Here is a 60,948-nt window from a genome sequence, read left to right on the forward strand (position 1 = left end):
CTCCTCCAACACCCCCGCTCTTACAGAACAGCCCCAGTTCACACCTATCTGACTAACGTTACATTCTCTACTGATTTATGTTAGTGACAAAACAGCTTGCCAGTGAACTTTCCATCCTAATATAGCTGTTATAGCCAAGCTCTGGCTCCCTTTCCTGTACAAGTGCTCAAAACCTCTGAGAACGCACGATTCATGCACGAAGAGGGGTACATGCAGAGGGGGGAGGGACAAATGGCAATTGAGTTTGATAGACATATCACTGTTCAATCATTTTGATTGGGCGCTTAAAATGATTGGATGGTGTTTTTCAGTCCTGTCCATTCCACAGGTGACTACATTTTTTTATTTTTGTGTTCAAGCATTTAATTAATTGGTTGTAATCGGGTTGTGAAAGGGATTTTAAACAATATAGTAAAAAATGCTCCAGGAAAACATCTCGCACCCCGCCTTTAACCAATGGGTCAACCTTCGTGAATTCAAAGACGGCCACTCAGCTTTAGCATAGAGTTCACAGTGATGAGCGAGATGATTATGTTGCGCTCTCCGCCCGGACGTTCAAGGGAGATGGCTGCATTGTGTGAATTTTGGAAAGACCACGAACTAGCTACGTGTCCTCACTTGTCCGTAGTTTATTCAACGACAGCCATTAAAATAATGGTCTCAATGACACACATGCATACAAAAACTTCCTTTCGGACAGTATCAATCAATCAGACATGAAACATCGAACAAAGCAGTGCATTGCTTGTTTTAAATAAAACCTTTGTAAATGCATCAGCTTTTTAAACAAAATATATGATTTTAATAACAACCATTTTAAATGTAATATTAAATTTGTATAAACCTGTATTTTCCCTCATTAGCTAAATATAAATGTAATTACAGGGTGGGGAAGCAAAATTTACAATGAACATTTAGTTGTTTTTTCTCAGTGGGCACTACGTCAATTGTTTTGAAACCAAACATATATTTATTTATATATATATTGATGTCATAATCATACCTAACACTATTATCCATACCTTTTCAGAAACTTTTGCCCATATGAGTAATCAGGAAAGCAAACGTCAGAGAGTGTGTGATTTGCTGAATGCACTCGTCACACCAAAGGAGATTTCAAAAATAGTTGGAGTGTCCATAAAGACTGTTTATAATGGAAAGAAGAGAATGACTATGAGCAAAACTATTAGGAGAAAGTCTGGAAGATACTATTAAAGAAGAATGGGAGAAGTTGTCACCCGAATATTTGAGGAACACTTGTGCAAGTTTCAGGAAGCGTGTGAAGGCAGTTATTGAGAAAGAAGGAGGACACATAGAATAAAAACATTTTCTATTATGTCAATTTTCTTGTGGCAAATAAATTCTCATGACTTTCAATAAACTAATTGGTCATACACTGTCTTTCAATCCCTGCCTCAAAATATTGTAAATTTTGCTTCTCCACCCTGTATATTGTACCTGTGTACTTCAGTACCAATATATATATAAAGCTATAATAATACCTGAGAACAAATAGACTTCTTAATGACCCATGGAGAACATTTCACAAAAATAATGCGCTTTTTAACCCACAAACAAACAAGGCATTTTAACCTGTCACAATTACAACCAGTAAAAAAGCGTATTTCATAATGGTAAATAGTATTTAACGACTGTTAAATCTTGTGCAGTTCCTCCTCTGAACGCTGTGGAAAAAGTTCGATGGAGCTTATGTGAGCGCTGATAAACAGTCGACAACCTGCTCTGAATATAGACTCCATATTTCCTCCGGTTCTGAACTTGAGACACATAATCATGCAGCCTTATTGGACCATTCATTCAACATTGTCATGTGGCCTGCAACATAAAAACCCAGGCCTCTGACCTACGCACCTATGGCTCCATTCCCGCTTTCTGCAGCACCTTGAAATATCAAATGCATATTTCACATTTCTACGCTAAGGCTTGCTAAAAAACCCTCCATCTGAAGCTGTTATTGCCTATACTAAATCACAGATGGCCGTGCAGACAAATTGGCCCAACCAGAATGGGATGGACTGGGAAGGAAGAAATAGTCTAGTCATTTCCATGTTGTGCAAACAGGCTCCACATGGGAATATATGGTCGCACACCTTCGAAGGTAGAGGTCCTGAGGTTTTTTCTTTTTTTTTTTTTTTTCTTTTTTTACTCCTGAAGCCTAATGGAGTATTTACTACTATGTTTACTAGTCCTAAACATGTCATAAACAACGCTAATAGGGTCAGCTCTGCATGTCTGAGGTCAGCGGCAGCATCAGTGAGAGTGAGGAAGGAGGGGAGTCACGGCTCGGTGCGATAAAATCTCCACCACCTCAGAGCTTATGCACTTAGCGTCCTCAGTTTAAGCAATGTACATATCGTATATCATATAAACGGTGAAGTGGAAAATATTGACTGTATATCACCTGGTAAATGTCAAATATTGGCATTTACAAGGACAATTATGAGAATAGAGGTGCGGGTATGTCTTACAAGTGTCGCACTGCAATAACATTCAAGGTCAAGGTTCAGGTTGCCATTGGATACGCGGACTGACTGTAGGCCGGTAAAAAAAGAAAGGAGGAAAAAGTACATTGAGAATCCACTTTGAAAGCTAATAACAACTATCCAAATTGTTTAAGGATTATCCACATTTCATACTGGAAGAATGTCATCACGCATGCTGCAATTACATCTGTTTGTGCATGTGCGGCGTGTGCGTGTGTGTGTTGGATGTGCGGTGCGTGTGCGTCCGCAGTGTGTCTAGACATGAATCCAAGTGGCCAGCATGTGCGTCAGTGTGCCTGACTCATTAGGACACATTAACAGTGATTTCATTGGGGCTGACGCCAACGTCTCTGTCTCATCCCAAATGAGAAGGGACGCGATGACAGCACACTCACACACACACACACACACACACACAAGAGAGAGAACGATAGCTCCTCAGAAAGACGGGGTGGGAAAGAAAAAAAAAAAAAAAAACAGTCCAAGCTGAAGAAACAAGATTGTGTTGTTTTTTTTTTTTTTTCATCTCTAGATAACAGAATTGCAGTGTGACAAACTCAAAACCCCTCGCTTTCCGCCCAAGGCCACGTTAATTGCATTAATTTGCTCTGACAATTGCACAACAGGAAAAGAAAAGACAAGGGAGTGGGAGTGTGCTCGGGTTGGAGTGTGTGCAATATGTGTGCGTGTTTGTTGCAGAACTGTTCTTGTCATTTCTCAGCGATGATTAAATTAGCAACAAGAGTTCTGTCTGGCTATAATCAATCATTACCCTCACTCCCGTGCCACCCAATATCACCAAAACCATATTTCCCCCACTTGAGGACAAAATGTTTCTTGATTGTGTGGCACACTTGTCTATAAATATATCAGACAGACCAGTCGCTCCCTGCAGTATTGAGTTTGAGGAATTTTTTTTTCTTGCTCCCAACATGATGGGGTTTGCGTGGGTGTCTCTATACCTCTGTGTAAATGTGTTTGTCTGAAGCGTGTGTGTGTGTGTCAGTGGTTCTTTAAAGAGTAAACATCTGTTTCTGGCTTTCTATAGACCGATCAGTGGAGAGAATTCAGAAAGAGGCCCCGAAATATGATTTGAATATTCTCATGCCATTCAAGTCCAGTTCGTTTTATTTATGTTTCCCAGGTTTCACAAATGTACATTGTGTCTCTCCTCAGAGGGTGTCATGTGGAAATGAATTGTGGTTTTGTTTATACCACACACGTACAATCCACAGTGTTGAGAATTTAGCGTTAACCCTTTATAGGGCACTCATAGAAATACTCTGAAATTCAAAATTTCAATTTCTTAGTGTGTTATTGAGGACATAAGACTTTATTAGTTTTGTGAATTTGTTAAAAAAAAAAAAAAAAAGTTTATTGTTATGTAAAAAATCAAGGTCAATGAAGTTACCGTATTTGGTTCCCTACCCATAAGTTGCAAAAAAAAAAAAATCCAAGAAGTAAATATAAACAAGTGGTGCCAGGCACAACAAACCCCACCTTTCGCACATACAGTCATGGAAAAAATTATTCGACCACCCTTGTTTATTTCAATTTCTTGTTCATTTTAATGCCTGGTACAACTAAAGGTACATTTGTTTGGACAAATATAATGATAACAACAACAATAGCTTATAAGAGTTTAATTTCAGAGCTGATATCTAGCCATTTTCCATGTTTTCTTGATAATAACCAAAATCACTTCAGTTCTTACATCAATATCTATGGCATTGTACTGACAAAAACAGTGCTTTTAGGCATTCCATGTTTTCTTTTCTGTCTGTTTTAGTCACATAATACACACAGGAGTTAGTACTTGATTGCATAACCATTGTTTTTGATGACTTTGAATGGTCTAATAATTTTTTCCACGACTGTATCGTAGCTTATTTTGGCATCGATCCAGCTGATGTCATCATGTCTATGCTTGTGCTAATGTCAACATAGACGTAGCATAGACAAATTTCAGCCACTATAAGTAAATGGGGAATTTTTTTTTTTTTTTTTAAATCATAAAAAATCTTAACTTGACCTACTTTTCCCAAAATGTAATCTCATGTATTTTGGGTCACTGGCAATCTATAACCCCAATTTGGTATGAATTCAACCAATAGTTTTGCTGCTAAAGTGTTAACAAAGAAACCAGCAAACCAACATGAAAAGGCCTTACATCATCTATCATTATATTTCATCCTTTAATGTTGACAAATAGAAATTCTAACGTTTTTTTCTGCCTCATGCAGCTTTAATGGACATAAGTCTTATTCATATTTATTTTTTATTTTTGCAACATTTCAGGTTCATTTCAATGTCCTTGATGATTATATGGAAATATTGCCATTATTACTGAACATTTTACAATCTCAACATTTTTGCAGTATTTACCTTAAATGTAAATGTAATATTAAAAAGCATAAGAAGGGGACAAAATGAGCATCATATTTGCATTGCCCTCACATTTGCATTGCAAATTAGTGGTGCATAATTTTGCAGTTAATTATTAAAACAGGGCTTCTCTTATTAAAAGTGGAAGGAAATATCTTCAATAATGTTGCATTACAGAGAATGTTAAAATTACCCTTTCATCATGGTGAACCATAAGTATACAGTTTAATTTTAAAACACTTAAACGCTTTTTCAGACATAACATTTGCAGCACTTATGCAGAAACAGTGCCATAATCATTGGATCAACGTTTCTATGAGGTCAAGCATAAACCTCCTCACACCCCAAAACCATTTGAAACAAGTGGTGCCAGGCACAACAAACCCTGCCCCTCGCATATATTGTGGCTTATTTTGGCATAGATCCAGCTGATGTCATTATGTCTATGCGTGTGCTGATGTCAGCCTCCATATATGTGCAAAGTTTGAAGTGAATTGAAACAAAATTGACGTTTTTATAGACATGTGAAAGTTTGCCCATTATAAGTAAATGGGAGAAAAAAACAATGTAAGAAATTCCTAAAAATTTGAACTTTGACCTACTTTTCCCAAAATGTAATGAGATCTATTCTGGGTCACTGGCAATATATAAATGCAATTTGGTATGAATTCAACTACTAGTTTTTCTGCTACAGACATTTGAAATTTTGCCCATTATAAGTAAATGGGAAAAAAAAAAAAAAAAATTTAAAATTCATAAAAAAATTTGAACTTTGACCTACTGTAAATGTAATGACGTCTATTCTGGGTCACTGGCAATCTATTAACCCAAACTGGTATGAATGCAACCACTAGTTTTGCTGTTAGAGTGTTAACAAACAAACAAACAAACAAACCGAACCAAAAACAATACCCCTTTCCTCCCTGAATAAAAAATTGGCTGACTCTCAAAAAACAAGTCACCTATCCTCGCTGTTTTTCAGCTAATCCATTATTTGTACACATCCCTAAATATGAAGTCAAGTACCATGAGAGTGTGAGCTAGTAAATAAACTTCCACATTGAAGTACATTCTGGATCTATAGTGGTCTATTTAATGTTGAATTAAGCACATTTCAAATATATGCTATTTTGTTCACTCTAACACAAATCATTTAGTGCAACTAGTGCGTTCCGGCCAGCAGCGCCGAGCTCCTTCCCCCTGAACCTGTACATAATGTCGCGTCAGAGCCCGTATCAACTTGATCGTTGTGTTCAGGGTCATTGCTGGTGGTGATAGTCAGACAGGGGCCATTGCTCGCTGTGGTGCCGTGGTGCTGTGGTGATTTGTAAGCCGATTTGTTCCTTTATTTCCCCTGGCCATACACATGCAGTCACAGGGCCTTTATACTCGCAAACGCACAAGCACACACACGCATACACACATATCACGCAAAACACACAAAGGGCCTCCCAGAGGACAATCTGTTCTGAATCGCATTACAGCCATTTCCCATTCTGTAGGTGGGGACTGGCCCCAGCAGAAATCAAATATTTATCATGTTGTATTAACCCCCACTGCTGCCCTACACATACACACACACACACACACACACCATCGGTCCTTACACTGCCTCTACACACTGAATTCATTATCCTATTAGGCCATAGCTCAGGCACTGTGGCTGGTGTGTGTGCAAACAGATGCACGTACATCACAACGGGTTTGTGTGTGTGGACGCACGCACACACACATACTCACACGCAGAAATTCTCATATTGCCAGTAGCCTGCTGTTGTTGGGTCAGTTAGCTTTAATGCAGTGTATGTTATAAATAATATAAATCACATATAGTTCTTCCATTGATTTGGCATTACTGTCTTTCTGCAGTACGTCTGATCATTTTTCTCCGTGTCCGTCAGTGAGACTCGAAGGAATACACTGAGATTCCAGGAAATGCAGTCGAACATCTGGTGATCAGAATATAACTTGACACTAACATTTATACAAAGTCGTAGTTTGTGTCTGAGCTTCCATTTACACTGGCTTACACGGTCTTGTGTACTACTGCATTTGCATTTCAGCAGATTTAGTGTCACCTGTTTAATGTGTCAAATGTTTAGGTTTTTGTGGTTAAAACAAAGTTACGTGAAAAATCAACTGTAGATATTGTAAGGAGACAGAAAAAAAAAAACATTTGTGATGTTTTATCAAGGTTATATTCAAATAAAAAAGACTGAAATGGTCTCATATTTTCTATAATAATTTGAACTGACCAGTAAGATTTTATTCAGTTTGTATTTTCAGAGATTATTTGTGATGTGATTAATTGGTTACCAACTTTTGAGAACAATGCATTTCCATAAATCTATTAAATATGCATTTGGAAATTTCGCATTCCCAAATGTTCATGGAAATGGAAATAAATAGCATAAGGGGAAATTAAAACACTGTCTTTGAATAAGTTCTGACATAACAAACATTTAGGTCATGTGACTGATCGGCTGACTGTGATTGGTAGTATGTAGTAATGAGGAGACCACATTTTATTTTGGTTTCTTTCATGAAAAAAAAAAAAAAAAAATCACAGCTATTTTACACAAAATACAACAACAGAATGTTCTGTTACTACTCCTGTTTATTTTGTTGTGTGCAGTGCAACTATAGCACCACACTCTAAGTACAGTGCAAAATCTAGTTTATTTTGTTCAAGCCTTTTCATAGAAATGCACATCATTTGTGTAATATTTTATACAACTTCTCACAAAATTGCTTCACATTGCTGTTGTTCATTCTCACTTGTGTTGCCATTTGCAAAAACAGACAAGGCCAAAAGGTTTAGTCTGTGTTGATACCAGTATTGTGGACCCAGTACTGTTACTAGATTGAGCTGTTATCCATGCAGTGGGTCAGCTTTGTTTCTTGGCTTGTATTTAGAGAATTGATGTGTTTATGGCACATCATTTGAGCTTGTTTTATATCCATGTTATGTTTTGTGCTCTTAGGTTTATTTAGAATGATTGAGACTGACAAGACATTGTTTAAAGCACTAAATAAATTAATAAATAAAAATAAAATAATAATAAAATGTACCTTTTTCTTAACTTTAACTTTTTTTAGGTAATAAAATACCCCCATAATATAGAAATAGGAGCCAAAATACTGATTCATTTGTTCTAACTGTAACAAAGATGCATATATGTTATTCAATTGAATGATAAATTTATCTTTTATTGTATAAAATTATATATTGCACCATCATGAACCCTCAGTCTGTGATATCAGTGGATCATTTTTGGAAGGGTTAGAAGTCAAATATGCACATTCTCAGTTTTTTTGTTGGTGGGAGGGGTGTTGTTTAGGCAGGGAGCTGAAAATACTTGTAAAGAAAAAGAGTGTGCATTGCAGGTGTGGTTGACAGTGCATTTTCACTACTTTAAATGCTTTTGTGCAGCTTTATTATAAAGTCTAAGCTACTGTAAGAATGGGGTGCCACGGCGTAGAGTCCTCTGGGGACACATGGATGATTTCATTGTCAGTGTTTTCATCAGTGAAGCGATAAGTTCACCAATGGTGCAGCCTCCCCAAACACTTTCTCTATATTCATTTAACTTTTGAAGTTACAATAAAAAAGTTTGTCTGGTATGGCTGTTGAATACATCTGAATGTCTATTGGATTTCTGTGAAGCGGACATTTATCTTCCTCTGAGAGCCTCTGTCTGAGCTGGAGAGGGGGAGGGGGGGGTGGGGGTTTAGAGGTGGAGGAGGGGCTGAAGGGGACACCTGAGAGAGACACACACACACAACACAACCACCCGTCTTCCTCTTCACCTTCGCTCTCCAGGAGCTGTATCAGTGGTGGACTCCAACTTCACACTGTTATAATCAATACGCTGGTTGTTATGGTGATCAAACTGCATCCGGTGTTTCTTTTTTTTTTTTTCCCCCCCTGTGGCAGGTCAAGACTAATGCACCTTGTCATGCTGTGTGATGATAAAGTGTCTTATTACCCAACAAGCAGGAATTTTAAGATTACTATGAATATCTTAAGGAATCAATCTGACTGTGTAGAGTCTTTGCTGCTTTTGACCTACTTGGGTGTGTATTTGTTGGAGCGTTGGCGTGTGCATGTTCTTACGCATATAGATTTGTGACTCGGTGAGGTGTGTTTCTGCATGATTGTGGCCGGGAGGTTGCATTCTTCAGTTTTCTGCTGAATGAAAATAGAATATTTTGCCGTGCGTCTATATATGTAATTCTCCGTGTGTTTATAGCCAGAAGTTTTCGTCCTAAACTCTCCACACTGGAGGGTAAAAAGGCAATTAGAGGCAGTGAAAAACAACAGCGTCATCTCCTGCCAACATCCATCTCAGTCCTGCTGCCACAAAAGGCAACTGGTCGGGCCGTCCACCCCTGTTAGCTGCGAGGTGTTAAGGACAGATTTATCGATGTAAATATTTTGACTCCTTGACTTTGGAGATAACTTCGACTTTACGAGGTAATATTTCCACCCTTTCTTTTTTTTTTTTTTTTTTTTTTTTTTACATTAGGTGAATATTGCACTTAAAACTCCACCATTTAATTATTTGCACCGGCCCAATAAACATGACTTTATAGTGTCCATAAATCAACCAAACAAAAACACGCTTCACACTGTTAATCTCACATATTCCACCATAAAGCATGATCTATAAAAAAGATGTGTTTTACACAAAATGTGTGTCGCTGAATACCTTAAGTAAATGCAATAAATGTGGCAAGCATGGTGTATAAATCTCAGATGCTGCATGTTGTTAATTTGATACATTAGGCAATAATTTGGTATAAATAATTGTTTATTAGCCTGGACCATCCTGTACTAAGGCCTAATGATATGTACTTTGCAAGTTTTAAGGGAGGTTCCAATCAACGCACAACTTCTGCACAAGCAGCAGGGCCGTTTATTAAAAGCAGAGATAAAATTATTGCCATTTAACTATTCCAATAATTTAGAACAACTAATCATTTAAAAGGTGGGGGATTAAACCAAAAGTAATTGCTTGTACATAGCGGCGCTGCAGGACTTCACAATCCTTGAATTATCTCTTATAAAGTCATAGGGGTCGTATTTAAGTTCTTTCAACTTTTTCCACTCCACCAAGGACGTAATGTCGTCGCCCACATCTGTCTGTCTGTCAGCAGGATTATGCAAAAACTACTGCACCGATTTTCATGAAACTTGAGCCATGGATGAACCCAGTTGATCTAAGAGCAGATGCATAAAAAGGAATTCTTTATTGTTTTTTTTTTCCTCTAAGGTGCGAGATAAGATGTTGAATTGAATTACATGAATGTAGGACTGTGATAGATGGTGCCGTAATAAGAACACTTCAAGTTTTCACATGTAAATTTATCTGAACCCTGGAGTTTCCACGTGGCAGCGGTTCATCCGAATTCCCACATTTTCTTTTTTGTTAAAAGTATGATTTCTAATGATTATGTAATGAACTCTATCAAGTTCCTCTGTGCGCTTAGGGAGCCCCGTTTTGGTCGTAATGAAATGGAAAACAAATGGAATCTGCCAACCATGATGTTTTCAAATGTGAACAAGTAGCCCACCTATGGCCCACGCTCTGCTATCTATTCACTTATTTATTAATTCACTTCATTTTATTCACCCGCTCTCTTGATCAATAAGTAATTAATTTCCCCAGCTGAGGGAAAACAGGTCCTATAGTGTCGCTAATGTCGCTCGAGTCTCGAACTTTTTCCTTTTTTTTTCTTTTTTTTTTTTTGAAAACTTCAAATTAAAATTAGAAGCACAAGAGAGGAAAGGCGATAAATAGATGTGTCTTGCCTCGATTTGTCTGAGAATGGAATGAGTGTGTTCTTTGGCTCTGTTCTTCCTGCTGATAGTGGACAACATCTCATGATAATATTGCATTTGTTTTGTTGGAGGGGAGCCAAGGACAGAGAAGTGGGAGAGCAACTTTGAATTGAGTTACTGTACAGTTAAGTTACTGTTAAGGTAGACTCCCTTTTTTTTTTCTTTCCCAATTTTCCTTCTTTCAACTCTTATTCCACTTCTGACTTTTTAATTTCATGGGCATAGGTTCATTTAAGCCAAGCAGACACACTATAGACAGTCATTTGATCTGACCTTTAACATATTAACAATAAATTATTAGACCATCAAAAGTCATCAAAAACAATAGTTACACAATCGAGTACTAACTTCTGTGTGTGTCATGTGACTAAAACAGACAGAAAAGAAAACATGGAATGCCTAAAAGCACTGTTTTTGTCAGTACAATGCCGTAGATACTGATCTAAGAACTGAAGTGATTTTGGTTATTATCAAGAAAACATGGAAAATGGCTAGATATCAGCTCTGAAATTAAACTCTTATGAGGTATTTTTGTTGTTATCATTATATTTGTCCAAACAAATGTACCTTCAGTTGTACCAGGCATTAAAATGAACAAGAAATTGAAGAAAACAAGGGGTGGTCTCATAATTTTTTTCCGTAACTGTATCTAAAACATTATTGTAAATTCAATGTAATATGCCGTAGCTAGTTTCTGTATTATTGGGCAAGTGACTATTTTTGGTCATTTCCGAATATATTACAAGACAGTGAGAGCAACAGTTTCAGTGAGGACAGTGAGTCAACAATCTCAGGTCCAATATGGTCTACATGGTCTGTAAGGTCCACCTCTGCGTGAACCGTGAGTGTACCTGCTTTGTTAGGTACCATGAAGTAATGGTACTAATGTAAGGAATGATGTTCAAAGGGAGAATGTGGATGTGGACAGGGGTCTGGATCAGCACTTATGTTGGTCTAATGTTCTAAAAGTGATGTTCTAATGTTCTAAAATACATGTTCCTTTCATCTTACATGTGTTTTTCTTGTATTTTTTTCTATATAACTCTTGGATTTTTAATTTTTTTTTTTGCCACTTATGAGTAAAGAACCAAATATTGTAACTTCATTTAATTTTATTTTCAACATAACAATAAAAAAAGTCATAAAGTCTTATGTCCTCCTATAACATGCTAAGGTTGAAGTGTTGAATTTCAGAGGATTTCTATGTGTGCCTATAAAGGGTTAATAATATGATACAAACCACAACAGTGTGTTGCCTAAAATTCCCTGATTACTACACAACCTACCTCTAAAACATTACACACTAGTCATGATTCTTTAAAGCATGTCATAAACTTCTACTGTAAAGCACGGTGTGTCAAACATATGGCCCACATGGCTAAAACCGGCCATCCAAATGGTCCAATCTGGTCCACAGGATGAATTTGTAAAGTGTAAAAATTACACCGAAAACACTGACTGTAAAAGTTTGTCGTTGAGTCTTGACAAGTTGTTTTGATCATAAAGTTAAATGCTATATTTTTCATTCCCAGATGCCTGTTACTAAACATTGTGTGCCTTTGTTGATACACTTTGATCTGTAAGTTATCATGCACATGTGAAATGATGTTGAGGCATAATATTGTTAAAATTGCACTTATTTTTCTTAAGAAATTTCAGGTTATTCATATATTTTGTGAAGAGACAGTTTGTAAATGTCAGCATTCTCATAATGTATTTTTTATATTATTTGCACTAAAACAAAGAGAAAAGTTTGGAGCTGCCATTATTTATTACTTATTGTGCTATTATTTTACGGGTCCAGTCCGTTTAAGATCAGATTGGACTGTATGTGGCCTCCAACTAAAATGACATTAAAGGATGATTACATAAGATTTAGGATTATCAAATTGAAGAAATGGCATATGTATTCATACTTATGTTTTAATCATGTGAATATAAGCATTGACTACCACGTTGCCCTTCCATGTTGGTTCAAAATGGACTTATGGACTTCTTATTCTTTATAGCATTAAGGTGTATTAACATCACCCTCAGTGCTGGAATGTGAACCAGGATTAGAATCCTTTCAAGAAAAAAGCTAAAAATGGACCAAAAATGTCCTTCTGGTGTCTATTGGCAAAAGTCCATATATGCTTTACTCAAGTCAAAGCATAGAATATAATCTAGTAAAAGTAGATGTACTGATTCAGCTTGTATTCTCAAGTAGAAGTACAAAGTCTCAGTCTATTATGTGTTTTGTCTTGCATCTGTCATGTGTGCTACAGTATGTACTGTTCTGTACACTAAAGGATCATCTTTTATGCGGCTATTGTGGCATCCATGTGACGTGAAATCAACCTTGATGTTGAGAAGTTGTAAACATAAATAAATAAATTAAATTAAATAATCCATCTGCAATGCATTAAAAACAAAGAAACAAGCATGTTTTAAAGGTGTAAATAGAACGTTTAGATATTTGGGTTAAAATGTAGGGAGTAAAAAAAAAAAAAAAAGATGTGGTCTGAAAAAACAAGTACAGTACAGTATATATGACAAATCTGCTTAAGTTTTTCCTTTTTTTTTTAGACTTTTAAGTATATGAAGGAGATTTTACAAAGTATTACAAAACACATAAATATACCCATCCATAAGTTTTTACCACCACCTCTCATCTTGCACTAAATATCACACACTACGGGGGTACCTGCAGGTCTAAGAGGTTCACTGTTTTACCTCACATATGAATATCCTTCAAGTTTTCATGACTTTTTGTCAATCGGCTTTCCTAATGCCCTCTTTCATAATTGTTTCTTGTTTTATTTAGTGCTTATGGGAAAAAAAAAACAAAAAAACACCAACAATATATTGGAGTCCAAGGTGGATCAAAAGCAGCCAATACTGTCTACAGTTTTAATAATCTACTGTGGATGTCAGTTTTAAGGAGACCATGTGTTCTGTTGATAAAGATGCACAAAATACTGTGCAAAAGTCCAACATTAGGTTTTTAGTTATAATGACCACACACATGCTTTTCTCAGTTTGTATTAAGATACAATCTGGATATGTGTGAAATATGTACGATAGTAAAAACAAAAGACAAAGAGGTCGTATTTAGTGTGACCTCCCTTTGCACTTCACATATCTTTAACCCTCTTGTTCAGACAATATGAGATTTATTGCATTAATTTTCAGTTGTTTTATACCAGGTTTCTTTCAACATATGTCAGATGTTTCTAATTGTTTGTGCTGGGTCTTGTCATGGGGTCGGGGGTCACACTAAATAGTGACTTTAGCCTCACGACTCATCTAATTCAGTTTTCTGGTGCCTTTTATGACTTTGCACATATTTTATATATATGCATTTTGTTGCTATATGTGACAAAAGAGAAGAGAAAATAAATATATATGCCTACAAAAACAACAAAGCTCAAAGTGCATGAAGACTTTTGCACTTTTTTCTGTACATTAACTGCAACCTTCTTTAGATAATTAGTCTAAGATTGCATTAATTCATCATTAATAATTTTCCTTTATGTAAAATATGTTGGGAGGATGAATGCTTTAGTCGTTTTCTTAAACAGCTCAACAAAATGACTCAAACATTATGGTATTAAGGCTAATGAAATCACAACTGTGATCTCAATATCAGTTTGTGCAGCCATAGAATTTATGAAGGCTGTGATTTAGAGGTCCAGATTTAGGGTGATCTAAAAGTGTAGAAATAGAAAAAAAAAAAAAAGAAACACTGTTGTCTGGTAGTATTTAGTGACACTGAGCTGACAGGGACTGTGTAAATCATACAAAATCATCATATTTTTTAACATTTTAAGGTTTAACTTACATTTAAAAAATAAAAAAATAAATATAAACGCTTAAGTTTGCATGTTTGGCACAAATTTCATGATGACTGATCCCTAAGTAGAATCTAATCACAAAAATTCCAATATTGGCCTCAGTAATCACAATATACCCCAGTGGTTCCCAACCTTTTTTGGCTCATTACCCCATTTCAACATCACAAATTTCTGGCAACCCTAGACATTCAAAACGGAGACATTGTTCTATTGAAGATATCATAGCGGGGCCAAGAAATCTTTCCATTCTCTGTTCGGTTCGGTTTTCTGACTGCGACTGTGTCCGGGCAGGTTGACGCGTAGTAACGCACACGGTCACATGATCGGGTCAATCAAGATATGCCCTCTCAGGTATTATATCCTGCATTATATTTGAACTTGATTTTTACTAGGAAAAGTGCGTGGTGTTTCAATTATAATGAAATACAAATTGAATTAATAAAAATATGTTTTATTAGTTTTGTTTTGTTTTTTTTTTGTATCAATTACTAGGAATTTCAGGCGACCCCAAGGTTGAAAAACACTGATATAGCTGTTTTCACTGAACCATACAATTTGATTAAATATAAGCCAGTGTTACATTTGCTTGAAACTACTTGAAAGTAAAGATTTGGTGTCCTAAATGTGTATTTATGGCAGATGGACAGTGTGGTGCATCAACAACAATTGCACTGTATGGTAACAAAACAAAAGGAGAATAAGGTATCACACTATGGCTCCACACTTTGTTAACCGAATCAATATAGTGGGTCTTTTTTTGTGGGAAGAAACAAGAAAGTAACTTTGTTTAGTCCATCTTTGTTAGTAAGTGTAATCACAGTTGGAGTGAGCTGAACAGAGAACCTGTGAGACCTAAAAACATTTGTGAATTGAAATAATAGCACCACCATTCATGGCAAAAACACCTTGGCAAACACACACACCGCCACTTCTTCCCTACAATCACATCCACTGTAGCCCTGCAGAAGCCGCTCTCCTCCAATTCCTCCATAATAACATGATTCATATATTTGATATGGCCCAGATAGATCATGAAGACACATTATTTCCCATTCCTCAAGTGAAAGCATTATTATGCCATGTTGTTGTTGTTGTTGTTGTTGTTAGTGCTGGTGTGTTGGTGTCGCGGTCACACTATTTTTCTTTTCCAGGTGAACCGTGGCTGTAAGATCGGCCGGGGCAACAGAAAGAGAAATCACACCAGAGAGGAAGGGAAATCGGATCAGCAAGCACAATAAAGCAGCGACTCTAAAGAAAATGACCTGGGAAGGAAGCCACATGCCCACTTCTGTGTGTGTGTGTGTGTGTGTTAGTGGAATATATTTTAGGGGAAGAAAGACTGCGATACATATAACTACAGGCTGTCGTTTTGTTTGCACACTCCTGTGGCAAAATGGAGGACATACATCGTCCCTTATTGCCTAAAAAGAAGGAGGAAAAAAAGGGCCCACAATGCAATTCTAGTTGCCCTTGGGTGTGGCGTGTTGCTGGTCACTCAGGGAGTGTGCTGCAGGAGTCACATGGTTCAGATGGATCGCATCAATTTGCCACAAAAACAATATGGGCCCTTCCAACCCCCTTCTTTCTCTCCCCTTCCTTCAATCCCTTCTTCATGTTTGTTCTCCACCTTCTCTCAGCTTTCAGTCCATCATGTAATAAAAAAAAAAAAAAAGAAGCGACAAATCCGCTGCTGACCTCTCCCCTCGTCTCCTCTTTCTTACCTTTTGCCCCCTTCGGCTATTATCCTTCATCACATTTCCTTATAACTCTATCATCATTTTGTGGATTTTTTTCCCCATATTGCTAATATTTTGTGTTTTCTTCCTATTTTCTATCTTCCTCACGACAATATTTACACTTTAAAGATGACAAAAAGTTGTAATTGACCTCATTTTAATAACATTTTTCCACTTTTAATTTACTCCTCTCCAATGTTTTTCATGAGTATCACTCTAGATTAAAAAATACGAATGTCATTAATAAATCTATAAATATTTGTTATATCAGTCCTGTATATTTATATATAAAAACATAATCCTAACAACTTTAAGTTCAGATTCTGTCTTTTTCTGTTCGTCTCTTCCTCTCCTTTGCTCTGTGTTTGTACTGATCAGCAGGCTACTACTGCCACCTTGTGGTGATCTTGGACATACCAGAGGTAAAGTACTTCTGGAAAAACTGTTGAATAGAAGAAAGATATTTGTCACAAACTCTGATGAGTGTGTCATCTCTTTTTTATTATAAAGATTTATTTTTATTAGCGGAAGCTCTAACAGGATGTTAATGGTGGTTAGCAAACATCTACAGTTTGCTTGCTTGTTTATTTATTTCGAATATGCAGTAAAATCAAACAACAGAAGAATTATAGAAAAAGAAAGTAAACCATTCAAAAAGGAGCGGGATGAAGTTCATGCAGTTTGTTACAGTGAGATAAGGTGCATTTTACAAAAGGAACGTATGTAAATGTATAAACTTACACATACACCACACAGGGATGATATGTGTGTGTCATCTTTAACATTACAGTCAGCACTATTACACAGTCAGTGTTACAGTTAATATATATATTATTCTAGTTACGATAAAAAAAAATGTCACGACTGAGACCAGAGTGTATTTGGACTAAGACTAGATTAAACCAGTCTGGTTATGATCTGGACAAATTAGTTTATTTCTTATTATAACTGTGAGAAAATGGTCATTTTAAACCATATTTTAGGAAATTAAATTCCATGGAAAGTCAATAGATCAAATGTGATCAAATGTGTACAGTCCACTGAGCACTTTAAATCTTTTTTAAAGACTGGCTTTTAACACAAGTGTGTGACTTTAATTAGTTTTATCTTCTGGTTGTGTTCTAGATGCTATTCGTCCAATTACTGTGTATTTATTTTTTATCAGTTTTAATATGTCTTGTATTTATCTTTATTTTACTACTTTTAGTATATCTTGCATTTGTATCTACAACTTTGTACAGCACTTTGGGCACTTTCTGTTGTTTTAAATGCGCTATATATCAACTTGACATTGACCTTTACCTTGACCTTGTGATATTGACAATACACGTTTATACATGTCTGCCTGTTTTCTTTTGGTTCAAAATTTGGCAGATATTTAATCCTAACAACCACAATTTCTACAAAAATAATCAAAATTGTCTCCTTTTTCTACAAAACATCACAATATTGTGGACATTCAAAGTAGGACATTTGATATCAGTCACAGTTAAGTAAATCAGATACAGTTTGTATGGTAGAGGATTAGGGCCACTGGAAAAAAATTAAGGTCCAATATACGTATTTTTTATTCTTATTCTGAGAGAAAAGTCAGAATTCTGACTTTTTTCTCAGAATAATATTACAAAAAATATATTGGACCTTAATTTTTTTTTTTTTTTTCCAGTGGCCCTAATCCTCTTCCATAGTTTCATTATATCCTTACACTTGTGGTTTTGACAAAACATCCAGAGTCTTCTTTCTCTTAGACCAAGATTTTATGGAGTGAAAATGCAGTCGAGACCCAGGCAAGACCTTCAGGAGTAAAGACCAGTCTGGAGTACGAAAAATCCCAGACAGATGCGTGTTTCAAGGTGAGATGATGTGTCGCTCTGAGTGTATTTTCACACAAAATATTCTACATGATTTCAAAAATAAACAGCGAACATGATAGAACAGGGTTAAAGTTTTACAAAAAGTGAAGAATGTGAATTATCAGCGTTTTCAGTCTCACATAAGTTATAACGTAAACAAAAAAAAATACAAGTACATTATTAACTCTTTTTTTGCTTCTTCTAAAATCACTGAAATGAAATAATTTGGGTTCAAACACATACAATTTTGCTTATTATTGTTTCAATACTCGTCAATAGTAAGTGATTTATTCATAGCTGTAGCAGCTGCTAATCTTAAAAATGCTCTTTATGACAGATAGACCCTAATGACCTGCATTAGATTTTTATTTTCTGCATATCTTGTTTTAATTAATATATTTTATTTCATTTTCAATTACTCTTGGATCTGTTTTCATTCCAACCAAATTTACATCACTTTTAAACCACTTTGACAGTATCTGTACTTTAATGTAATAATACCACAAAGCAAAATAGGAATTATTGAAGAAATCTTATAACTTACATGTTACAACTGAGTAATTTCATGTGTTGCTCTTTGCACTTGGTCTAATTTAAGAAATTAGCCCTGATGACGTAATAAATATATAAATTAATATCAGATTCGGATTCAGATCACTTTATTTATCTCCAGGGGGCAATTTTTTTGTTTGTCTATCTGTTAGCAAGATAACTCAAAAAGTTATGGAAGGATTTTGATGACATTTTCAGGAAATGTTGATACCAGCACAAGGAACAAATTATTCAATTTTGGTGGTGATAAGCGGGGGCTATTTGCTCTCTGAGTGCTTTTCTAGTTATTATTATTATTATTTTATTTATTTATTTATTTATTTTTGTTGCTTTATTTGTCAGATGTTCTTTGTATTTATGTGAGTACCACCTGGAGGAGGGAGGGGGTGGGATAATGACCCGTGTAATTAATGCATTTCAGTCCACTGTAAAATATGTTTATAAAATGATAAATAAAGTTGTAAAAAAACAAAAACTGATATCAAAACGTAAAAAACAACACATGTAAAAGAACAATGTACACCCTACACTACACACTGTCACTAGCATTTAAAAGCCTGATGGCAGAAAGAATAAAAGAATTGCTGTATCATCATCTCCCTTAAAATTATAATCATGTACAACACGGTCCTTTGTGGGAAACCTATAAATGTATGGATGACCAATGTGAATTTTGTCTGCAATCGAACGATTCATGATGCAAAGAACATATATATACTCAGGTAAACAAGCCACACAGGAGCTATCAGCCCAGACTTTGGCTCTCCCTTTGCACATTCCCCCTGTTTTTCTCTACATCGTGTCTTTAATCAATCCCCACTCAGCCCTCCAGTTGGAAAAAATAACAATCCCTGAAATAATAGCTTAAACTGAAGTATTACTTTAATACTTCAATAGAAATAACCTGGTTCTAACATTTTGAAAAGAACAGGCTCTGATGCCCGAGGCTACAGTGTAATGTGTGAGTGAAAGTATATGGGCTGTCACTTCAGATTAGAGAGCAGCCTCAGTGTGCCTTTGACGGAGAGGCAACAGAGGTAATAGGAGGTGGAGGGGATTACAGTTCATAAAAATCATATGAATGGTGATAGGCAACAATGAAAGATGTCATATTCAGCACAGGGTTGTTTTACACCAATTTGGCCTGAGTTACATTTTCTCTCTGTGTGTATATGTGTGTGTTTCTGCTTGTGTGTATCTGTTACGTGCACAAGTTTGAGTTTAACTTGTACAAGTTGTTGCTCATCATCATTGTACAGAAGTTTTGTTGTCTAAGAAGTCACAGATTAAGTGCTTGGTTTTTATTTTCCTCTTTCATCAATTTCCTCTCTGCGTCAAAAAAGAGGCAGAAAAACACCATGCTGTTGTGGTTGTGTTGTTGTAAAATCAGAAACTTTGGTAAGTGGTTGGTGATCATCATTGTTTAGTGGGCTACATATGTACAGGGTGGGGAAGCAACATTTACAATGAACATTTAGTTGTTTTTTCTCAGCAGGCACTACGTCAATTGTTTTGAAACCAAACATATATTGATGTCATAATCATACCTAACACTATTATCCATACCTTTTCAGAAACTTTTGCCCATATGAGTAATCAGGAAAGCAAACGTCAAAGAGTGTGTGATTTGCTGAATGCACTCGTCACACCAAAGGAGATTTCAAAAATAGTTGGAGTGTCCATAAAGACTGTTTATAATGGAAAGAAGAGAATGACTATGAGCAAAACTATTACGAGAAAGTCTGGAAGATACTATTAAAGAAGAATGGGAGAAGTTGTCACCCGAATTTTTGAGGAACACTTGTGCAAGTTTCAGGAAGCGTGTGAAGACAGTTATTGAGAAAGAAGGAGGACACAGAGAATAAAAACATTTTCTATTATGTACATTTTCTTGTGGCAAATAAATTCTCATGACTTTCAATAAACTAATCGGTCATACACTGTCTTTCAATCCCTGCCTCAAAATATTGTAAATTTTGCTTCCCCACCCTGTATTTATGACGTGCTGCTCAGTCACAGGAGAATGTTCAGTGGCAGACTGATTCCACCCAAATGCACCACTAAACGACACAGGAAAATCTGCCTGTGGCCATCAGACTGTTTAACTCCACCATATAACCACATAATTATAATTACACACAACTTGATTTTTTATATATTTCTATAATTATCAGATTGATAATATATTGTCTAGTACATGCTATGCTAATTGCTGTTCTAATTTTGTGTCTTAATAGAGTGTTTTAACTCTTTCCCTGCCAGGGTGTTTTTTTCAGAGTGGAAAGTTCACAAACTTTACAACCAGTACTTCATAAAAGCTCCTTCTTTGTTTGTTTTTTGGACTAAGGAAAGTAATTCACATGATCCACAACAGCGTCAACTGTACCAGTACAGCAGTGAAAACACAGATTGATGGAAAATCACAGAAAAAGCTGATACAGCAGATTGTTGATCAATTTGTAGCATTGCCATTTCTTTTCGCATCATGTAGGAAATCTGAGGGAAAGAAGCTCAAAGCAAGGGCTCAGTGTTGTTATTTTATCAAAGCTTTTTAAAAGGGCTCAGGACTAATCAAAAGATACGAGATGGTTCTGCAAAAGACCGTGAAAGAATAGATGCAGCTCGATATATTTATGTAAACAGATGACGGAACACTCTTAACAGCTGTTAGTGGCATGTTACTGGATCAGGATCTGAAACCAAGACAAAATACAGACTGATCTCATGAAATCACATTGTATGCAAGGTTATAATAGTTTTGGATTTTTAATTATAGTTTAGTTTTATTTAGTTTTGACTTTTTTTTCTCTAATTCTGTTAGTTTTCATTAGTTTTTAGAGCATGTTTGCTAGTTTTTATTAGTTATCGTTTTTTTATGAATGCTTAGTTTCAGTTTAGTTTAGTTTAGTTTTAGTATTAGTTGTAGTTATTTCATATATTTTATCTTCCTTGCCATCCTATTCAAAGAAATTAGTGAGGCGCAGATCAGTGGGTTACCCTGGACACTTTATTTGGGGGTTGGGTTAGGGCGGCTCATTGACTGAGCAGAGACACAAACACATGTACATTATGATGTATAAATTCCCTATAGTGGGGTGGGGGTGGGGTGATCCATACACAACATCAGTTACGTGAAAACAATGCAAAGATATGCAAAGCGTGAGAGGAGATGCACAAAGCAGCCAGCAGTAAACCAGATAGAAGCATATATAAACCAGATAGAAACATATATAAACCAGATAGAAACATATATAAACCAGATAGAAACATATATAAACCAGATAGAAACATATATAAACCAGACAGAAACATATATAAACCAGATAGAAGCATATATAAACCAGACAGAAACATATATAAACCAGACAGAAACATATATAAACCAGATAGAAGCATATATAAACCAGACAGAAACATATATAAACCAGATAGAAACATATATAAACCAGATAGAAACATATATAAACCAGCCAACCAGCAGTAAACTGCATACAAACATAAACTAGCTAACCAGCAGTAAACCAGATAGAAACAAATATAAACTAGCTAACCAGCAGTAAACTGCATACAAACATATATAAACCAGATAGAAACATATATAAACCATTTATAAACATATATAACCCAGTTCAGCAGCAGTAAACCACACCTTAGCAGATATCTCATCTCTTAATCATCTCCAGTTCCATTATTAGCCAACTTTGCTTCATTTCAGTTCAGCTAGCTGTAGCTAGTAACGTCAAACGTTTTTTTTAACATTCTAACAGGTTCCATACCTCTGTAATTGGATTAGCTTTCATCCTCCTCTTCTCTCCTCTTCTAAACTGTGCAGTTAAGGCCTTGGAAGGCCTTTTCATGGTGATAAACTCTCCAGTCTGTACCTGGATGCTAGTCCTGTCTGCCTCTTGTCATTTAGCTCTGCTCTGTCTCTGTCACTCACACACACACAGTGAGCGCAAAAAAAAACACAAAAAAAACCGACCCACGCATCACTAAAGTAAATCCCAGACAGGTCTCTGCTGCTTTGTCCCAGCTTTAGTCTGTATGTTCCAGGTTGTGGGGACCAGAAGACAACTGGAAACCACCAGTGACCAGACATGACAGACTGTGAAGTGCACTATTGTGTCACCAGCTCGAATTGCTGGAGCGAAGTAAATAGTGATGTGATGTTCACGAACGAATCGAATCTTTTGAACGGGACTTTGAAATGAACAATGGGAACCGAATCTTTGTAAAGAGCCGTTCATTTTTTTTTTTTTTTTTTTTTTTTTTTTTAAGGAGGGAGCGTCCGATTGCCTGTCAATTTACCGACATACTGTTCTTGTTCTGAGAATTGCACTACAGTTCAGGTATTTCAGTAATTGCAGGAATTAATCACTGTTGTGTTTTGTGCAATTTTGTCTGTATGTTTACACACATTTATTGTTCTTGTTTTGAGGAGAATAAAATGTTATTTCATAAGAAAATGTTTTATTTTCTTCTTCATTTTTAGGCTGCAGACTAGTCCACATAATGTACCATGAAGTTTTGGGTCAAATTCCAGCATTTGCCTAATGTCACCTCTCATGTCATGTATTTAGCCCACACATTTCAACTAACTATTCTTTTTTACGGTAAGATAATATTTACTGCTGCGCCAATTAAACACCTTTAAAATGTAATGTCAATCATCACATGTAGCCTATTTAGTCATTAAAACATTGGTGTTTCAAAATAATGCCAAAAACATAAAAGAGCCAGTCTTTTGAACGGCTCTTTTCAGTGAACGGCTCCTGATTGAACGGCTCCCTTCAAAGAACCAAAAGTCCCATCACTAGAAATAAATCAATTTGATATCAATCCGACATTGACAGAGACGAAAACAAAGGGCATTTTAGACATAATTTTTATATGTTTTAGTTAGTTTTGTAAGCACACAATACAGTTTCAGTTAGTTATCATTTTTTTCTTTTAATTAGAGTTTTTATTTATTTCAGTTAACGAAAATGTTTTTTTCAATTTTAGTTTTCGTCATTTCGTTTGTTTTCGTTAACGATTGTAACCTTGGTTGAATGTCAAGTCATTTCTTATGGCATTTGGCGTGCTATATATATATATGCATTTTCATCCTTTCACATGTTATTCAATCCCATTTGATCATGTGTCAATTTACGCCAAGATCTCTGGTTTACGTATCTGTAACTGCTAACCCAACCCTAACCCTAACCTATAACCGTAACCCCTAACCCAAACCCTAAATTTAACCCTAAACCTAACCTTAAACCTAACCCTAACCCTTACTCTAACTCTAACCCTAACCCTAAACCTAACCCTAACCATAATCCTTACCCTAACCGCTAATCATGTGGTATTTGATGTGGCATGAACATACACGTGGAAAACTTATAATGTGTACAGATAACACACCAATTAAAGTGGCATGTATATTTGCGCAATTCATGATATCATGTTGCAAAATAAGAGAGACGCAAAATTATGCTGAGCATGGACTACTATCATAGCAGATTGAGGAACCACGCCTGTCTGATCCAAGGGTCAACTACTGGGTTGTACAAGGGTCATTTTATTATGCAATCACAGACTTTTCCGAACACACACCACATTCAGGAACTGAACACACAGCATGAATAAAAGTTTCAGATGTAATTTTTTCCTATTCTTCCTACAAACACATCTTAAACTATGCAACAGGAAAGGGTTTTTATTGCTGCATGCATTGCACGTTTCAGTGCTTAATGCGTTCATTGTTTGGGACACGTCAGGACTGCATCATGTCAGTTACCACCTGTACCCTCCTCTTCCTCAGCCAGGCCTTTTTAATGAGTGCAGAATGAGGTTTTCATTGTCTGGGTGAAATACATGTACGTATGGGTGTCAGTGGAAAAAGCATGTATTATTCCAAAATGTCAAATTACTTTTAAACATCACACGGGTATAAATGACCTTTGACCTTTTGCGCTGACACATTCCGGACCATGACAGACCCTGGCTCTTGTACCTGTTGATGCTAACAGTCTGGTTGGTCCTCTTTGATCCGGAGCACACAACGTCCATTTTTCATAATAAAGACCTGGATAATAGCTGGGTTGAGCACAATCCACAATCCACCTTCGCACTAACTGATGATCCATCCCACATTCCTCCAAGGAGTTTGGGATGGATCATCAAAGAAATCAACAATGCTTCTGGACACAGTTAATGTAAGGCTTCAGTCTGATTCTGTAATGTTTAAAGTGGCATTTATGGTTCTAAATTCATATTGTAGAGCTTGACAAATGTTTGCCCCAGTAATTCTACACCCATGTGGTTCAATCAGCTATAGACAAATGATCAGGATCAGGAAATATGTTGCATACAAGCTGTCTACAAGGAAATACAAGTCAGAGCACATTTCAGTATCACTCCTTTTTTAATTATTATTTTCCATACCTCCTCAACTTCTCCCAGTGTGAGTTACTTTGGTATTGAATATTAATTCAAGTAGTTTGAAAGAAAAATTGACTTCTCACTGGAAAAAAAATCAAAATCTTACAAAGTGTATCTTTCTCATTTCGAGTCAAAATATCTCATCACACTTAAAATTCAAGGCATTCAAAGACATAATCACCTAAAGAGTAACAGTTCAGTGAGATATAAGAACTTATTTTCAGACAATAGATCTTGAAAATCTTATTTCAAGAAATCTTACCAAGATAACTTTCACTCCATTGGCAGATTTTTTTTTTTTGCTTAATTGAAGTAAACGTATCGTGTATTTTTTTTTTTTTTTTTAAACTTGTTTTTAGAGGGGCATTTTTTCCTTTGTTCTATATTCAGTTTCTCATAAATCTGCCTGTCAAATCGCAGATCTTTTCAAGTGTGGTTCTTGTTTTTAGGCCTGATTTCTTCCCACTAATGCTGAACATAATCACAACATGCCAAAGCCTAGTATTTAACCTAAAATCTTTACTTTAACCCATAAAGGCCCAAACATCCACCACTGACCAACACCACCTACTAATGTAAAATGTTTAGTAACTTCTGAATCACTAATCCTATCAATAAATCTAAATAATTGGTGTAAAATACAGTTTGTCATCTTTTCATGGTCATCAAATATGGCCCTTTTGGACGTTCAGAGGCTCTATAGTGAACATGGAAACACTGTCATCTTCTACAACATTGATTCACCAGTAAAACCCATGGAGTTGGATCAATAACAGTGGATGGAGACACTTGTTTTATGTGAAGTTATTTATATCTTTACTGAAAAGCCACATTTTCTTCAGTTTTCTCTGTTTCTGATATAACTGTTAACTTTAATGTTAGCTTTTATGAACATCTACATGATCAGTAAATTAAATACAGGAAAATACCTGATTTTCCCTGAAAAAACATAAAGTAAAGATGATAATATTACAATAAATGGTAATAAATCACTTAAAAAAGGTCAAATACAGAGGAAGAAAATAATAATTTAGGAGTTGCTACAAAAGTAGCACTGGGTCTTTATGGGTTAAAAACTAATAACTGACATTACAGGATGTGCTTTTTCCCCCCAAGGAGATGTTTAGGAGAATTTACAGGCTTATTAGTGACATAGTCTCTACCGTGCTTTAAAAAAATACTTAAAATGACTCACTCTTTTATTGATCTATTATTCATATGAACGAACATATATATAATTTTATCAGCTGCCAATGTGGCTCCGAAATCAAGCAATTTTCAACTCTTGTCAATAATCGACGACAATCATTAGTTTAGAAATTAATAAATCAATAACTCACATTATAGGACCTGCTTTTTTTTTAGCCATTTGGGAGCTGAGTCTCACAGGTGCACATTTATTTCTATTTATTTACATTGAATATTGAACACTCTGTTATGGTATGCTTCTTTTCTTTCTCTTCCTCTCTCTTCCAGCTGCTATATCTGTTTTCATAAATTATGTGTCAACTGGTCAGAAAATGTCCTCTGCAGTCTGGTTTAGCATAGAAAACTCAGCTGCAGTCTATACTAAATTAGAAAATTGTTGTTGTTGTTGAGGAGTTGTTTTCCCTTCTGATACTGGTTTAATTAGGAAATGGGAGCAGGTGGGACGCAGTCAGTGGTTAACCCCAAATAACATTATATCTGTTCAATCAACCATTATAATAACATTTGAGTTACTGGGAAATGGGATTATTAAGTCACTACAGAACACTTTTTATCAGTTTGGTAGTTTCACTGTTCATTAATTGTAATAAATTGCCTGAGATCAGAGAAAGTAACATCTGGGGCAGAATTTAGTCATTAAATTCATCAGGAAAAAATAAATAAATAAATAAAAAGCTTATTATTAACAGTCTATTTTTGGAGAAGAGTTTTAACAGGTTCAGGTACAGCTATTTTCAATAATTTCATGAATTACTGCAGAATCACTCTTTTTGTTGTGAGATGCACAAAGGTAAATTCACCACTAGAGGGTAGTATTCAGCTATAACACTACAACACAGAGAAGCAACTGGCGACAAATTTACTAAAACACAACGAGCTTTAAATAGAGACAAGCCTATAAAAAGATAGAAACCATGCTTAACTTTTTTGTTAATTTAAATTGTCGTATTAATATTCGTTTTAATTAATCTTATGCTGACTCAGATTGTTTTTTCTGTGCATTAGTCTTCAAGCTCAGTCAAAAACATTGGTAGTCTCACAGTCATTTCATTTTTTAAAAATCTGACACTGTAAAGTTTTCCCTAAGTAAAGCGGTGACGACATAAGTAAATTTCGCAACAACTTGAAATCTCCCACTGGAACCTGTTGTATCGACAAGTAGTTAATTATTGTCCATAGTAATACGCAGCAATAATATAAAATATATGTAGGAGATTTTACAAGCGTATGATGGACAAACTCTAACCTACATTAATATACACTTAAAATGACTTCAATTCTTTTATTGACCCATTACCCATAAGAAAAAAATATATATATAATTTAGTATTTATTATCTGGGTAGATCTGTCAATATGTCTCCTAAATCAAACAATTTTTGTCAATAATTGATAAGATAACCCTTTCATGCATAGTGGTACAGCTGTTCTCTTGTATATTCATGGATTTTGTCATTTTAGTTGCATAATCAGACAACACAGTGGACGCTTATGCACCATCTCATACACTGCAATTCACACAATTACTGATAAATACATGATAAACCTGATCTGCAGTAACATGTTTGAGAGTAAATCAATTGCTATTTGTTATTAGACTGTAATTAACAGTTTTCTTAAACAAAAAAAATAAATAAATAAAATAAAAATAAAAAATAAAAAATTATGTCCATGAAGTGAGTAATAACTTGTATTAGAGTAAGATAAAATGTGAGAAAACATCAGATTAGCAGCATTAAAAATATTTTTATTTCATAGTTTTCACACAGTATATCACTTTCTGATATTGTATTTTAAATACGTGTTTCTTTTCTTCAAAAATTAAACGTATGCTGTCTAGCTGAGTAGACATTTTTGAAACCCCATAAAAAAAAGGTTCATAAAAAATTTCAATGACATTGTTTTTTTCATGCCTAAAGAGGAATAAAAACACTCCGGAAAAAAAATCTTGACTAAGGTTTTTCATAATTCATGTGTGAAAGGGATAAGATCTTTACTTTCAAAATTAATCATTAATTATTATTGACAAGCTGCAACCTACGTTAACATATGTTTTAAAATGGCTGCATTTCTTTTATGACCCTATTTACATGGGGGAAAATATAGAGAACTTAATGTGTAGTTTAGTGTTAATTATCAGGTTAGGACTTCAAGTGGCTTCGAAATCTATTTGCATTTACTGCCAATAATCGATAAAAATAAGACAGAAAAAAATAGTGTTTACATCTTATAAACACAGCTTAGTCTAATTCGTTGTGCATTTAGAGATTATTTAAAATTAAATACACCAGTAATACCCATATGAACCCACCTTAGTTCTATTTTCCGGGCTGCATCTGAACTCCGCTTCTTTTTTGCCCCCCCACAGCAAACCTGTCAATCAAACATCCCTTGTTGGTCACCTGACCCAAACTCCGAGTCACGTGACTGATATTCCATCCTCGCCATTTTGCAATGTGGGAGAGAGAGGGGCCACTTTTTATGGCTAACGTATAAAACAAATCAGTTTTATGTGTTGAGGACAAAGAGCGTCTCGCTTTTTCGTGTCAGTGAGTATACTTTTATTTAAATACAACCACTCACTTCTTCGTTATTCATTAACCGCCGCGGTATTTAACATGTCCTTGTATACTCATGTGTGTAGCTGCTAGCAGTGTCACACTCGTGTGTCTGTGTGTGTGTCCGAGTAGCAGTCAGCAGGCGTTGGGGCTAATTGTGGAGCTAACACAACGTGTCCTGCTGGCTTTTACAAAGTTTGTTTTTCCTTGATGGGAATATCTTTTACGTGTCAAAGCAGCCCCGTCGTGTCAGCTGTTAGCATTTTTGGCTAAGTGCCTGTCGATGCCGGAGCCTGTGTTAGGAGGCAGCGCTCAACTTCATTCTGCAGAGGAGTGAAAGTGGATGAAATATTTTTAGATCCTGACATAACAGGTGCTCATCTGAGACTGTAAAGCACATGATCGTGTCAGCAGAGGCTGCACTGACGACAGTTACAGAGTCAGTAGTAGACACTATATGCAGCAATGTAAGTGACAGACAGGTGTCATTAAATTCAACCCAGTATTGTTTGAGTAAGGGCACTGTAAACTAATGAGGCCTGTTGTGTTGTCTTAGTTTTTCAGTTATTGTGGATCCGTCATAAATAACATTAGGTCAGTATGAAATAAATTCTCACAAAGTTGAATAATACAGAAGGGCCCTTTTCCAAATGTGTATCCTTGAGTTTATGATATCACACAAAAGCAGAAGTGGGAAAAAGAGGAAGATAAATTGTGGTCAGTAAGAGGAAAGTGGGATATACAGATGAAAGGGATTTAACCACACATTAGTGACTATTTCCCTCAAGATTAGCTTGTAAACACATGCACATGGTCCATATGTTTGCAAGCTAAGCCACGATAAGCTTTGGCTTATTGTGTAAAAGTTAAGGCTGGCAGTGTAGGCTGTTTCATTTCCTTTACAGCAAAACCCTTTACTTATATCCATAGGTAAATATTGTGACCCTTAGTGTCAGTAAGAGTCCAGATTCCACTTTCCTAAGCAAATGTAGTATCATTTTGCTGTCTTTAGACAGGCTGAGTGTCCATGGTAAACTCCACACAAACAGATTTTTTACAGAACAGTCCTCTATTTAGCAATATGACTGACAGCATCGTATTTAGGACAATGTAGGGTTTAAAAAAGGTAATTATTATTATTATATTTTTAAGTGGGGTTACACCGTTAGTTTGAAGTGTCTCTGACAAAAACATGTTAAGCCGTAGTTTATATAGGTGGCTCTTGGGTTTTCTTGTGTTTTTGAGTTTTACTACAAGAATGTTTTTACATCCATATGTGCTCACATTTAATCTCTTAATGAATAGATGGATAGACCAGCAGAGTGTGACAACTCAAAAGTATTTACTAATGATATGTAAGAGATAAGCAGTATTTATTTTTCAATGATATTAATGAAAATATTTTAACAATTTCTAACAAGACTTTTTTTTTTTTAATCAGAAAGTTGGGCACAAATTAGTATTTAAAACGGAGAACTTTCGTCAAATGATGGTTTAAATGCTGTTCAAGTGAAATCTTAACCAGTGTAAACATTAAAAATGTATAAACATGTAGCAGTGACCACATTGCTCAGTTATTTCTATGTGTTCTGTTATCTTCCAGGTCATGGAGGAGAGCAGTGATGTAGCTGTACTCATCACACACGCCTCCACATCCTCCTCCACTCCATCAGTGCTGGGAACCCACTCTCAATCCCAGGCACAACAGGCTCCTGAGGAGGACACCACCCACAGTTTTCAGCAGAAACAAGCAGCTGATTCTCTCATCCAGGTCATCCAGAAGCTCAGCAAAATTGTGGAGAAGCGGCCACAGCGCCGCTGCATGCTAGCGGGACAGAAGAGAGTGCTGCAACAGGCTTCGTCTGCGAGAAGAGGAGGTGAAGAGGGGCTGAGAGAGAGCAGAGGAGGTTCACCCTACAAGAAAATAAGACAGAACGGTGAGGAGGAAAGCACAAAGGGGAGGAGGTTAGATACCAACAGTCTTGTCAGAGACCTGTCTCCATCTTCAACAGGTGATGGTAACAACAACAACATCACCACCACCACAGTAACAGAGGCAGAGGATAACCCTAGTGGCAGTGAACACAGGCGGACAGTCACATGCTATCAGTGTTGCCTATGCCCCTATCTGTCCCTAACGCTGACCCAGCTGAAAGAACACCTGAAACAACACAATGAACAACACAGTGACCTCATTCTAATGTGCTCTGAGTGTCGCTTCACCTCCACAGACCAGGAGCAGCTGGAAGCACACGTCAGGCTCCACTTTGACAACAGAGGGAACCTGAAGAGCAATTCTATTCCATCTGACACCCACGATGAGGGGAAAGAAACAGAGGCAGTCAAACATGCAGTGGATGGCTCCACAGAACTGCCTCAGAAGAAGAAGTGGTACAGTTATGAGGAGTATGGACTGTACCGGTGCCTGATCTGCAGTTATGTGTGCAGCCAGCAGCGAATGCTAAAGACCCATGCCTGGAAACATGCCGGCCTGGTTGACTGCTCTTATCCAATCTTTGAAGATGAAGATGGGACTCACACAAAGAGGGAGGCCCATGCCTCTCTGCCAACAGGAAACTCTGCCAACCCCGTTGGAGCAACAGAGGAAATAGTTGTTCTTCCTCCTGTTTTTCAGGATAAAAGCATGCAGACGAGCCAAACTGCCTTCAAGCTTCAGCTGTGTGTGCCCTTAGAGGTGGAGAATAAACAGGATGTTTTGACTCATTCAGTGTCCAGTCACAATCTATGTCACAAAATAAAAGAGGAAGAGGAAGAACATGTTTATCCCATCAAAGACCTGGCATCTGAGGAGCCTGTGGTGGAGGTGCAAGTGACAACGGAAGCAGAGATTGAAGCAGAGAGTGACAGTCACCATGAGAGCTCCTCAGTCACAGACAGCTTATTGTCGTCAGCTCAGAAGATCATCAACAGCAGTCCTAACTGTGCTGGCCATATAAATGTGATTGTAGAACGTCTGCCTTCAGCTGAGGATTCAGTCATGACCAATAACCCTCTGCTTCTTAGTCCAGATGTGGACAGGGGCAAGTGTTTACTTGATACAGAAGAAGAAGAGAGGAATCGTCTCAGCAAGGTGAAGGATGATGTGGTCACTGGCAGTGCTGCTAGTGCTACAGACAGCCAGTTGTTAACAGAAGGTAAAACCTCCGTCACTACAACTAATGACTCGTCAAGGGATGAAAATATCCCCCCTGCTGGTCGCAAGAGGACACACTCAGAGTCTTTGCGCCTGCACTCATTGGCTGCTGAGGCCCTCGTAGCTATGCCAATGAGAATGCCAGAACTCCCCACCTCAAGCACTAAGGTAAGTCTGAGGACACAGAACCCAAACGCAGGCCAGAAACTGATGGAAGGGTCTGCAGCTGGACAGAAGGATCTGGAGACAACAACAGCTCTGTTGGATCTGGAGCTTCAGAGTGAGCGCAAAGAGGAAAGTTTAGGCTCACTAGGCCTGGGGGACGGAGATGAGGAGGGACCGGGCACTAAAGCAGGCATCAGCCTTTCTCTGCTCACCGTCATCGAAAGACTCAGAGAACGCTCAGACCAGAATACATCAGATGAGGATATCTTGAAAGAGCTTCAGGATAATGCACAGTTCCAGAACGGAGCAGTGGCTGGCATGGTCACAGGAACTGGAGCCGGGGGCTATGTGTGTAGCATTCCACGTGTGGACGGGTTGGTTGGCTCTCCTGACGGCAGCCTGGTGGACTACATCCCCGGCAGTGAAAGGCCATACCGGTGCCGCCTGTGTCGATACAGCAGTGGCAACAAGGGCTACATTAAACAACACCTACGGGTGCACCGGCAGAGGCAGCCGTACCAGTGTCCCATCTGTGAGCACATCGCCTCAGACAGCAAGGACCTAGAGAGTCATATGATCCACCACTGCAAGACCAGGATGTACCAATGCAAGCAGTGCCCTGACACCTTCCACTATAAGGTAAGCAGTGTACAGTCCAGGTTAACATTACTATTATTGTTTCTTGTATTCAAAGTGTTGCAGAATGGCGTCCACAGTATTAGCTGGTGTTGTGAATCTGATCATAGTGGAGTGCAGGCCTTGCTGCTCAGCTGTATACTGCATATGGACATTGTTTATGTGTCCTGAAGTAAATATAAGACAGGCAGCACTCTGTTTTTCTGCAGGCTCACTGTCACTAATAAATGCTACAGACTGTATAGAGATGTGGCCTCACTGTTTACACTGGGCTGTTGATCTGTGCAGTATCTCTGGCTGTGCTGAGGAGCAGAGTCACAGTTCTATCAGCAGGGCTGCCATTTCAGATTTTTAAAGGATAAATATGATAAAGAAGCTTTATTAGAAAAATGTATAACTCACAGAATTTCATTTTCCCAACAAACATAACTAAAACATTGTGCTGTGTCACATGAGATCACAAGATAAGATGAAGTTATCCTTGTTGCCTCCCCAATCAGATTCAATCTAAAATAAACAGGTGGGTGTGATCTACAGCCAGCACTTCATACAGCAAACAGATGATCCGTGAAAAGTTAATTTCTTCATTCCTCATGTTATCCAACAGATTTGAGGGTTCAGATAGGAGAGTTTGTATGCTCAGTCTGCTCTAAAAATGGTAGCATGCGAGAGATATTAAATCATTTAAATGACCAAACTTATGTGAAAGTGAACACGTTGTCTATACGGTCTCTGTGTACATGAGTAGATCTATTCTATGCTTTCTCTGCAGTGTCCATTTTAATAAAAACATGGAGCATCCCTCCACAGCAGTCACACTGATGTTTCTGCCTGCCACAGTCTATGCTGCAGATGGAACCGCATTCATTTTGGTTTTGTTTATGAGCATCATGTGAAAATTGCCGGCTGATGTTCTGAAATAATTGGTTGATGCCCATTATCACAAAATGGCATTTAATTTGGCCTCGTTAATTGTTCAGTCAATATTCAAGTGCCTGTTGAAGTTGCGTCACTGAAGCTCTCTGCTTGTTATTCAATACTCCACTGTTCTCTAACAAGTTAGATTTGGATCTTGTCCTCCACAATCTATTAAATACAGCCTCCATATTGACATATATATATATACATACTTTATAACTCAAGGGCTGGTGATATCTGTCTTAGCTTTCTAAAATGAGTAGTCCCTGTCTCTCTCTCTGCAAGTGCTGTCTATAAAAATACATTGGAAAATGAATCTTATTTACAGCTTTGGTGCATATAAACTGCTGGTTTGAAAATCAGCTTCTTACACCGTATGCATCTTTATTTTTTGTTTTTTTTTTCTTCCTTATGTAGAGTCAGCTGAGGAACCATGAAAGGGAACATCATAGCATTGGCAGCGATGTGGCATCCCTCACGCCTGTCTCTGAAAGTGTTTCCACAGTGGAGGAGGCTGAGCGGGTAACGGATGAAGGTAAGACAATTTTCCACAGCGGGGGTTCTGGGACTCTGGGGGCCAAGAGACCCTTTGTTGGGAAACAAACTTGTCCCAAGGCCCCCTTCTGAATTGTGATGAAGTATATTCTTACTAATGTTTGCAATCTTAGAACACTTCCACATAAACTGCATTTGGTGCAGACTTCCAGACTTTCAAGTTTGGGTCGAACCAGGTTTTCAGATATGAAAATCTCCAAGACTGGTTGTCTGGTTTGAATGAAAGAGGAGGTGGCCTTGGTTCATATACAGTTTGTAACCTTTTTTTTGTGTAGTTAGGGGTTTTGGATCAGTTACTGAAATTTCTGTGAAGCTGTCATTGTGAAAAGCGAAACAAAAAAATGAATAGAGGCTGGGAAAAGTTAAAAACGCGTCAAATTAAAAATCTGCAAATGTCAGGTGCATGGCCGTCTATAAACGTACATTATGACAGCAGGACGTAATTGTCCACTATCATATGACAGCATGAAAGCAAAACTCATCGCTCCAAATGTATACAATAGAATAAAACTGGTGGTTCATAGTTTCAGTTTTGAAAATGCCCTGAATCGGCATCATATGTACTTAAGGCCCGTTTCATAGTGATAAACCAAAACATATCATGAAACTGTTGAGAGATGTTTTTATGAGCACCAGTCTTTTTCAGAAAATGTCCAAAATTAACTAAATTAAAAGCTTGACATTTAAGATAATCTCTTTAAATCTGACTTTCAGTATGTGCTTCAGCTTTAAAATAAACTGAGATGCTGTTTATTCAAATGTTTGACACAAATATATCATCATAGAAGGTTATTTTATTTTGTCTTGATATGCTTGGGTTTTGTTATTAGATGTATGTTTAGCATGGCTTCTTTCGCTATATTTGAAGACATGACATATTTCTGTCTCCCATCACGGTCATATCTGTCATATTTTGTCCATGTAGCCTGTTTGGGCTAATTATTACCTGACCATGTCGACTAAGACCAGTAGGTGGCCCACTGTTACCAGCATTAACCAATGATTTTGAACATGAACTTTCCAGTGAGTATGCTTGTTTTCATTTATCTCAGAGTGCAGCCTGCAGAAGATGTACAAGTGTGACGTGTGTGACTACACCAGCTCTACATATGTTGGGGTGCGGAACCACAGGCGGATTCACAACTCTGACAAGCCTTATCGGTGAGTTGGTTTAATCCTTCACTTTCACTTAACTGACTCAAATAACATGTCTTCAGCTTCATTCTCTGATTACATATAATGCATTGTTTGATTTCTATTACAATTAAAGCTTGTAAATAATTAAGTTAAGAGTATGTAAATGCAGTAACTCATTTATGCTGCGCTTTTTCTCCAAATATTATTCAGGCATTGTGTGAAAACAGTGTGTATGGTTGCTGAAATAATGTGGTTTAATGGGTCCTCTCATTTACATATGCGTGCCTCTATGAAACTGGGTTCATTTTGGTATCTGGCACTTTGCCAACTTTTTTAGTCCCAATAATAAAAGAGAAATTTAGACATATTTCCCCCCAGGATGTACCTAATGATGACCTCAGATAAATACAAAAAAAAAAATGATACTCTTGCTCTGAGCAATCCCAAAATTAATGAATTTTTAATAAAATATTGGGGCCAAAAATAGGACCAAAATTGGGACAGGAAAAGCTACCTAGGTGTCAATGCATTTTATCTCAAAAACATGGCTTGAAATGGTCTTATGTACCACTATAAATAAAGATACTGTGTTAAATTTGATGATCCTAGTGGTTTTTCTAATCTAATTCATGAATCGGCAGTGTCATTCCAGGTTTCGTATGTAACCCATCGTGTCCATGTGCATTACATGCGGAACCTGCTGGTTTAAACACAAATAAATCATGAATGATTTTGCAACAGCGGCCATTTTTGTGAAACACTCTGCCTTGTATAATTAGTTCCATTCCCAAAATGTACCTGTGAGAGAATAAAAAGATATTTGAAAACATAGCTCATAATTTTCGTGTCTTTTTTACCGTGTTACATGCAGATTTTTGTATTTTAAAAAAATATTAAAAAGTAAAAAAATTTGTTTTATCTCAAAAATAATTTCTCTTTTATCTCAGTAAATGTTTATTTTTAAAATAGACTGAAAGTGCTTCCAAACTTGCTTCATAATATTAGTCTACATCTAGTTTGAATTTTTAGCCCCCCCATCCTGTTTTTAGTGACCAGTTTCATAGAAGCACCCAGCTATGTATTTACATGCAGATGATTTAGAAAGTAAACCTGAATTCAGTTCAGAGTTCCGTTGAACATGGAGTAAAATTCCCTTATTTGCCCTCTAGTCGATCCTCACTTGACCCAGAAACAGAAGGGCATCCCATCCCAAAGCATTTATTTCTGCCCCAAGGGCAAGGGAACGCAAATTAATAAAGTGTTTTTCTGCACTGTCACACCTTCTTATGTAAGACTTGTTACTGATTGAGCAGTACAACTGATCAAAGTGATGTGAAATCGCATCACTGACATTCAATACAGAAGTAGACTGACTGATGAGAGAAGGGATCCAGGTCTGTTGGATGAAATTATTTGGATCAGTGGATCTGATTAAAACATCATTAACAGTGAACTCCATTTGTTTGTCCACTAGCTGATGTGCATGGTATGAATACAGAATGCAGTTTTTATTAATTGTGTGTTTGTTTTGTCAGACCGTTTATACATATTTTTATATAGAGGGAGATTTACACCAGCCGTCCACACTGCTGTGAACTTGGCTGATAGCTGAGTGGTCTTGTAAATGACTTGGACCATCACTGTTTTCATGTGCATTTTGAAGTGTCAGATCAGGAAAATAAAAAAATAATATGATTAATTTCACAAAAACAGTTGTTCTGCTTTCTTTATTAAAAGTAAGACTTAAAGTACATTAAGCTGAGGAATTAAAGCCAAATTCATGGACAAAGAAATGCCAGATTTTGATAATCCACACCATCCTTTCTGTCCTCTCTATCCAAAGCAAAAATCAAAATATGAAGATGGAAGATCTGACACTTTTTCATGATGTTATTGAAGAAGAAAGCTAGTGTTCAAGCTTCCGTGACCAGTGGAGTCATGTCCATGTTGAGTCTATCAGAATCTAACCAGTGATCAGTAGTTACATCTGACAGTCACATATTCACCCTCTCTACCTGTCTGGATACACCTAGAACTCACCAGAAACCTGCATCATAGAGAAGAGTAGATTTTCTACAGACGACTTCATAGAATTTTTTGCCCAGAAATTCTAAAAAAACTATCTAAGAAACTTCTGCTGTATATTTGAGTCATACCACCACCTACCAATGACTTAACACATCCTAATTTATTCACTCCAAACTAGGGATGGCTATCATGGCCAATTTCCTTAATCAATTCAATTTCGATTCATAAGGTTCTGAATCAATTGATCGCGATTCGATCAGATCCGATATCGATTCGATATAGTAATAACTGATTGATTCAGATTCATTTAGTGATATCAGAGTGCTATTTTGAGCTGTAACCTGATTATTTGACTACCTGGGTCAGGTACTCGCTGTCCCGCTCTGAAAAGTCACCCTCATCCACACATTACTCGATAACGCAAAATTAAAATAAAATTGATCCAAACTCAATCAAATCAATTTTTTTACCCAGCCCTACTCCAAACCAGATGAGGCTGACAAAAAAATTTCTCTTTTTTTTGTTTTTTTTTTCCTTTTTTTTCCATTTTGGAAGTTCACCTCTACTTCACTAGACACATTTATAGAAACACAACTACTGTTTAAATTGACAAATTCAAATGTCTGCACAGACCATTTTACTGACACAAACAGACTTTATTTCCTGTCAGAGCAGTAGTCAGCAAGTAATCAAGAAGACAGTTATTCTGATAATAAATAATCTGGTTAAGCAATTTTATTAATTTTTTTTTTAAGAAAAAGTTGGGGGGGGGGGGGGGTTTTAAAATAATTTAATGTATGTAAACTTTCTGGTTTCTTTTTATGATCGTAAACTCAATTTCTTTGGGTTGGGGATCAAACAGCATTTGAGGATTGCCATTGTCATTTTATTCACCAAACAGTCCATTGATTAAACAAGAATATAATCGACACATTGATCATCATAATCTTTAATTGCAACCCTACTTCCCATGAAACAGAGGCACAGATGTCTAGTTTGTCTTTCTACACTTCTATTCCATGTTTTTCTCCTCTTGTATATCATTAGAGGGGTTAAGTCTAAAGGCCGTGTCACACCTCAGCCATTTAGCGAGTGCATGCTGACATATGACAAATTAGGCAAATACGCTGGCGTATGCCCAATAACTTATGGTTAAGTTTTGTTTAAGTTAAGAGCACGCTGGTATAGGCCGTAGTGCAGCGAGGTCGCCATATGTCTCCTGCTCGGTTCATAAGTAGCAGGTAAGTTATGCGGTAGTGACACATTCACACACGTTACTTGTAAGTTGAAATATGTTGAGATACTGTCCAGTGCATCCTAAACTGATTTCTAACCTATGAATAATGTGCTTTGAACCTGTGTATAACTTATATTGAACTTATCTTCAACTCATATTGGCATATATAGACGTATTTGACGTGTTCTGGACGACCTCTTTTCACCTCTTCCAGAGAGTGTTTCAGCACCTCCCCTCTGGACAGCGACCAGACTTTGTTGTGCAGCAGGAGATAATACCTATAATACCCAATATCACCATAATCTTCAAATTTAGAATTAAATTTAAAAAACTAACAAACAAAAATACAATCAATTTAAATTAAATGCTCATTATTAATGTTCCGAAGTCACAGGTAGCCACAGCAGAGGGATGAAAGAGCACAGGAGGCAAAAGTCCTGCACACTACACACACATCTGAGTGCTGCAGCACAACAAACAAGCCGGGATCAGACATGAACTTTAATTACTATACTTAATAGATATATTGACCCACAGGAAGGGTAATGGTATAAGATACGAGGCCCTAAATTAATCAGAGATTCTGCAAAGAACTCAGAGCGTGTCCAGAAAGGTGACTTTGAATTTTGGATTAAAAGAAGTCAGAGCCAAACTCCTCTGTAAGCTGTAAAGTTATGTGCTTATTAAAATATGGCGTTTATGTTGCTGCAATGACAATATATAAAAGAGACTGTTCACAATCTCTGTACTAATTCATGTTTAGGTTAGTTTGATTTAATTTAATGTTTTCAGTTACATTTGTTGCAAACTATAAATCAGCTTTACAGACTTTGAAAAATGGTTATTCAACATCAAGTCTCTTTAGTTGTAAGGGCCAATTTATACAATAAGTATCTACTGTATGATGTCTTTTTATTTTATACTTATGCTTTAATTGTTCTTTTTTTCAGTTGACATAAGTGTACAGTGATTATTGGTATCTTACTATTTTAGAGGATATTTTACAGTTTTAGTTCCTGTTTTACTAAATGTTGTTAAACCCACATTTATTATTCTTTGGTACATTTATTTGTGTATTTGGGGACCCTAACAGTTCAAAAAGTTTGAATTTGAACCCTCCAGGTGCTGCAAAGCTATCTTTATATTTATTTCGACAAAAATCGAGTGGATTTCTACAACCTGTTTTAATTCTTGCTTAATTTGTTACGTCTATAACTAGTTACGTCACAACATTTGCACATATAAGGTCAAGACTTCCGACGAACATTTCTCCAAGTACACCATAATTGTTTATCGGCAGCAGCGGTTGTAGTCCATACTGAAAGTAAGTCCAAACTTCGAGCCAATTAGGAAAAATGTTCAGTTTTTGATTGAACAGGACAGAGCAGCACAGCCAACAACTGGGGGGGGGCATGAAGTGGCTCATTTGCATTTAAAGGGCCAGCGCTCAAAACAACCTTTCTGGTGTCATTACTCAGAAATAGGGTTGGAGATGGACCTGTGGAGTTAAATTAATGAAGAATTCAGACCCAAGCGTAACATTTACAGTTTATGTAGACCACAGGGAAATGTTTTAAAATGCATAATTCCATTTAAAAAAGCAAAATATCAGTCCTTTAAACTGTTTTTTCTCATACTCTTGCCTTTAAATAAACTTCATCTAACATAAAGCATACCTGCTGTTTTATAGAGATCCATTAGGTGGCAGTATAAACTCATCAATACACAGGGCAGAGACGCACTCCCATACTCCTGATAGGTACTTTGTCTTAACACATATCACTGCAGTGAGGCAGGAACATCAGTTTATTTTTTTGCATTTGCCTGTGCTCTAAGGTTAATGCATACCCATCAGAATTAGACTTTATGAACTCACAAACACATTGAATATTCACACCTGTATGTGGATTTATGTTAAGTGTTTTTAGTTTTTGCACCCCAAGGCAGGTCACACAGATGTTGGTATTAAAAAATGCAGCTGTTTTGATTCCAGACCAGAGCATTGATTGAAATGCATTGAGAATTGTGTGTTTGATTCATTAACAGGAGAGTCCTCATCAAATTGAATCATGAGGCCAATGAAGATTCACACTAATTAGAATACCTTCTTCCTCTTTGCGGTCCTACTTCCTGCTTTAGAAAAGGTCAGGGAGGATCTAACTGCTGGTTACATCAGTCATCTAGTGTGTAAGATAGATGTGTGTATGTACAAATGCTGCCTGTATACACACTGAGCTTGTATTTGTTCGCTTTCACCTGCTCTCCAATGCGGGAACATCAGTTTTAGGAGTACAAATTGTTGCACAGACGCACACCTGAATGGATTTTTGTACTGTATATCAGAAATGAGGTTTGTGTTAATGACCGTGACATACTTCACGCTGTTTCAGTTGTCTACTCCTGATTATTTGCTATTAAAAAAGGTGCTGACTTGAAGCTTTATTTGCAAGGCAGAAAGATAAGGGCCAGGGTACACTTAACTGCTCCTAGTCTGGATATAAATACTGCTTGAGAGTCAGTGTTCCAGTACATACACACCGCACTGCATTCACTGGGTTATTCTGCAAAAAAGCACCAAAATTTCCAACATTCGTCTCGCTGCTGGGTTTTAAATTTTATGAGTTATACACCCTTTCTTTGTGTATAACGTCTTCAGGCATGATTACATCATCCTGAATTCACAAAACCACTATGTGTCACTGCATACCAGCAGCTGTGAGAATCATGTACAGCAGCTTTAGAAAGTTTCTGAATCTGTTAGTATTTCTTTTTCTGCATCAGTAAATTTCAAAAGTAAGAGTAGTTTCTCAAAACTGTAGAAAGTGAGTGAAACAAACAAAACAAAATATTAAACTCATTTAATTATTGTGCAAAAATTATACAAATTAAAGTATTTGTCAATGCTAAAAGTGTTTGAACCTGAGCCTTCAGTACCTTAGGTAACTTTTTTATTCTAGAGATCAAAAGTTTATTCACAATCCCAAAAGAGTAGAAGTTGAGATGTTACAAAAAATAAAAATCGAAAGGAGTGATATTTAAATCTACTTTGACAGTATGTTTTTGTCTGGTCGATTTCTTTGCATTTGTAAATATACATTCATTCCTCACATCAGGCTGCAACACATTAATAAAATTATGGACAAGAGGTAATGTAGGACTAACAATAAAAAGTCAAAATGAAATAATGTGATTTTGAAGTGGGTGATTTACATAGTTGATCTTGAACATAACTTGGTATAAAACCAGCATCTGAAAAGTCTGAGTCCTTTAGGAGCGAAAGTGGGCTGAGGAACTAATTTTTGTGAGGGAAAAATTCTGAAATCTAAAAACACTTTCTTCAAAGTAAGAGAGGGAATGACATTGATATTTCAGCCTCGGTAGTGCAGAACAGAATTAAATGATTCAAGGAATCTGCAAGTATTTTAGTGTGTAAAGGGCAAGGATTCTGTTTTAAGCTGAATACAGTGATCCCTGATCTCTCAGGCGAGAACCATTATTCACCTAAAGCTGATGAACCTACATGGGCTCAGCTAGGGCTGCACGATTTTGGAAAAAAAAAAATCCCGATTTTTTCCTCTAAAAACTCGATTTTCGATTTCTATTTCGATTTTTGGGTATAACTAGAAAAGACAACAGAAGTCAGCATGTCGTTTTCGTGAGCAGTCCACAATGCAAGCCACTGCTCCGACCTCAAAGCTGTGATGGGATCACGTGATGAACCCACAGTTTTGTTTTGTTTTTTCTCTTCATTAAATCTTTAAAATGAAGTAGAGTACACAAACAATGTATACAACAAGAAAATAACATAAGTTTGTCAGGGGGAATACACTATAATAAAATGTCCAAATCAGAGCAAATACTTATGTTTTTTATAGCCTTTTTGTTTCCACATTTATCCAACAGCTTTAAATAAAGTTCAACATCTTACAAAATATAAATAATATTTGGTTTTGTGTTAAAGAACTTACATTTGTGAATGAAAAATTAGGCAAGTAAGAGGACTAAATTAATTATTTAAAAAAAAAGTTTTTGTTTTTTTTTTTTTTTCCCCTTTTTGGGGTACCTGGGCCCACAGCAGTGATACCAGTGTCAGTCAGTGACAGGCATCAGTCGTGCGTGCGTGGACCACGTAATATGAGTGATCCACATGCGGTTCTATTTAAACTGAGGGATCCGTGCATGGAACAGACCGACCCAGGACACACTGGAGGGATTCTATGTGTGGAGCTGGTGGATGTGTGTGGGCACAGGGCTGTGTGGGCTCCTCTGCTGAGGCTGATGACCCCGAGACCCAGACCCGGTTCGGAAGAAGACAGTACGGTACGGATCCGGGACAACGGAAGATGAGTGATCCCCATCTCGCTATATTTCAATTGCGGGATCCCTGCGTGAAGCCACGGCTTATATTGCTATAAGTACTGCGGGTTCATTAACAGATTTAACGTCCGTGGTCATTACACAGACTTCTGTGACAGACCGCTGTCACAGGAAGAGCCTACGGTAGCCCGCGAGCGCGCGGAGGCGCGCGGCCCGGAGGCAGAAGAAAGATGAAATCGATTTTACGATTTCCCTTTTTTAAAAATCGTCCTAATTAAAAAATCCGATTTCGATTTAAAATCGATTAATCGTGCAGCCCTAGGCTCAGCATTACTGTGGCAAACCTTTAAGCTCTTCAATATAGAGTAACAGCTACAAATGCCAGTTCAGACTTTACTGGGCCAGAAGGAAGCCTTGTGCTAACTGTAAAGCGTTGTCATCCTTGCTGATGTCACTGGCATCTGGAATGGACCGTCACTCAGTGGACTGCATGCAGACCAATCAGAATCCAGGTCTTTTTTGTTTGTTTGTTTTTTTTTTAAAGAATAAGAAGAAATGGATGCCATGTGCTCCAGACTGTCACCAGCCAGGATCTGTCATGGTCTGGTGTTGTGTCACTGTCCCTACCAAAGGTCATTTGCTCTTGTGTTGCTCTGAAATGTGCATTGACATTTCAGAGCAACACATGTTGCCTCGAAGACGACAGCTTTTCTTTGGGCGCCTGTGTATATTTCAACACGATGACTCCAAACCATATTGCCCAGGCATTACAGAGGCCTGGCTGAGGAAGAAGAGGGTCCATGGTAGAGAATGTGTGGAGCATCTCTAAACACAAAATATGACAATAAAGATCATATGTTATACACAAAGAATTTTGATGAAACGCTTCATATGGTGTCTTCAGTCCCTGAATGTTAAAATTACAAAATGGAAAAAAGCTTTACCTTTCCACCTTCAGTTGCAAAGTGAATGAAAGACATGGATGTGTTTTCAGAAATGAAATTTAGGCTGAATCCCAATTCACCCCTTGGCCCCTCCCCCTTACCCCTTACCCCTACCCCTCCGTTTTGCGCATACACGTGAAAGGGTAGTGTTGTCCCGATTCTCAGTTTGACGGAGAGGAAGCGCTAAGGCGGAGGGATGTATAGCCCTCGAAACAAAGATATTTCAGGACCACACTACAGACAGAGGGGTAGGAGAAATTTCCCATAATTCTGTTCAAATCTTTGGCAAGATGGAGGTAAACACAACCAAAAAGTGCAGCAGTGTGATGAAAGAAACACACAAATGTATGTATTTTCTTCGTAAACAACGTAATCATTTGATCAACCGTTTAATGCTGTTTCAATGTGTTATGGAATCACATTTCTGCAGTTTATAGTTGATAGCTGTAAAAAGATGACCAAAGCCCATGGAACAGAGACAGTTACAGCTCCTGATGGCATTGAGAATACTTTCAGAAACAAAGTTGTCACATCTGTTAATTGCATTGATGACCGCTGATGACATAAAAGGTTGCGAAGGGTTGTCCCATTTCATAGGAGAATGTTTCAACCCCTACCCCTTGCAACTTCATTTCAAGGTGTAGTGCTAAGTGCAAGAGCCGAGGGGTAGGGGTAAGGGGGAGGGCTAAGGGGTGAATAGGGATTGGGCCTTAACCTTTATTTAACCAGGTAAGTTAGTTGACAGTGGATTCTCATTTCCAATAACGACCAGACCAAAAACAAATGACAAGACAAAATGTGAAATATTGTGTTCAGAGTGTCTACAATGAAACACCAGATAAAAGTGTATTTTAATGTCACTTCTTTATTTTTAATTAGCGTTTTCTGTTGCTTCTTTGTCTTGCTTGAATGAAAAGTTAAATACAACTCCCATGAGAAAAAGCCTTGATGAGATTAAAAATCTCTTCTACAGATGAGAGTAAACTAGTTACTGCTTTTCTAAAATAATCAAATTAGGCTTTCTAAGATTTCAAGCTGAAATGCATCACACATAAAACAGCAGGTGATTGTTAAGCTGCCTTATTTAATCACCGACTGTGTTCAGATGGCAGTTGTCTGCACAGAATTCCTCAGAGAAATGTTGTTTTTGAAACTGTGGCTTCTGCATTAGTTGGCGTTTTGTCATTTCGGTCTGTTGTAACACAGCGTGAAGAGCCTCAAGTGGAGCATAGCCTCCGTCCTCGTGTAGAATTTGCCTCAGAGCTACCAAAAATCTAGTTTCATCTCCCAACTACACTATCAAAACTGCAACAAGGAAAATGTTGCACAATATTTTGTTTTTCTTTGAGCAATTTTCTTTCTTCTCAACTGTGAAACTTTTATCTGTCTTCTGGCTACAAGTGGAGATGAACCCTGCACTAGCTTGTAGTTTTCTTATCTCACACCTGTCTTTTTTTTTTTTTTTTTTTTTTTTGTTTCAATCTGCCAGGTGTTGCAGCTGTGACTTCGCCACCACCAACATGAACAGTTTAAAGAGCCATATGAGGAGGCACCCCCAGGAGCACCAGGCCGTGCAGCTGCTAGAACAGTACAGGTGAGAAACATCAAATATGCATCTGGAATAGAAAAGGATGACAACAATGACTGCTGGGCTGGGGGGAAGGGTGGTGGTGGGGGGGCGTTATCTGAGTCTGGAGACATATATGACAGCACAACTGCACCCTGGAGACGTAGAAAATGGCTTCAGTTTGCAAGTCAGTGGGAATGAACACTGTTCTAAAAATGTAAATTGCCAGTGAGGCGCTGATTGCTGATTTGAGCCGGAGTTGTCTGGTAATTACACGGCTCTCCTCTCATATCGTATATAGTCGTCAAACCTGAGCTGAAATAAACCAAATGGCATCATCAGGGTTCTTGAGACCTTGCATCCTGTTTTTATGGGCAGTGTTTAAAATGGAGTGCACCTTGGATAAACTGCATCTCTTACCTGATTGACTGTTCTGTTTTCCTATTTTGACATGAATATATTTCAGAAGATGGCCGTCGTATTTTATTAGTCAGAAGTCCCAATATGCAAATGTGCCTTAAAATGTAAATTGCAGGTTAATTTTTTCTGGTTTTATGAATAAAGTTAAAAGAAAACTCATAATGAAATAATATTTGCAAATATCTTCTTCAGTTACAAAAAATGGACACAGAAATTCATAGGAAAGATTAATCCTTTTCACATTTTTCTTAATAACATAAAGTTGTTTTTTTTTATTTCATCCAATTCACTTTATTTATATAGCACATTTAAACAATAAGAATGTTCCCAAAGTGCTGCACATCATAAAAACAATAAAACAATTAAAAGAAATGCACTAAAAACAACAAATAAGTACATAAAACTACAACAATGCTCTAAATAAAACAATAAAATCAAAATAGTTAAAAGTAAATAAATTAAATAAAAATAAATAAGTGAAAAACACAGAGGACCACACTATCATCCTTTCATCACATAGAGGCGTCATCTCTCAGGTCATATGGATGTTATGTTATGAAATCTGTCCCATCAGCCAAGATGAAGTTGTACCAGCATCAGCTTAAACCAGTTCTGCTGAACATGTGTGGCTGAACCTGAGCTTTGGTTCCAAACATATAAACATGTTTCCTCAGTTGAAGGTTTGGTCCATTTCGGATCATTGCAGAACTGTCTCCCAAACTGCACAGTAACGCAGTATGGAATTGCACTTTACTTTGTTTTGGCGTAAGTTTGAACACTTCTTCTAGCAGTAGAAGAGCACAGTATGTGACACAAATGCATTAACACCTATTAAGTAGTAAACACTGTTAGCTGAAGCTGTTTACTGCTGAGCTCTGATCTTGTTTATGACTCATTTTTTTCCATGTTACAATTATTTCTCTTTCATCTCTTCAGTTCTGGGTTCTTGATGCACAAAGCTGAAAATAATTACTCTGTGATCTGACTCTACAGTTGTAGAAATTCATATTTTAACACCACTGTTGTCAAAGTTACAATAGCTGTCCAAATTTTTCTTTTTTTTTTTTTTTTTTTTCATATGCACTACCTTGATTGCTCTTCCTTCTGTTAACTCACATAACCTGTTGTATTTTCTACAAAAATGCCTTCAGATGTTTTCAACTGTTTTAACATCCATATAAGTTTTACATTTAAGTTTCTAGGCTGTTTTCCTCTAAATTAATAATTTGTGGTTGTTAACCTGCATGTTACCTCTTTCCTGACACAGACGTATTCCAAGATGACAATGTCAGGATTCATCAGGCTCTAATAATGAATGAGTTTTTCAGGGAGCATGTGACATCATTTACATACTGGGGCGGCTGTGGCTCAGTTGACAGAACAGGTTGTCCAATGACCAAAGGGTTGGCGGTTTGAATCCTGGCTCCAACTGTCCACATGTCAAAGTGTCCATGGGCAAGACACTGAACCTGAAATTGCTTCTGGCAGCGCCTTGCTTTGTAAAGCGCTATAAAATGTATAAAATCCGCTATATAATGCAGTTCATTTACCATACATGGATTGGCCACCACAGAGTCCAGATCCAGTCCAAATCTTTGGGATGTGATGGCAAGGAATTTATGGGATATGGATAGTCCTGATACAAATTATTGGCCAAAAATGAATGCAGCTATAGATAGAAATGAATGTGCCAGTTTATCAGTTTATTGAAACAATGCCCCAGTAAGTAGGTACCATAGTTAAAACTAAAGGTAGACCAACAGTCATATGGCACAGCCCTGTTGTCTGTTGTTTACAAGAATGAGTCTGGTTTTATATTTGTATTAAAATCACCTCTTGCCTCAAAGTATTATATTTTCCTGGTGGCATCATGAAGTAGACGGCAGATAAAAATACCATCAGGTAGGGCAGTGTCCCATGTCAGAATTGTGGATTTTCTCAGTGTAAAGATTAAATCGCAAGTATAGAAATAAGTATTTTACTCAAAACTCGAGATAGATTCATTCAGAGAACACTGCAGAAACATTACATTTTTAGGGTTGGACCTTTCTCGTGTCCATCCCGTTGAATCCTCTGTCATCCAAAGGAGTCGCTCAGTTTTGCGTTTGATATTTGCAATCCTTAAGAGGTTGTGTTTCATATCATAAATAGGTGAGCCATAATTATTTTTAACTCTGACAAATGACTTCACCAGTCTGCTGTTAATCCTACTTCCTCCCTCTCCACTTCTTGTGTGCGTCTCTCAAGCTCAGTCTCCTTCGATGCGCCTTAAGTCAGGATGATTCCTCATGATAGAAAGTAGGAAAAGGATTAGTCGAACTCCAGTACGCATATTAAATCAACGTAGACTTGATCCGCTCTTACTGTATAGCTCATCCTGCCTCCTTTACTCTTCTTAAGGTTTTTTTTGTTTTTGTTTTTTTCTCCATTTCTTCTTTCCTCATTCCCAGGTGCTCTCTGTGCGGCTATGTGTGCAGTCATCCCCCGTCACTCAAATCCCACATGTGGAAACACGCCGGGGACCAGAACTACAACTACGAGCAAGTTAACAAAGCTATTAATGAGGCCATCTCCCAAAGCAGCCGGTAAACACACAAGCCGCTTCTGTAATTGATTTCTTCCAGCTTTCATTTCTTTGTCGCACACAGGGTTTTCTAATAATTCCCTGAGTGCACATACTTTCAGTGTTTTAAAGAGTGAATATGTGGTATTTCAAGTGTTTAAAAAAAATGACCTAAAAGTAGCAGTTTTTAGAATAAAGTGTTCTGAAGTTGGGCCCAGTTGGCACCCAATTTATTGGATTTTTAGAGATATGTTCTGAATCTACAGGGGTTGGACAAAATAATGGAAACACCTTAAAACATCAACAAAATATAATTTAATATGGTGTAGGTCCGCCTTTTGCAGCAATTACAGCCTCAATTCTCCGAGGTATTGATTCATACAACTTGTGAATTGTTTCCAAAGGAATTTTAAGCCATTCTTCAGTTAGAATACCCTCCAACTCTTTTAGAGACGATGGCGGTGGAAATCGACGTCTTACTTGAATCTCTAAAACTGACCATAAATGCTCAATAATGTTGAGGTCTGGGGACTGTGCCGGCCATACGAGATGCTCAACTTCATTAGAATGTTCCTCATGCCATTCTTTAACAATTCTAGCTGTATGGATTGGGGCATTATCATCTTGAGGTGAAGGTGTTTCCATTATTTTGTCCAACCCCTGTATTTATTCCCATGCCCTAATGTATTTGTGTGGCCACTAGAGGGAGTAGTGAGTTACTCTACTGGTCTCCAGTGATGTGGAGAACTAATGCCACAAGGCCTGATGGGTTGAGAACCACTAAGAAACAACTTTTAGATTCAAAGAAAGTAACAAAGCGATAAAAGCTAGAAAAGCTTATTTTCACCACTGGACACAAATAAAAAGAATGGAATTTGATGATGAAACTGGAGTATTTCTTCTACACAGGTGAGTATGATTACAAGGCTTACAAAGGTAAAGTTATTATGTTATGTTATTACCTCTGCTAAGTTTCCGTTTATTGATCTGTGGTTCAGACTAAACTGTGACAGTTCTGACTTTGTTTGGATGATTCCAGACTGATCTTTAGTGCAGCTACTGACAACACAAACCATACAGAAAACAGAGGTGATTTATGGTTTTACTGTGGCTGTTTTCTGTCTAAAAACAGAGCTAAGCTAACAGAGCTATAATGTAAACTATCAGCACACATACCATGTGAAGATTGTAAGACTGTCAAAATAATAGGCAATGATTTGTAGTTTGAAAAAGAAAACCTGATGACACCATAATACAGATGTGCATAAACAACAAGTTTTATACTTTATTCAGTGAGTGATACAGTCTGTGAACACATAATGTTGATTCTTTGGTGGTTTTGGTGGTCCTAAATGTGTTCTCGTACCAGATTTTCCCCTACTGCTGAGAGTTTGGAATGTCAGTACTACATATAATCCCTTCTTTAAAAAAAAAATTCAGTGAACTGCCTGAATTTTCATTGTGTGTGGAAACTGCAGGTTTGTAGATGAGGCTTAACATTTGATTAGATGAAATGAATTGTGTGTCTTTTTTTGTTTGAAAATTAACACTTTATGTATTGTGGTGGAAAATGGTTTTTTGGACATTCCATGCATTTGTGATATACCGCAGTAAGAATCACTCTTAAGCCAAGTACTGTTCCATTCTCCAAACCCACATGCTCTTTTCTGCACATGCTCTGTTCCATTGAGTTCAAAACTTGGTGTTTCATCAAAATAATGAAACACATCCAGGTCAGGACATGTTGAAATTGTCAAGACTTTAGTTGTTTTTCCTTGTCAACAATAAACAAAAAATAATAATTTGCATTTGTCTGATGCAGACACCTTTTGAAACTCAAAAAAGATTTTTCTGCAAATATTTCATTATAATATTTGAGATTGTGTAAAATTTTAAGCATGGCCAAAAGCTTTTTTCCACTACTCTATGTAACGTCAGAATTCTACAAGTCAGACAGTAGGGACACATTTCCCATCCAGTGTTTTACTCACTCTCTCTCTCTCTTCACTACTTCATTTCCCTCAGCGCTCCTCCGAAGTTGTCAGTCGTGCTGGAGTCGGTGTCAGAGCGACCCTCCACAACTCAGCACTCGAAGGACAAAGCCAAGGGCCCGACGGAGCCACTGCCAACCCCTTCATCAACCGCTGCAGCCGGACTAGCCGTGGACGTCTCGGCAGGTTCCACGCCCACCGCAGACATACCACAGGGGTCCGGTGAATCCCCGAGTCCACGGGGGAAGGAAGCGGCCCAGCTCCAGCAGCCTCGCACAGGCCAAGCAGCCCCCATCGCAGGTCCCGGCATGGAGTACTGCGTGCTCCTCTTCTGCTGCTGCATCTGCGGCTTCGAATCCACAAGCAAAGAGCGACTGATGGAGCACATGAAGGAGCACGAGGGAGACATCATCAGCATCATCCTGAACAAGGAGCAGCAGCAGCAGCCAGAACCACATCCAGGTCTCCAAACAGCAGAGTGAGACCCGCCCCCTTCTGCCCCCCATCCTCTTTATACCGACTGACCCTTCTTCTGCCCACAAAAGTGTTTCAATACGATTCTTTACCTTGAGGTGGTTATGGTGGATACCACAGTGTTACCATTTTTCACGTCTGGTTAGGTTTCTCGTCAACTTATCGAATGTTTTTCCGGTCCGGCCTATAGTGGTGTCATTGGGCTGTAAAATACCACAGACTCCCTTCGGACAGGTATGAGAAATGAGTCATTTCCTTGTAAAGGAATGTCAAAAAAAAAAAAAAAAAGTCAAATTCAGCTGATGGCATTTGGAATCTGAGGACATTACTATTATCCGTTAATGTCTGTGTCAAACAGTTTGACATTAAAAAAGTGACACAAATAAGTCTGTAGGGATGCGACGCCGACTTCAAGGGACAATTCCGAGCTCTGGCCCAAGTTTTCACTTTGTACAGGGACAAGTTTATACCTCACAGAAACCACACAAGCCCTCATTTGACACCATAAGAGATTCACATCTTTTCCAGCATAATTCATAGAACGACCATAAGGCAGCTCTTTATTGCTACTGTAATATTTAATGTATTTAATCAGACCCGGTGGAGGCTCGAGCCAAGCTAAGGTTGAGGAGGTACATGAGCAAACTCACCAATGCCTAAAGGCACGCATCACAGCTTGAAAATGACTGAATATTTATCCGTTTATTTGTATGCATGTTAGGTTCCGTTATGCCAAGTAAAATAAGGCAATTGTTGATTATTTGCTATATTTCTTTTGTTTGTTCGGGTAATTGTAATATTTTTTTTTAATTGTTTGGGTCATTGATGAATTAGCGCCTTTAGGGGAGGAAAGAAAATGTTTTGTTTTGTTTTTTTGTCAGAGAATGGAGTGAAAGGTGACCAGAGGAAAGTAGAAACTTGTCTGTGTGCATGTAACCGGTGTAATTCAGGGTGAAGTTGACGAATGGAATGATAAAAAAGGGAAGTTAACATAGGAAATCAGTTCTAGGGCTGACATTTTAATCGAATGGTGCCTAGATATCGGAAAGCAGGAATCAGAAGCGCCTGTTTTCGCTTGTGACTGTGGTGCTAGGCTCACTTTAAAACTTTATTAGCAAGTCATTAAGAGATAAAATGCGTTTTTATAACCCACACAATTTATGTTGTATATAGCACGATTTTTATATTAATCTTTACTGTTTTTTGTCAGTGATTTTTAAAACCTTTCTAGTGTCAAATCCAGCCTGAAATGACCCAGCTTAAAAAAAGACATGCCTGAAATAAGATGTGAAGATGAAGTTTGTACGCAGTTTGTGACACATTTTTTGAGGTTTCTCGGTGTAGTCTTCCCAGGAACCTCCCGTGTGATTCCATGTAACTGACAGGAAGCAAGAGTGCAACATAATTACTGTAGTTCTGATCTGAAAACACCACTCAGCACTATGTAATAGCGATAAAACTCAAACTTGGATCAATTTTGGCTTCATGTTTACCGTGATGGATTGCCTTTTTCATAGAAGACGGCAGCAAAAGTGTTTCTCCGAGGGGAGCGAAAAACATGAGCTGTAAACGATATTGACTGCGTGCAAAAAATCACCTGGAAGAATGTAAGGGCATGGACTACAGACACAAACCGAACTATCTGTCTTTTAGATGCATATGCAGCAACCAAAATATGTTTCGCACTTTAAAGTTTGAGCTGTCAAACAAGTGTGCCATTCAGAAAAAAAAAAAAAAAACAAGATAAACGTTGATTTACCGGAGAGCCTTACTGAGAACATTCCTCTTTCTGCTAAAGTCCTGCCCAGAAACCATCCAGTCGAACTAAAAAAAAAACAAAAAAAAGTAAAAATGAACAAATTAAAAAAGATTCAAGATTACGATCATTCTCTTAACACTCAATAACAAGGTTTCACTTCAGCCAATATCTCATGCAGAACACAGTCCCCTCATTTCATCAGTATGCCATCCCTTTCGTATATCCGCACAGACAGAGGATGAGGAAATTAAGATAAAATGGAATATCCATTATTCATGCTCCCCTGCCTTACATAACAGCTTGAAATTGTGTCTGCACGTGTGCGGGAGCGTAGTGGATACAACAAAATTAAATCTCTCTCAAAGACCTGTTACCTGGCATCAACTTCTCATTATCACAGCACATAATTATTGTCTGGCTTTTAATTTACAGCTCTGCTTGGACAAATTAAGGGAGACTCTGACAGGTCCAAATGATATATTTAAAAAAAAAAAAAAAGGACGGACGGACTGAGGGGTATCCTTCCAGTGTGATTAACTTGACATGACTTTAAATGAGTTGTGAGGACTACAGCAGTCAGTTCTAGATTCTAATTATGTTCTCATGCAGATGTGGTTTTTAGGGTGTCAATTATGGAGTTTTTTGGCGACGACTTTTCACTTTTATTAAGAATTTGCAGAAGTACATGTAGTACAAGTACATGTAGTCTAATCAGTCACTGATTTGGCTTTCCTTTGACTTTTCCTTCACATTAAGATGTCAGAATCAGAAGCCTTTATTTTCGTTGTATGATTGAGTGAAGGAACAGGGTTGATGCTTTTAAAAAATATAACACATATGGACAAGACATAATATAAATACCATAAAAGTCAAGATCAAGTAACATTTCCAGCTTGTGTGTATTTTCAAGAAAAAATTACAACTGTACCAATATTATCAATGCAGCTTCAAGTTATACTTGTAACAGTGTAACACCAGCATCTGATGAATATATTTCAAGTGAAATACGTATTACATGTAAAGATTTCGTTGTTTTTTTTGTTTGTTTGTTTTTGTCAGACAGATTTTAAAAAAAGTTGATTTTTTTTTTTCCTTTACATGTTTGGGCTACAACCTGTAATTTTCCTCCAAAGATGTTACTGTGATGTGTCTTGTCAGCTGTTTTATCCGGGAATGCCAGACAACGGGACGATTATGCCCCCTGCTGTCTGGCATCCTACTGAGCACAGCATCCCAGGTGTGGGATAAGGTGTAAGATCCTCCATTCCTGTTCATCTGACTGATCTCACGAAATTGCATTGTATGTCACGCCAGTTTTTATGGCATTTGGCGTGCTATACGTACGCATTTTCATCATTTCGCATGTTCAGCGCCATTTGATTGCGTATCAATGTACGCCAGGATCTCCGATTTACATGTCTGTAACCGCTAACCCTAATGGCATGGTATTTTACAACGGTGTGAACATAGACGCGGAAAGTTTATAATGCGTACAGATAACACATCAATTAAAAGTGGCACAATTCATGATATCATGTTGTGTTCATGGTCTCAGTGGCCTCCCTAATCCAGCGGTGGTATCAGGGGGCATAGTCATCCCCTATTGTCTGGCATTCCTGGATAAAACAGCTGACAAGACACGTCACAGTAGCATCAAGTGACAATTCTGAGGAAGGTTACAGGTTGTAGCCGAAACATGTAAAGGTAAAAATCAACTTTTTTTTAATCTGACAAAAAAAGAGACGGAAATCTTTATATTTTTAGTAGACAGTATGATACCGATCGGACAAGTATTACATGTGCAAGAATATTTGTAGTTTGATTACAGTGCAGTTTTATCTTAATCACAGACACAAAAAAAAGCAGTAAAAAATAATACAAAATGAAGTACCTGCAGTCAGATGAGCCGTGTTAACAGCAGGTTTATACAGTTTTGGTCATTTCCCCTGGTGCTAACTGTATGTAGGTCAAGTGGGATTTTGAAAGCTGGTTTATTATCCCATTGTGTCACCGATTACGAAAGTGTGTCAGCAGATACTAAGTGTGAAAGTAGGATTTAGGAAAAGGAAACATCAAAGTCTGTGTTTCCCACGTGGAGAAAGTACTCATCTTCCCTGTTGATGAACTTTTACTTTTCCCAGATCAGTTTTAACTTATACCGAGACTTCATAAACTGAATTAGGTGCCAAATTATTATTATTATTATCATTATTATTATTATTATTATTATTATTAGGCAAAAGCATCAGTTAGTTGTAGTCCTTGTTTGTGCCTTTTAGTTGAAGGTGTCATGTCGTACGCATCTTAAATTGAGATTTTTGACTTCTCTGCCAAAGCTTCTGTCAGAACTCTTCATATTTATGGGATGGAATTTCATTTTTATTGGTCAATTGGTGTGAGAAGTGAGTTTAATAATGTATCAAACTACATGATTGTGACAATTCTGGGTCTCCCATAAGCACCTCAGCATGTTTTCTAAAACAGGCAATTTTAGTAACCCTCACGACTTTACGGGTCCTGTGTTTTCCAAGTGGTTTCCTGGGAATTTTCTTGATTATTTCTTGAAAATTAACTGATTTTCAGCTGGTAAATGCTGTCAAGGTATCTCCCAGGTGTGTGTTTGCATCTAAAAAACTCATCTTGGTACGAACAACTATCTGATATTAGCATCTGTTTAGTATTGTTTTATCTTGTTATATTGCTTTTTATGTTTTTGTTTTGTCCTAAATTTCCTTTAAGACAAAAATGCATTAGCTATTTTTGTAAAAATCTTTGTAATTTACAGCTAAATGCCAGCAAGTTTTTAAGAAAATATGACAAAAGTTTCCAGGAAATTGCTCGGAAAAACACGTAAAACAAAGAATTACTACAACTTTTTATGAAAAAACTATATAAACAAACCAAGTATGTAACAAAAGCCCATTAAATTAAAGAAATCGGAAACGAATTCTTATATACTTGATACTGTAGGCTACTTCAAACTTGTACATAATGTAGATGAATACTGTAGAAGCGTAAAAACTGACTTTTTTTTTAAGATAAAATCTATTTTCAATTATCTTGTGAAACAAAAAAGTAAAACTAAAAAAAAAAGTAATAGAGACAAAAAGATCTGGTTTTAGGTTTTGGATCTGTTCTTATTTACTCTGTTTGAGGGAACTGACGGTTTTTAAACTAAACACAGTAAAACTATTTAAACCAAAGGAGGTGGAGAGGATTAAACACCTCTGTCCTGATCAGTGTATGTTTGCTCATTCAGTTTTGTAACGGAGGTTAAACACAGACTCGCGACACTCACTTTATGTTTATTTATTTTCAGAACATCATAGGCAGTTTTATGTCACTACTTTGTCATTGTATTTTTGGTAATAAAGACTGAATAATAAGAAACTGATTTTTGTCTCTGCTCATATCCTGTGTCCTGTTGGTCTGATTTAACCCATAAAAACCCAAACATCCTCTGGCAAACCAAACCATCTACTGATCTAAACTGTGTAATACATGGTGATCCAGTAATTATATCAACGCATGTAAATAATTGGTGTAAAATGCAGTTTTTCATCTTTTCATGGTCATCAGATATGACCTGTTTGGACGTTGAGAACAGGGGTCTCAAACATGCGGCCCGGGTGGCAAATGCAGCCCACTAAAGGTTCCAATCCGGCCTGTGGGATAATAATAATAATAATAATAATAAACTTTATTTGTATAGCACCTTTCATACAGAAATTGTAGCCCAAAGTGCTTCACATTGATTGAAAAAAATACAATATTAAAATACATTAAGATTTGATTATACATCAAGAAATAAAGTGAAATTTGAGAGAAATACAATAAAATAAAAACAGCGCACAGAAATAGAATAAAATAAAAATAAAAACAGCGCACATTAAAATGAATGAATTTGGGATGAATTTGCAAAGCGCAAAAAGTGTACAATCAAGGCTGTTGAACTCATTTTAGTTCAGGTTCCACATACAGACTAATATGATCTACAGTAAAACTAGAAGCACTCAGAGAGCGCAGACCTCCGCCAAGGCAGATCAGTGGGCCCCCACCCCCGATCACCACCAAAATTTAATCATTTGTTCCTTGTGCCAGTATCAACATTTCCTGAAATTTTCATCCAAATCCGTCCATAACTTTTTGAGTTATCTTGCACACAAACAGACAAACAAACCAACTCCGATAAAAACATAACCTCCTTGGCGGAGGTAATAATAGCTTCATAACCTACAAAAAATGGTGACTTCATATTTTCTTCTCGGTTTGATGTGAACAAAATATTACATTATGCTTATATATAATGACAACTTCACATTTTGTCTTTTAGTGCAAAAAATAGCATTAAATTATGAAAATATTTATATTTCCAAACTATCCTGTAACAATAAAATGTGAATAACCTGAACAAATATCAACAACCTGAAATGTCTAAAGAAAATTACCGGTAAGCACAATTTAATAATTTTCTGTCTGTTACTAAGTGTTCAGTGTCTTTGTAGATCCGATCCATAATGCACATGTAGAAATGATAAGTTGAGGCACAATATTGTTAAAATTGCACATATTTTTCTTAAGAAATTTCATTTTTTTCATGTTGTTCACATTTTTTTTTTTTGTTTGGATAGTTTATAAAAGTATTTTCATAATTTAATGGGGGTTTTTTGCACTAAAACATAGACAAAAAATTTGGAGTTGTCATTATTTATAGGTTATTATGCTATTATTTTAATGGTCCGGCCCACTTGAGATCAAATCGGGCTGAATGTGGCCCCTGAAAGAAAATGAGTTTGAGACCCTTGGTTTAGAAGCTCCAGAAGGAATATGGAAACACCGTCATCTTCTATAATATTGATTCACCAGTAAAACCCGTGGAGTTGGATCAATGACAGTGGATGGAAATACTTGTTTTTATGTTCAGTGATTGATATACTTGCTGAAAAAGTCAGGTTTTCTTCCATTTTTTCTGTTTTGATACAATAATCTTTGAATTTACTCTGAGTTTCATGAGCATCTGAATTAAATGTAGGAAATTAAATACAAGAAAATACATGATTCACAGTAAAAAAAAAAAAAATCCAAAATACAGAGGATAATGTTATAATAAGTAGTGATAAATCACTTCAGAAAGGTTAAATAGAGTGAAAATTCATTTGATAACTGCCCCAAAATTAACCTTGGGTCTTTATGGGTTAAAGGGGAAGCACAAAGAGGAACTGAAATCACTTTGTATGTTGTGGACTTTCAATATGTGTACTCGCTAAAGTAATTTAAGGTGTTCAATGGAAGTGCTGAGTGAAGGAAGGAACAGAAAGGAATTGGGTTCAAGTTAAACTTCGCACTGAAAGGAACTGATCTTGGAGTGTGTTGAAGTGGAAATACTGATTGAAATGAAGTGTATGATGGGTAAAGTACTGAGAGCAGATGAGTGGAATTCAAAAATAATCTTGAAAGTATCAACTGCCTTCTAAGTTTAGTTCTAGAAAAAATGAAAAGGGGAAAAAAATGTGCAACCTTCTTTATTGAGGGTTGATCATGTTTTGAGAGTAATTCATTTTAAATTATGTTTAGGTTTTTGCTATTTCCATAATTAACTGTTTTAACACCTTTAACTCCCATGTTAGCTCATTTTTATTATTAATGAGGCCTTCACGTCAATATATTCTGAAATTAAGTAAAAGTTACAATGATAATATGTAGTTATTTATTTATTTACAAGTGGGAGGAGCTTCTATGATCCATAGGTTTTTGGAGTACCTACATGAATCAATGTTGCAGAAGATGACGGTGTTTCCATGTTCACTACAGTGCCTCTGAACGTCCAAATGGGTCATATCTAGTGACAATGAAAAGCCCAATGAAATCCAAGTTAGACTTTTTATATTCAGTAAATGATATATTTTGCTGAACAAGTCACTTTTTTTTGGCTTAAGCTTTTATAAACCTCTACATGATTAATAAATTACATACTGGAAAACATACTGAAAATGCAGTGAATAATATTACAATAACTAGTGATACATGACTAAGAAAAGGTAAAATGTACAAAAAAATCATATCATAGGTTGATTATAACACTTTTGTCAATTCTAATCTCTAATTTACACATATTTTCGATTGTACACTATTTTACATTTGATATTTTTTAAATAAATATCTGTAACTTTTGTGTTGTTGTTTAGCTGTAAGTGCACTGTCGCTGACAGAGACTCAAATTTCAAATCAAATTTTATTTACAGGGTGGGGAAGCAAAATTTACAATGAACATTTAGTTGTTTTTTCTCAGCAGGCACTACGTCAATTGTTTTGAAACCAAACATATATTGATGTCATAATCATACCTAACACTATTATCCATACCTTTTCAGAAACTTTTGCCCATATGAGTAATCAGGAAAGCAAACGTCAAAGAGTGTGTGATTTGCTGAATGCACTCGTCACACCAAAGGAGATTTCAGAAATAGTTGGAGTGTCCATAAAGACTGTTTATAATGGAAAGAAGAGAATGACTATGAGCAAAACTATTAGGAGAAAGTCTGGAAGATACTATTAAAGAAGAATGGGAGAAGTTGTCACCCGAATATTTGAGGAACACTTGCGCAAGTTTCAGGAAGCGTGTGAAGGCAGTTATTGAGAAAGAAGGAGGACACATAGAATAAAAACATTTTCTATTATGTCAATTTTCTTGTAGCAAATAAATTCTCATGACTTTCAATAAACTAATTGGTCATACACTGTCTTTCAATCCCTGCCTCAAAATATTGTAAATTTTGCTTCCCCACCCTGTATATGACACCAAATCATAACGAAAGTTTTCTCACAACACTTTACATAAACCAGACCACCCGCAATTTCGTTGCGCAACTGATCTAATGACAATAAAGCCTATTCTATTCTATTCTATTCTATTCCAAGTCAATATAATGTAATGTCATCTGAAATTTAAAAAAAAAAAAAAGACTGTCTCTAAAAAGTCCATACTGAATCTCTCCTTTTTTTCTTCTTTTTTTTTTTTTCCGTGTCTATCGTCAGATCGTGGCCAAGACTAAGATGCAAGAAAAGAAAAGGCACATATTCTGAACTCCTGTTTCTTTGTACGATCCGCTTTCCAGTATAGCTGACTAAAGGTTTTTTGTTTGTTTTTTTAAGAATGCAAACTAGGGCTGCACGATATTGGAAAAAAACTGACATTGCAATTTTTTTTTAACCCTGCGCTATATATTGCGATATGAAAAAATACTCAGGAGGATATAATAGCTGTGTGATGCTGACATAAATGGTCGAACTAATTAGTTGTGTTTCCTCTCATTGTGGCAACACAGAACACGTGTTTCAGTATCATCCTTCTTGTAGCTGAAATAATTCCAGATACCTGAAGTTGCTTTTCTTTTTGGCACCAAGTCTTTGTTTTTGGTGATTTTCTTTTGTTCATTGCTCATTTTTCAATGTTGTTACCAGCAATTCACTCCATGTGCAGGGGGCGTGGTCTGCTTCTGAAAACTGATTAAGAATGATTGTGATTGGTGAATCGCTGTGCCGCTGTGTGTGTCAGGTACCCAGGTTGAAATTAGATGAGAACACACAGAGTTCATTTGCCTCCAACATCGCAGGGACTGCGATGTGACTATTGCGCACACATACATCACGATGACGATGCTCAAACGATATATTGTGCAGCTCTAATGCGAACCGTAGAAACTGAGAGTAGATTCAAACTTGCAGATGATCAGCTGTCATGTCATCTGAAATTAAAAAAAAAAAAGACTGTCTCTAAAAAGTCTATATTGAATCTCTCCTTTTTTTTCTTCTTTTTTTTTTTTTGTGTGTGTCTCTCGTCAGATCGTGGCCAAGACTAAGATGCAAGAAAAGAAAAGGCACATATTCTGAACTCCTGTTTTTTTGTACGATCCGCTTTCCAGTATTTTTCCTGCAGAGCTTCAGTATAAACCCATCTCGTTCAAGTGAAAAATGACGGTGTAAAACATGTCTGCCATTTCTTTGTGCGTGACATAGTGAGTGAAAGTAATTTTTTGTATTTTCATGTGCCCTTCTACTTGAAAACATCTCAAAGGGTGGTTTGCAAGGTAACATTTAATTAAATCTGTCGGACACATAGGGAACAGTAAAGCTCTTATGTCCTTCAAGGAAATTAGTTTGAAATTTAAAAAAAAAAGAGG

General features: G+C 36.9%; 1 protein-coding gene across 1 annotated transcript; it reads left to right on the forward strand.

Annotated features, from left to right (window-relative positions):
* Positions 1–28,784: 28,784 nt before the first annotated feature.
* znf507 (zinc finger protein 507) lies at positions 28,785–55,859 on the forward strand. Its single transcript, XM_030127037.1, has 7 exons — positions 28,785–28,894; positions 30,507–32,861; positions 34,194–34,311; positions 35,384–35,492; positions 45,484–45,588; positions 48,432–48,566; positions 50,570–55,859. Exons 2-7 carry the CDS (start codon positions 30,510–30,512, stop codon positions 51,015–51,017), a joined length of 3,267 nt encoding a protein of 1,088 aa, XP_029982897.1. The 5' UTR covers positions 28,785–28,894; positions 30,507–30,509; the 3' UTR covers positions 51,018–55,859.
* The last annotated feature ends 5,089 nt before the right edge of the window (positions 55,860–60,948 follow it).

This window comes from Sphaeramia orbicularis, chromosome 3 (genome assembly GCF_902148855.1).
Source record: "Sphaeramia orbicularis chromosome 3, fSphaOr1.1, whole genome shotgun sequence".
Taxonomy (NCBI): Eukaryota; Metazoa; Chordata; class Actinopteri; order Kurtiformes; family Apogonidae; genus Sphaeramia; species Sphaeramia orbicularis.

Bases quoted from the DNA above. Each gene is read 5' to 3' on its own strand.
- znf507 (XM_030127037.1), top strand. From the start codon at position 30,510: ATGGAGGAGAGCAGTGATGTAGCTGTACTCATCACACACGCCTCCACA. The intron at 35,493-45,483 runs GTGAGTTGGTTT...TCAATCTGCCAG, and splicing joins AACTCTGACAAGCCTTATCG to GTGTTGCAGCTGTGACTTCG. The intron at 48,567-50,569 runs GTAAACACACAA...CATTTCCCTCAG, and splicing joins GCCATCTCCCAAAGCAGCCG to CGCTCCTCCGAAGTTGTCAG.